We start from the raw sequence: 72,089 nt of genomic DNA, 5'->3' as shown, positions 1-72,089 counted from the left end.
ATGCACAATATAGTTGAAATGCACTTAGAAGATTTTGGAATTAAATTTCACAAAGACATTAAAGTAGCATATACATTAGAGTGAGTCAATTTTTTTTTCTCGACAAAACGGTTATCAAAATCGTAATCTACTATGAATTCTAAGAAGTTTTGCCGAAGAAACCATGGGTCTAAAATCAAAATGGAGCTTCCCATTTTTAACACGAAACTTTTCCTTTCGTATTTTATATTTTTGTTTAAATATGCTAACATTTTATTGAGCCTTTTAAGAAACTTGACTACGTTTGGGCTTGTTCGAAATGAAAGAAAGGCAAAAAAGATTAATTGTTGCAAATGGAGAAGATTAACAACAACTTCACCCGAGGATGGTTAAAAACTACCGAGCTTAATTTTTGAATTCAGACTTTCAACCCTAAGGTGTTGTGAAATCTTCTAGTATATTTCAAATATATACAAATCTTTCAAATCGGATCGAGAACAAAAGTTTGGCATCATTTTTAATTTGTAATATAACCGAGACACCCCAATTTGGGTTCTTGAGACTCCGCCCCACCTTAGTGTTGAAAGTCCAAATTCAAAACTTAGGATTATTGGTTTCGAAGTTACAGATTTATTTCCACTTTTTTTTTCATTTCCCCCACTGTGACCCAAAAGCTCGGTTTTAGTTTCTCGCACCACGATATAATATTTTTTAACCATCCTCGGGTGAAGTTTATTGCTGATCTTCTCCATTTGCAAAGATTCATCTTTTTTGACATTCTTTCCTTTCGAACAATCCCAAACATAGTCAAGTTTCTTAAAAGGCCCAATAAAATGTTAGCATATTTAAACAAAAATATAAAATACGAAAGGAAAATGTTCGTGTTAAAAATGGAAAGCTCGGTTTTCATTTTAGAACCATGGATTCTTCGGCAAACATTCTTCGAATTCATCGTAGATTACGATTTTCAAATTGACCCCACTCTAATATACATACCTCATACTTAGCAGCAATAAAACGAAATTAAACAAGTAAGAATGTATGGTCGATCAAGCCCGACCATATAATACCGTACTGCAAAAACATTTTTCTTTTAAAATATCAATAATTTATATTCGTGACTGATTTTCGGAAGTTGGCCTTATATGGGAGCTATGATCAATTATGGACCTATCACCATGAAATAATGTCGTGTGATTTATGTCTATATGAAAGTTATTTATGTTGAATTTTGTGTGTATACAAATTGTCCTCATACCTATTCGCAGGTATGACCAAAAAATTAATTTTTTTTAACGTCAGTATCAAAACTCCAATTTTTAAAAATTTTGTTAAACAAATTTCAGAGTTAGCTGATCATCACATTGGGATTTATTGAGAACATAATAGGGAATAAAAATATGAAAAAAGTATGACAATACCTCCTATAGTTTGCGATTTTCGAGAAAAACTAATTTTTTGGCCATATTTTGGCGAATGAGCCCAATTTCCCTACTGTTATTAATTTTAAGTAAAATCTGTTTAGAATATAATAGTCCAGGTTATTTTAAATATAGTCTGAAAGTTTTCCAAAAATCGGAAAACGTTAACCCTTAAATCGTGAAGGTCAAAGGTCAAATTTTTCAATATTTGGAATTTCTAATGTAAATATAGCGAAATGTTATATATTTTTGGGCCGATTTTGATGAAACTTAAGAAAAATATAACATGAGGTCTAGTATTTACAATAACAGCACAAAATTAGAAATTAACCCTTAATAGCTCTTGGGGTCCAAATGGCCTTGATCTTTTAAAATCACGAAAAACACATTCAATATCAATGGTGCTAACTTTAATGTTTTTCAGAATTAAATAAACTGAATCATAAATAAATTGTTTTTTCGCCCATACAATCTTTGAGCTCTCTATTGTACATGTATCATCTTGCCGTCATGGCTGTTATATATTATATTGAATCAGAAAATGAATCGGATGACAATAAATAATAGAGGCCACAAAGATCCATCGAAACTCCGGGACTATGTAATTTGTCACATAGCGTAATTACAGTTTAGAAGAAGTGCTTTGGCGTCTTGTAAGTAATTTTTTGGGACTGAAAACTGTTAACTAATGTATATTATACCTTACACCACCATAGTGGGGATGGTATATTGGGTTAGTGCTGATGTTTGTGCAAAAATATTGTCCTAACACCGATAAAATATACCAATCTGCTCAGGATCCCACGATCGGTCCATATTTAGTCATAGCTCCCATATAAGGACCACATCCGAAAATCACTTTATCGAGCATAAATATCTTAAAATTGTTGGTATTCAAATTAGATTAATACAAATAGGTTTCATAACAAAAGAAACATTTTTATAATCATATATAGTCGGTGTACTTTGTTATTTGTTTAATAAATTTAAAAATAAATATAAAATGTATTTCTTTTTTTACATATAATTGCATTAATAGATGTTTTTAATCGTAATCACGATTATAAAAATTGTGCTTGAATGCAATCCCCAACAAAAATTGACTCCTATAAAAACTAAATCTGTTATTGTTTTTGATTTTCATATAGTTTATTTGGCAATCATATTCTATTGATTCGCCTCATCTTTAAAAATACCTAATACACTTTATAGTATTTTTCTATAAAATATTTTGAATTTAATTAAAGTATAAGGAAATTAAACTTCCTTAGGTAAACGAAAATTTATGGAAAATTCAAGTCGATTATAGTTACATATACTGTACTCATATGCTTTGAGCCAATTACACTAGTTTACAAGGTTTTTGCTCATGAATTGAAACATATGGGGATTTGTGTATTTAGGTCTTCTAACTTCGGAAAAAATATTAAAAAAAATCCTGGGCGTCAAACTTTTGAGATATTTATTAAAAACGAGACATATAAACATGTATATTAAATTAGGACAAAAAAGTGAAGTGTTTAATCCTCTTTTTATAATTATTTTCATTTGTTTCCCTCGCGACACTTCAACAGTAGTCTCCTGATCCCAAAAACCTTGATAATTTCTCTCGAAAAACTTCAAATCTTGATGGAAACGCTCTCCATGTTCGTCACTCATGTGTCCGAGGATTTCCGGGAAAAAATCCACATGAGAATGTAAAAAGTGAATTTTGAGGGATATATTTACACCCATCAGTTCAAAATTATGTAATAAACGGTTGAGCGGTTAATAGACACTCAAATTTCGTATCAACCAAAATTTTTCTTATTTGAGGACTTTTAGTTTAGCCTCTGAAAGACTCCGGAACACGCTGCTAAATATTGAAATGCTGGTTTTGTCTTATCTAAAGCTTTTACGACATTTTTTAATATAAATAAGCATTTTGCAGTGTTTGTGTTGTAGGAAAACCTCGATTTGAATTTTTCCGCAAATAAAACTAAAATGGTCTGGGTTTATTTTACACTTTCTAGAAGTCATTTTAATATAGTTTTTACTTCTACAGGAAAGATGTACTTTTAAACAGTGTTTGTTTTATTCCCGTTAACTTTTTTTGGAATTTGTCAAAAGAATACAACTCTGAAAGTATCTAGTAGCTTCGCCAGAGTGTTGAGTTCCCAAAAACGATGTAAATACTTAATTACTACAACTCGGTACACTACAGTATGCATTAGTAGTACTCAGGGCAGGTGAAAAATAAAAACCCATATATCTCAAATAGGTGGGAAGTAAAAAATGGTCAATTAACTAGCGTCCCTAGCTCTTCTCAAAAATATAAGTTTCATTCCATGAGCAAACAAAAATGTTTGATTTGTAAACTATCATTGGGCTTTAACAAAATATTAAAATATAGAAAAGAAAAATTAAAATGAAAACAAATAAAACAACTGCAAATTAAAATACGCTAAATGTTTATGGAATATTGTTTTTCATACTTACAAAATATACATTCGATTAGATTGATCGGTTTTTACTAAAAGAAGATGGAATATTTATTAAAAAATTTAATCTAATTTAAATCTGCCTTAGCTTGACTTAGCATATTTTAGAAAGAAATTAATGATATATTAGAGTATACTTGTTATAATTATCTCATATTAATCATCCGCTGACATGGGCAATGCAGAAAATACAAATTATTGGCAATAGTGTTATTATGATTTTATAATTTATTGGATAATACGTCAAATCACAACAATAAGGTGCTTATTTGGCCCAATCAAATGCAACTCTGGTGCAGCAATCTGTGTTACAGGTGGTTTTATAAAAGCAAATAGCTTCAAACCGAAGTAAAAGTGTATCAAATTAAAAAATTAATTTATTTTCATTACAATGCGTAATCAATCAAATATTTGCATTGTGTGACCGTCCGTACCTTTAGAAACTGAATTATTTAATATTTTTTAAGTACAACAACTTGTAAAATGGTGTTATTGTTGTTTAAGTACATTTGTATATTTAGTTATAGGTCGGTCTGGTACAACTTTGAAATATATGTACTTGAACATAGTTATTGTATGTAAGTACGAATGTATGGAGATAAACATATTTGTCATTTCTGTTGAAGTTGTAAATTAGACTAAATAATTAGGGAAGCAAACTATTGTTAATTATGTTTATTGATACAATTCACATCAATGATAAACAAAATTGTGCATCTGGATACAGAGAAAGAAAATCTTAATTTATTCCTAAATTGATCTTAGTTAAATTTATAGGTACACATTAAAAAATAATTTATGATTCGTATCAATTTATTTGTTTTCATAACATATTTACACAAAGTACCCAGAGAATTGTGGATTATCTCAATTAAATCATCATCAGTCCAATTGGAACTTAACTAATTTTGAACCAAAAATTCTCAAAAACTTGAAGCATAGATTACAAAGAAATATTATTGTTGCTTGAGATTTTTGGAAACTTTTTTTAACGTTTAAAATTAACTAAACATATTGCAAATCCTTAATACTTTTAGTATTATTTTTGAAAGACTGCATTGCATTGTCGTTTGAACCAATTACAAGTCCTGAAATGTTCATGCGGACTCACATCATTCAAGCATGAGTGCGTAAACTAATTGGTGTCTCTGAGTTTACAAAATTTTTTGGATATTATTGTAGTAAAAACATTAATAATTTTCGTTAAGAATTAGTGTGCTGAATTCCCAATAATTGATAAATTCAATGAAATTTATTGTTGGGGGATAAGCTAGTTCCTATGCGCATTTCACTGGTTGCTTAGGCCAGATCATCAGGAAATCTTTTCTTAAAATTTTCACTTTTCATTAATTTTCATTCACAGAAAAAACATTCAACATAAATAGAATGATTTGATTTCATTGATTTTCAATTCATAACATTTATAAATAATTTCATAAATAGTATGATTATGTTCATATTTTTATTTTTAAAATAAAATATAGGAGGCTTGAAAAAAAATATTTAAAATTTATGTTGTTTAAAAATGCTTGAAATTTTCCATTGAAGATTTTTTATGATTTTCAGCTACAAAATGTGAAAATATGAACAAAATTGACTGCATTTTTTTAAGCAGATAAAATGCTTTAATATTAATGGATGTTTAATTACACTGTGTGTAATTTTTTAAGTCATGGTAATATAACCATATACGGACACCACTACGTGATAAAAAAACCACAACGTAATTCACTTTTTTATGAGCCCCCAAAGATTTGGAGCCTCGGTGTCATTTTTGCAAAAAAGTGATAATTTTATTAGGCTCATATCTTGCAAACCGTTCGGAATTTTGAATCAGAGTCAGATTAGGGCTACGATTTGGATCCACAACTTAAGAGAGTGTGATTTGAAAGACCAGGGGCCTATTTCACTAAGCTACAAGTTCACAATTACAAGTGTTTTTGCCTGTAAAATTGTGAACTTGTGAATAATTGCGTTTCATCAAAATACAATTACAAATTTGTAGCTACAAGTGAATTTTACAAGTCACAAGTCTACAAGTCATACTTCTACAAGTGGTTTTGTTTCACTAAACTAAATTTGCACTTGTAAACTTGTAGAATTGTAGAAAAAAAGTTTAGGGTCGACGGAGACCCTCAGAAAAATTTTTACAAGTTACAAGTGAATGATAAATTTAAATAAAATTCGATTTTTAACTATTTTTTAATAAAAATTAGTAAAATAAACACAAAATCCAAAATTTTTAATATTAAGTCGAATTTTTTTGTTAAATATGATATATGATTGGACCATTTATCGAAATAATCAAAAATCTGGGCTTATAAAAAACACGAATTAGGGGCTTTCTATATTAAAGTAACTATTTATTTATTTATTTTGTTTACTATTAAATAGGTTTCATATATACAGAAGTTATGCCACCTAATTTTCTTCTCCACCTAACTTCAAAATACAAATTTAAAATTTTTATACCCTTCAGCTTCGTGAGAAGGGTATATATAAGTTTGTCATTCCGTTTGTAATTTCTACATTTTTCATTTCCGACCCTATAAAGTATATATATTCTGGATCCTTATAGATAGCGGAGTCGATTAAGCCATGTCCGTCTGTCTGTCTGTCTGTCTGTCTGTCTGTCTGTCTGTCTGTCTGTCTGTCTGTCTGTCTGTCTGTCTGTCTGTCTGTCTGTCTGTCTGTCTGTCTGTCTGTCTGTCTGTCTGTCTGTCTGTCTGTCTGTCTGTCTGTCCGTCTGTCTGTCTGTCTGTCTGTTGAAATCAATTTTCTGAAGGCCCCAGATATATCCGGGATCCAAATCTTCAACAATTCTGTCAGACATACTTTCGAGAATTTTGCTATTTAAAATCAGCAAAATCCGTCCATAAATAACGGAGATATGAGCAAAAATCCGAGACAACCTCTGAAAATTTCATCAAAAAACACAATGTATTGCATGCTTTGACAAAAAAGCAACAAAACGTATGGTTGTTGCTTTGGCGTTGTTGTTGTTTTTTATACAACTAAACGTTTGTTTGGTTGTGTGTTGGTTTTTTTGACAAAAAAAACAACAAAACGTATGTTTGTATGTGCAGCTTTGCGTATTTTGTTTTTTTTTGTGTTTTGTTTCTTTTGGCGTTGTTGTTGTTTTTTATACAACTAAACGTTTGTTTGGTTGTGTGTTGGTTTTTTTGACAAAAAATCAACAAATCGTATGTTTGAATGTGCATGCTTTGCGTATTTTGTTTTTCTTTTGTGTTTTGTTTCTTTTGGCATTGTTGTTGTTTTTTATACAATTAAACGTATGTTTGGATGTGTGTTGGTTTCATTGCCTTGCGTATTTTGTTTTTGTTTTTTCTTTTGGTGTTCTGTTTCGTTTGGCGTTGTTTTTTGTGTTCTTGATAAATTTAGAATGCTGTAAGCTGAAAGTGGGCAATGTACATACATATATACTAATTATAAAAAATAATAATGCATCCACAACAAAGGTGAAGGGTATATAAGATTCGGCATAGCCGAATATGGCACTCTTACTTGTTTTACGTAAAATTTATTTTTTTAAATTTTTAAAAAAAATTTTTGTTTTTTAAATTTAAAAAAAAATTTTATTTTTTGTAAATTTTTAAAAAAAAATGTTTGTTTTTTAAATTTTAAAAAAAATTTTTTGTTTTTTTTTTTAATGAAAAAAAATTCGGGTTAAAAAATATTTTTTATATAAGAAATATTATTGAAATATGTTATATTGCGTTTTTATATGATATTTTTGCATTTTGAGTAAAAAAATAAATAAGAATTGTAAAATTAATATCACAATATATATGTACAAGAACTTGTAATTGTAGGAATTGTAGTTTACAAGTGCAAAAACCTACAAGTGTTGGGAAAATGTTGATGAAACACAATTCAACAGCACTTGTAAGAATTAGACTTGTAATTGTAACTTGTAAACTTGTAGAATTGTAGTTTAGTGAAATAGGCCCCAGGGCCATCAACAGTAAAAACATAATATGAATATTTGTATACCCTACACCACCATAGTGGGGAGGGTATTATGCGTGTGTGTAGATGTTTGTAACGCCCAAAAATATTAGTCTAACACCTTAAACTTTTTTCTAAAACCTTAACGTTTTTTGTTTTCCATGCCTGTCTTATAGTGAAGACGAGAGTCGGCTGGCTGGCTGTCCATGTAAACCTTGTGCGCAAAGTACAGGTCGCAATTTTGAAATATTTCTATAAAATTTAGTACATACAATTATATTGGCCCCATACAAATGTCCTCCCGAAATTGGACTTTATCCGTGATAAATGTTTAGTTCATATAAGAATCTACACAAATTCCTCTCAAATCATGTCACCTTATTTTATGATAATCGGTCCATAATTAGTCTTAGCTCCCATATAAGGCCCTCTTCCGAAAATCACTTTAACTAGCAAAAATCTCTTAAAAATGTTGGTATACACATAAAATTCAATTTATATAATTTTCATATAGACATAAATCACACGACCTAATTTCATGGTGATCGGTCCATAATTAGTCATATCTCCCATATAAAGCCCACTTCCGAAAATCAAACACGAATATAAATTATTTAAATTTTTAAAGAAAAATGTTTTTGCTCATTTACTTGGTGTAGGGTATTAAATTTTTCACTATCGCGGCTACATAAGCTCTAAGAATCATTCCTAGGTACATTTTTGTAGTTTATTATTTCCTGGAAGTTTGAACGTTTTGCTAGCTATGGACCTTAACAAGGGAAAATATGTAAAAAAATCGATTTTTTTAAATTTTTTTGCGATTTTGATCTTGAAGAGAAAATGTTTTTGATTTTATACATATGTTCACAATTGTTATTCTTTATGACAAGAGCTGCAAAAAGTCATGTCCGATTGATAATATTTATTTATTAAAAAATTCATTCCAACTATGAATTTCTTTTTTCTGTGTTTGAACAATGTGAGCAAGTTTTATAGCCTATACTTCGAAATATATATTTTGTAAAATGAATAAATCGATATTTAATACTTTTATCCTTCTTTGTAATATATGTATGTAGACAGATAAGTTACAATTCATTTTGTTTCATAGCTAACCATTAGGGGTATAACCAACTGCAGATAACGTAATACATTTTGTTGAAAATAATCCCATAATTCCCAAACAAAAATTTTTTAAATTCCAAAAATGCGAATTATAGGCTTTTAACATTTCTTGTTCCGAGGCTGGAAAAAAGCTTATATGACATATTCAAAACGTACTAGCATATATATAACTGAATTCCGTTGGGAATTCCCTGCATGGAATATTAGAACGAATATGCTAAATCCGAAATTTCGAAATAAAATGTGTTAAATTTGGAAAAATATTTGAATGTCCCCTATTAAAAATTGGTCACAAATATGTATATACAAATGCTCCATGTTATGATATGCAAAAAAAATATTTATGTTTAGCCTAACGTCAATTCAATAAATGCGGATTTCCATTTATATACACAGTACCCAAATAAATTCAGCAAGTAGAAAGACTACTCAGTATTGTGTTATGAGCGTATGAGTAATATTTTCCATATAATTTGTCACTATGTTAAGGGTGTAAAATATAAAATGATTTACCACTCGCACCCAAGTAGAGATACTAAAGTGTCCATTGTAAAAAATAAATATAACAAAAAGTTATGAGTTCTCAAAGAGTTTCAAGAGCCTATTCTGCATACAAAGAAAGTGGCAATTAAATTTTAAAAAGGGTACCCTGTCACACACATAAGGGTTAAAAAAATTAAAAAGGCGATTTTTCGCTAATTTTGTTGGGAAAAAAGTAATTTTTTTCTTTTTAAGTTATCGCAAAAAAATTCTTAGAAGATGTATAATTTATACTTTTTGAAAGATAAATTTTCATCAAATATTTTAAATGAAAAAAAAAATTAAAATTGTACTGATACTGAGGGGTCCAGGTCCATTCAAAAAATGTATATTTTTTATGTAAAATTCAAATTTAGGGCAAAAATTCTCAAATCGCATATTCGATAACAAAATATAGTAACTGATTTTAGATGGCCCAATATGTTTTTAATTATTTTGTAAAGGGCTCCGATAACCCCGACCCTGGTATGGTATAGCCTGGTATAGCCATATTATAGCCAAAACTAAAAATTCCCATTTTGGGAATTGTGGGATTGCTGTAAATAAATTTCAAAATTTATTTTTATTTTTCCATTTTAAATAGAAAATTCTGAATAACTGTAAAATTTCACTAAAAAACTATTCATAAAAAAAATTAATTTCAATTTGAATAATTTGTATCTATGCAAAAATTCAATAAAAACATTTTTTGTCATATTTTTCAAAAAAGTATTCCATGAATTTTTTAATTTTCAAAAGATATATACATTTTTGAAAAGTAGACCACATCCTCTATCAATTGATATATAACATGGCTGCTTTATGTTTTTTACGTGGCAAATTAATTAAGGAAAACTTAACAACTCGTAGAGAATTTCCTACTTTGTACTGAAAGGAACGACCATTGAATTGAACTACTTAGTCCCGGTCCACACTGTGAAACATTTGCTGCAAAACATTTTTAAATTCTTCTTTAAAACTACATTCGTGTCCACACAGTGAAGTTTTTGCTTTTCAGTTTTTGACATTTCTGTACAGAACGAATATGAACGAATAAATGTGGATGACATACTCAACAAAAACTTCATGTACATGAAACAGAGTACCCTTTACCATTCCTCTTTCCCCTTTCATCAACAAACTCAAATGTTTTGCAGCAAATGTTTCACAGTATGGATGGGGACTTATAAAGCACAAATCTAATGGAAATGAAAACCTTATTCAAACATCAATATTCATCGTTTGAGTGGTATTCCTACAACTATTGAAATATACACACATATTTAAAAAGAAGAGAACATATTTAATTTAAGCCATAAAATCGAATTCTAATTATTATTTCTAGAATAAAAAATAATGGAACCCCATTATATGATTCATTACCGCATATGATGGATGGTATAATGAAAACAAAATTCAAAGCAATAGAATTGCGACAATTTTATAAGCGAAAACCATTGTATTTGTTCAGTGTACTTGCTATTTATAACAGATTGTTAAACATGACGTTAGCAATGTCGAGCTAGTTTGCCATATCTTTCACTATGAGTAAAACAACAAAAGGTAAAACATGTGCCCCATTCTATAAATCAAAAATAGATTTAAACTAATTATTAGTTTTTATTAATGTATTGTAGATGTATAATATTGATGGTAAATTCAGTTAATTTTAAGCACATAATACTTTATTTATAACTAGATATTTTTAAGACATAGAAAAATTCAAAAACTAAATTTTGAAGAAAAAAAAATCGAGTTAGGGCGTTTCTATATTAAGGTAACGATATATTAGTCAATGTAATTTGATTCTGTTTTGTTTCTCTCTCACCTTCGCCTCTAGTTCTTCCCTTAAAAACCTTAAGGTTTTAAATATTGATATATCAAAGATAACACAGGGCAACAAAATCGAAAAAATTTTGGAGGCTATACAATTTTTATGTAATGTTGTTCCAGTAGTACAAAAAAGGTAAAATTTTTTAATTCTATGTATAGATTTTTTTTAAAATTTTTTTTCTTCTAAAATTGTGAATTTGGTTCAATGTTTTTTTTTACACATAATTTATGATAACTTTTTAAAAAAAAAAAAAAAAACACAAACTGCGAAGCGTTTTGCTTGTCTGCAGTTACAACCAGAGGCTCTGGCGGGAATCGAACCCGCAACCCTCAGAGTAATAGTTCAGCACACTATCGACTGTTCTATCGAGGCACCCCTCAAAAAGGGTTAGACCGATATTATGGAAGTAAACTTAGATTTTTTGTTTTTGTTACAATAACAAAACACATGTAAAATTTACACTCAAAGTACACGTACAATTTTCTGAACATAAGCGAATTCACTTAATTGTGAATAAATTCGAAAATAATCCATCGATTTTTATGATCGATACCTCATTTTGTTCCTATTACGTGTGGTTTTACAATAAAGCAATAAATTTAAACAATTTAAAAAATATATTTTTTTGCTTATTATAACTCCGAAACTACTGAGCCGATGGAAACGCAATATATATGTGAAAATTTGTACATAGCATGGGGAAAATATTTTCAATATTCAATCAATAGGAAGAAGAACATTAACTACTCAATTTTATGTATATCAAACAAAAAAGTTAATTTTTGTGAAAATGAGCGAATTCACTTAATTATGAATAAATTCGAAAAGAATCAATCGATGTGTATGATCGATAAAGTAATAAACTTGAACAAGTTTTGTAGTTTTCGATTTTTTTCGATTTATTAAAATGCAATATATTAACAGATTAAAAGCTATGTAAATTTGAACTTTTCTAAGTTTACTTTAATAATATCGGTCTAACCCTTTTTAAGTTATCATAAATTATGTGGAGAAACATCTAACAAAATTCACAATTTAAAAAAAAAAAAAAATTTTAAAAAAAATCTATCCTAGAATTAAAAAATTTTACCATTTTTGTACTTAGGTAACCATGATGCATCAAATCTATATAATGGTTAGTGAAGCCTTTTTTGCTGTTGAACTGTGTAATTATATATTAATAAATCTATGAAGGTATGAAAATAATAGTTTTTTTTTGTATTAGCATTTAGCAAAATTTTTTAAATTATTAGTAATACAAAATATATAAATACAATGAATGAATCGATGCTCAATATTATAATTTATCTTGGCACGAATTTATATAAATAAGGAAAAAGAAAACATAAAATCAATATTTCTGAATCTAAATTAGTAGAATAGGGCAGTTCTTTCTTATCAGTTTGACAAGTAACTAATAACAAACGAAATAATTTGTTAGCATTACTCTATAAGCTATGATTTAAATTATTTCAATATAACAACTGAAAATAAAACGATGAATTGTCTAGCTTTGGAACGACCAGTAACATAAACACAACCGTGCGGTAAAGAAGAGAAATAAATACATAGATTTTTATAAATTAAATAACACGACATTTATTAATTAATATTTGTTTTCAACGAAAAATAAAATGAGTTGTGGATCATCAACATTAAAGTTTACACTATTTATATTAAATATTCTATGTTGTGTGAGTTTAGTCAAGTTTCTGAAATGATCATTATTGATCATAAAGATGATTACAAATTTCAAATGAGCAAATAAATAATAAATCATTTCTAATATGTAACTGTGTGCAAGCATTTAGAAATATTTATAGAATATGTGTGTATTTTTTAACTTTAGATATTTGGAGTTTTAACACTCTCCGCTTGTACGTATGCTCTAATTGAATTCAATGGAAGTGAAGCTATTAAAATACCATGTATAGTTGGAATTGTTCTGAGTTCCATTCTATTTTTGAACAGTATTTTGGGATGCTGTGGCATTACACGCAATTCAATTCGTGTTACCTGGATAGTAAGTTTCCGATGGATGTCACATTATTATGATGTCTCTGAATTTCTCTTTTCTCTCGCTCTATCTGCAGTACACCATAGTAATGTTACTTTTGCTGTTGGGTCAAATAGCTATGATATTTTTGGATCCAGTTAATTTTAGTAATATTGCCAATGAAATAATTAATCTTGTGTGGAATTCCAATATGGCAAATGATTTTAAAATGGCGATGTATGAAATAAAGGTAAGTACATACTTCAATGTTCGTAGGTGTACGTACTGTTATTTAGTAAAACCGATTATAAAATAAGTTAGAGAGCTGTGCCGAATCTTAAATACCCTACATCTAAATATAATGAGAATTACAGAAACTATACTAGAATAGCCTTATTCAGTATTTCTTATTCAGGCTTAGCGCCAACTAATGGAATGGGATAACGTATTTAAGTTTGTTTTATTCAATATTAGTAATATTGTTAGGAAAACAAGTTTAAATTAAAGATAAATAACACTATGCGACAAAAAATAATACCTGGAAAGTGATACAATTCTTCTGGAAGGTGATGTCGAGTATAACAAGAATCTGTCTTTGAAATTTGCAAAACACCTCCAAAATCTTAAGTTACAGGTAAAAAACCGGTTTTTCATACCTTTAAGCACTTATAAGCCATTAACTAAGCTGATTCTCAATCGATTTTAATTTTCTAAACGGATTTAAAAAAGAAGAAACTGAAGAAAAATGGTATATATATTATTTAAGTATTTTGACAAAATTTTAGTGCATTTCTTCAGTAAACATATTTTTGTTTTTATTTTTTCACCATTTTCCAACTTTGAAGAAGATTTTACATAGTATTTTATAAAGGAACCGTACTATTTATGCATTGATTTAAAAAATAAGTTTATATATGCGTAAAACGCGATATTGCTTTTAAAAATCTATTGGAAATTGACAAAGTTATTAAAGATTTTACTAAAACAAAATTTTTTACCCGTAACTCAAGATTTTGGAGGTGTTTTGCAAATTTGAAAAACATATTCTTATTGTACTCGATAAAGCCTATCAGAAAAATAGTATTACTTTCCAGGTATTTCTACTTTAGTCTTTTTTGTCTCATAGTGTAATTTTAAATATTTAAAAATGTTATCTAATTTAAAAATTAATAACACAGGTCAACAGCAAAAAAAAAGCTTCACTAACCACTATATAGATTTGATGCATCATGGTTACCTAAGTACAAAAATGGTAAAATTTTTAAATTTTATGGATAGATTTTTTTGTTTTAAAAAAATCATGAAAAATCGAAAACGGCAGAAATTGTTCATGTTTATTGCTTTATCACAAACCCACATATAGTAGCAACAAAATGTTCTTTGAGTGTAAATTTTACATGTGTTTTGTTATTGTAACAAAAACAAAACACATGTAAAATTTACACTCAAAGTACACGCTTGTACGCACACACAATTTCCAGAAAATAAGCAAATTCACTTAATTGTGAATAAATTCGAAAATAATCCATCGATTTTTATGATCTATATCTAATTTTGTTCCTATTACATGTGGCTTTGCGATAAAGCAATAAATCCAAACAATTTCTGCCGTTTTCGATTTTTTATGATTTTTTTTAAAACAAAATAATTGGATATTTTTACATAAAAAATATATTTTTGCTTCAATTTGTTATTATAACTCCGAAACTACAGAGCCGATTAAAACGTAACATATATGTAAAAATTTGTTCATAGCATGGGGAAAATGTTTTATCTTCGGTATCTCATTTTGTTGGTATTATATGAGGCTTTGCGACAAAGTAATAAATCTGAACAAGTTCTGCCTTTTTCGATTTTTCCTGAGTTTTTTAAAATACAAAAATTTGCTATTTTCAAGTAAAAAATGTATTTTTTCATTCAATTTGTTATTATAATTCCGAAACTACTGAGCCGATTAAAATTCAATATACAACCGGATTAAAGGTTATGTAAATTTGAACATGTCTAAGTTTACTTCGATAATATCGGACTAACCATTTTTGAGTAATCATAAATTATGTGGAGAAACATTTGAAAAATTCACAATTAAAAAAATTTAAATAAAATCTATCCATAGAATTTCAAAATTTTACACATTTTTGTACTACTGGAACCGCAATACATCAAAATTGTGTAGTGGTTTAAAAAGCCTCCAAAATTGTTTCGATTTTGTTGCCCTATGTAATTGATATAATTAGCGATCATAAGAATATCATGGTAATTGGTTAACCGATTGGATCAAAATATTTCCTTATTTATGCGTATTAAGTTATGTATGAACCGATAAAAAATCTCGTTTTGTGATTTATTTTTACATGAAACTTACTATTGCTGAATTTTCTATGGATACTGATATTCAATAGTCATTGATGTACCATAGGTCCATTTGGTTGGTAGAAGAAATCATGAACCAATTCTTACTATATTCTACAGAGTTTGTATTATCTGGCATATAGAGAGCGGAAAATATTTTTGAAACATTTGAGATTTCCTTACATTTTGGTTCGTAACTTTGGATACACTAGACCAATTTTTCTAATTTTCAATACCAAATTGCTTAGAAGTATAATAAACAGTTTTGTGTGAAGTTTGTTTGTACTTTGTTGGGTTTCAGATGAATAATGAATATTTTACAATGTTACAAACGGAATAACAAACTTATACTATATATCCTCATTCACCACTTTTTAAATGCAAATAGAACAACTTACAATGGGACAGTATCAAAGTATTTGAATCTTCCATATCTAACTTGTTGATACGATTGACATGAAATTTCACATAGGTGTAAGAGGAGTATTTAAGTTTTAGTTTTTGCGACGCACCTCACAGACCCATCAGGAGTCGCATTGTGGGGTCTCAAATTAGGGTAACTCAGACATGTAAACTGTATAAACTCTTCCTTAAGCCTTCTACAAAACATAGTTGCTTGTGCTATTTATCTCTTGTAGTTACTGAAAATTCAAATTTGATTGACATGAAATAAAAACATTACTGCAATGTTTCGCAAATAGCAGAATAGCTCGCGACTTGAGGAAAAAATGGAAAAAAGTAAATTTCGTCTGCTCATTAACCATTAATGAAAAAACATCACTCAATTAAAGGCTAAGCTTGATAAATACTATTTTGTTGTTTTGAATATGACATATAAGCCTTTCACCAGCCTAGAACCAAATGTGATCCCAATGGGCAAAGCTAGCTAGTTTTACTGTTTTCCAATATTTTGTTTTACTTTTTGTATTGAAAATTGCTAAAGCTATTAAAAATATTAAACACTAGCAAGCAAACGAATTAGCCAATTGTAAGTTACATAAAATCGTATCGAGAATCATAAAAACATTAAGTCTTTCAAGCGAAACCAAATAACAGAAACAATTATAGATGATGGATAATGTACAAAACAGCTGCTATCAACTAAAAACAGTTGTCGCTCTCCATCATTTTAATTAATTAATTAATTAATTGAACATTAAATGACCGGAGCAACTATATAAAAATTATCAACATAATTAGACCTATCAAACCAATTCATTTGACTTTAAAAGCTTTGAACTGCCTGTCTAAAAATAACCCGATGAATTAAAAGAGTTATACTTCTGTGATTGTTGACAAATGATCAGCGTATATCTATTTATTCTTTGTTATATTTAAAATTGAGCAAACTTTAAAATTCTAAAAAAAATTTGTCGAATAATTGTTTAGGGTAATTATGACCCAATAAACTCAGAACAGCCATAAGAAATAAATTTACAAATTAAGTTTAGGTACAAAAAGGTAAAGAGTGCCTCAGGGCATTGTTTTGGTGTAAAAAACAATAAGATGTAAACATTAATTATGATACGATTTTATTGAAAAACTAATGAAAAAGATACAAAAAATAAGAAAATATGTTTTACTTCTTACGATGTACTCATAAAAACAATTTTTGGCATTTGAGCAGCATAAATGAAGATCGCATTTTGAGCAAACACACCGCGTTTGAGACTTTTTGCATAGTTTGCACCATCTATTTTGCCTAACGAGATTGGAAAGTGGTCGATATTGCCATAACGGACGTCATTAACTGTATGTTTTGCATTTTCGCCATTTTTTGCCTGTGGATCTTCTTGTAAAGTAAGAACTGAGTCAAGGCAGATAAAATTAAAAGTAAAAAAATATGAAATATAACACGCCGATAAATTTATCCGCAAACCGCAACAGTGCTCTGAGCCACTCCTTTTGCGTTCTCAACACACTTTTTGTTTTTGTTTTACAAATTCATAGACTGAAAGAAGAATATTTTACCATTACTATAAGTTAGTAAAACTTTGATTTAAAAAAACAATCACATACAAAATTTCACGTGCTAAAATTATGACATTGTGAGTGATGTCATAATTTTGCAAACAGCTGACAAAACAAAAATTAAAAGTCGATTTAAATGTTAACAAATATGTAACTAAAGTCACCGTAAATTAAAAAAAAATAAATATAATTACTTTTTGAGATAATCGGTGTTTTATAATACATGCCTTGAGGCACTCTTGTGGATTACAGGGTTAAATCCTTCACGAAATCTACAGAATTGAAATCGCACATTTTGCACTGGTTTAAAAAACGTGGGTATCATTTAACAGGTTACATTAAATATTTTTAAAACATTTTTATTTTCAACTTTTGTAGTTTTTTATCAACGAGAATTTATAAAAATAAAAATCCTTTTTTTTTCTTTCAGTATGAATGTTGCGGTAAATTTGGACCAAATGACTATACATCAGCTGATCTCGCAATACCACTAAGTTGTTATCTTAACAGCAACAATACAATTGAAACGAATCTATTTACCACGGGCTGTGTTACCAAGCTAACGGATATGTATTCAATAAATCAAAGAATTGAAGAAATATCTGATTGGACATTAGTTGGACTAGAGGTTTGTACAAGAGATCATATAATAGCAATTAAATTTATTTATAATTCTTACTTTGATTACAGGGTGCCTCAGCATTTGTGGCTGCTATACTAACAATTAGTTTGAAAAATATTCAAAGACGTAAACTATATCATTAATACGAGTAAATAAAAGAGGAACATTGTTAATAGACGTGCCATATTTGTGGAAAAACAAATTATGTATAACCGTATTCCTGAAAATTTCAGTATTTTTATTGTTTAACTATAAAATATATCAATTGTAAATAATTTTTGAAATTAATAGAAACAAATATTTATTTAAATTTATTGCAACTTACGATTATCATTCGTTTAATTAGTATTGAAAATATTATATAGAATTAGTATGTCATTAGCTTAATGTGCAAAGGTATCAAGTACCTTTTCACAAATTTTACAAAAGATACAAACTTTCTAAATCCTTTGTTTTTTAAGTATTTCTTATATCTGTTAATATGTAAGTTTTTAGTTAATTATTTGATATGGTTTATAATGATAATGATTACCTCAGTTTAGAAGCAACATATTTTTATATATGTACATTAGGGCTATAACTTTTTTACGTTTTTTGCAAATATCAAAATGGCCCTAGCATAGTCGAATATACCATTGAAAGTTATTTAAAAAAATGGTACTACTTTTTCACAGTTGTTAAAAAAGTTCACACACAAAACGCGGTAAAATTTGGAGAATTTTTTTATTCAAAAAACGCAAATAGTTTTTTTTTATAAATATATCATCCTGGCTCGAATCTATATTTAAAATTTCCGGTAACAGGAAAAATCCGCTGTTTTACTATAAAAAAATAAAAAAAGTAATACAAATTTGAGAAAATTTTGACTTTAAAAAATAGTTTTTGTGGGTGAGGTTTCTTCCCAAAATGAACCGAAAAATGGTATCGTAAATAACACAACATTGGCCATCGAGTGGTGCTAGGGACAAAATTTGGTTATATATATAAAATTTTTAATATTTTTTTTCCGAAATCAAAAACTTTTTGACTTTTTTTAAAATGGGCCTTTTTTTCTTAAAATATAGCTTAGATATTTTCCTTGAAAACCTATTTGGTCGCTTAATGGGATGCGAGTGGTATATTTATCAAAATAAATATTTTGTAACTCAAAACATAAAATTTTTGATTTTTTTTTTTTTTGCAAATTTTCCAAATTTTGAATTCTATGGAGAGGTTTTTTAAAAAAAATTTTAAGTAAAATTGTGAATTTTTTTGGACGATTCTCCACATTATTAACGATAACTCAAAAACGATTATTCTGATATTATTAAAGTAAACCTAGACAAATTTAAATTTACATAAACTTTAATCCGTTTATATATTGCTTTGCGATAAAGCAGTAAACCTGAACAATGTCTGCCGTTTTCGATTTTTCATTATTTTTTTAAAACAAAAAAATAGCTATTTTCACGTAAAAAATATATTTTTTGCTTTAATTTGTTTTTATAACTCCGATACTACTGAGCCGATTAAAACGCAATATATAAACAGATTTTTTATTAACAAATCAATACAATTTATTTAATAATAAAAATAGCATAAAATTTGGGCAACGTTAAAATGCAAACTACGTTAATTACACTTTTTTTAAAGACAATTTAATGGTAGTATCAGTATCTCATTAATCATATATGTAGTATGTATTAAATATCTTACTTAACAAATTTCAATTTCATAGTAAAAGTTAATAAATGGATAAACGTTATTATAGACTCTAAAATTTAGAGTCTTGTAAAACATCCAACACATGCAAGAATAAAACTATGTTTTCAATGATTTTGGGGTCAGTGAATTATTAGCAGTAAATACAAAAGATTATAGTGAATATTGTATTTAATAGAAAATTGCAAGACAATTCGACCTTTCTTAAAAACACTGAATGCCTATTTCAATAATAACTTTGTATTTCTATACAATCCAATTCTACACATTAAAATCTATGTAACCATTATTATAAAGACCAAAGCTCAATAATTATATACAAAATATATTTTTTTTCGTTAAAGATGATTATCACGAAGTTTAATGATTTTCAATTTAAGTATTTAATAATGTTGGCAGAATATTACCGTCCCATAAATGACATACAGAGTATAAAAATAATATATTTTAAATTCTCTAAAAATCAGCAAATGCATTGTGTAGTAGTTGAAGACAATGAAAAATGTACAAGCTATCTTAAAAGAAGCTAACTATCCTCCCGGTTGCTTAATATAATTCCTTTTGGTCTTGCTATTTATTTAGAAAAGAAAGAAGACGGTGCTAAACAATTAGAAAAACATTATGGCCAACATTGGTCAAACATTCCGGAGAAAATAATCGACCAACCTAAACAACATTCATAGATTAAACTTAATTTAATCTCCAATCTTCAAGTCAAAAACCCTTTATATTATACAAAGCTATTTTTAGACCAGCAAGGATATAGTACTAATCACATGATAATCTTCGTTCCCATCCTGATTTCCATCGTGTCCCATATAAGCGTAAATGTAGAATGTCTCGCTATCTCAATTATGATCACCCGGCATTTTTCGGTTAACCTTGATTTTGTGAAGACTCACGCTATTCCCATAACGGCAGCCTTGGTATCAGTAATTACTCAGATATCTATAGATATTCCATAATACCACAGCCAGTTGGATGCACGTTTTATTCAGTAATTTCCACTTGAAGAGCAGTGCAGAAGTTAGGTATCCTGATGAAGGTGTTTTCCCATTTTTCTCCATAAAAAACCTCCACCGACCCAATTACACCTTTCGGGGCCGTAAGCGTATACCCTTATGACATCCCTATTCATATTTATTATATAGAATTGTATGTCAAAAAATGGTTTTACGATGCAGTAATCGACATTGCTATGAATGTTCCTATAGTAGTCCAATATTTTAGAGTGCCCTATTTCCTTACTACACCACGAGCATTCAGTCTCACAGCAGTCTTTTCGACGATTCGACTTATACATAGATCAATCCCGAGACCCTCCATCGCAGATAGGATAGCATTGATCCTGACATTATTAAAATCACCTTCTTTATTCAGGAAGTCAACAAGATAATATCCCTTATGCGGTAACGACTTCAATATACCGTACTAGCAAATTTAAAGCTCATAAAGTTTCAATAGAAAGGATGCAAGACTAATTAGTCTGTAATTCTTATATTTAGTGTAAGTTACCTTGCCTCTACACATCGTCCACCATGTAGGTATATAAGTCCATTAGTCCAGTGATTCATCATACCATTTCTTAAAGACAGACTATTATCCTACCAACATTACAAAATAAATTGCTGCCAATTATCGAAAATAGCGAGTGAGTAATGATAATTTACTTTTGATAGAATTTACAAAAATCACATCTTTATATATATAATTCTTCTGTACGTGTGTTAGTAACTGAACTCCTACTTTACGGCTGGGCCGATTTCGATGAAATTTGTTGTGTGTGTTTGAGTGGGTCCCTGGATGGTTTAGATTCACAATTGACCTATATAGGAGCAATGGGCATGGCACCTCCCATACAAAGTAAAAAATTATTATTGCATATCTGGATACTATTATAGAGTCTTCAAACTTTGTGTGAGCTATGTCAGAACAACGTTTGCCGGGACAACTAGTTTTTTATAAAATAACATAAAATATTTGTGTTTAATAGCATATTTGTGTTTAAAGTGCCCTGGAGACGAAAAAAAACTCGTTACTTCGAGATTTTTGGTAATAATAGAAAAGTGCGTCCAAATACAAATGGTGATTGACGTATTTATTTGTACGTCTCCTTTAAAGCTTCAAGCATACGACACTCACACATATGCACTGATTGACGGGTTTATTTGATCGTCTCCAGGGCACTTAACATTTAACAGCAAATAACATTTAAATTTTGTATTTAATTTTTTTACTATTTGTTTACTATTGAATGGATAAGCAACGTATTACTTATTTTAATATATTATATCAATGTTATTTAGTGAAATGTTTTACTTATGTATCGCGAGTTGATATTACGAAGCATTCTACACACTCAATATTGATCACCTCATCCGCGATACGGATTTCAAAATATTAATCTATTCTGCGATATGAATCACAATTGTAGTTTTTCTTTTCCCGAACTTTTTCATTTCCTGGAAAATCGGGATTCATTTTGAAATTTCCCGGGATGCTGGGAATTCCCGCCAAGAACAAGTTATTCAATATTAAGACTGTAGACTTCGTTGAAAATGTAAAAAGTGTCTGGTTTTAAAATGTAATTGGATACAAATAAAAAAATCCAATAAAAAATTTAAATAATGAGATAAACTGACTCAATTTCTTCTTTTTTTTTTGTTATATACAAACCTGTCACCATTTGTATCGTAATGGCTTCAATTTCCAATAGATTTTGTTCTACTTTTGTTCTGTTACAGAAATAAGTGGATTTACTTATATAAATGAAAATTTCAGTAAAAAAATCTTTTTTGAGATTAACCCTATATCTCCTTTAGGAATATAATATTATGAATAGGTTTTACTTAAAATTCATAGCAGTAAGGCTCATTCGCCAAAATATGGCCAACAAATTAGTTTTTCTCGAAAATCGCAATATATAATTCGCAGGTACGGAAAAATTGTATGAGGAATTGACATAAGTTCACATTTTTAATCCCTATTATAATCTCAATAAACCCCAATGTGATGATCAACGAATTCTGAAATTTGTTTAACAAAATCTTTAAAAATTTGAAAATTGAGAATTGAAACTGCCATTAAATAAATTAAATTGTGTTGGTCATACTTGCGAATAGGTTAGCAGTATCCTACGAAGACAAAAACTCATATACAAGTAAATACGGATATATTTTAAGTAAAATTTATCTTTTATAGTAATATTTTTCAAAATATGTTAATTTTTTTTTTCCTAAAATTCTTGTTCAAGTGAAACGTGATGGTCTGGGAAATTTTTAATAACTTTAACATTTTTTAAACAATTTTTGTCATTTATATCTCATTATAACGACAATTATGCACACATTTGAAAAATATTTTTGTGTATACTCAAAAGCAACTGTATATTTTCGTAATTAGTTGTCGAATTTTGACCACCAGGCGATCCTAGTATAAGTAAATTTACTTATTTCTGTAACATAATACAGAAAGTTAAGGAGTTTCACAAATTTATTTCATATAAATAGTGAAATTTTGCATTTGACCACGATTTGGCTCAGCACAACTTTTAGACCTAGTGTCACAATATTTCGGCAGGCACCCTTCAAAATTTTAACAAACATTTTTTCCATACAACCGATTGTCACTCTAATGTATATATAAACAGCGAACATAAACAGAAACATTTTTACTTGACGTTCCTTCCAATTTTAATGTTATTTTTAGTTTTTTCTTTCTCTCCTAGATTTTTTCAATATTTTCCCTAAAGTTTCAAGTGTAAATAATATTTAATTTTGTAGAATAATCCAACTGATTATAAAGATGCGGCTATTATGTAAAACAAATTAATATAGAGTACATCATATTTTTTGGCAAACACTGTAAATGAATTCTTTACTTTAATAAATGTGTTGCTTATATTAGTACCTTTTAAAATAGTACTGAATTTTAGTGCCACTTTTAAACAACCAATCAATCTAACAATCTAAAATTGTTTTTTTGATGTCATATTTTATTTGTTGCTCTGTTTATGAATAAATACAGATGTTTTAATATTTTGCAATTGTTTTAAATAATAAAATTTAGTTTAGTGAACAATAGTTAATACACAACTTATCTTTAGTTCGTTTGCAATTGAATTTTGTAACGCAAATTGCAAGTAGAGCAGTGCAAAAAAGAAAGAATGCCAACAAAATAAACAAACAAAAAATGTGGAGCTGTTGGTAAACAAAAGATCCATCACCGACCATCAAGAGAACTACGGGCAGACGGATGAGTGGCTTAGGCAAATCGATAGTGGAACAACAACAACGGCGTATAAGTGAGCAACACCAAGAGAGTAGTCCCACATTGTGTAGTAAACGGTCAAAGCAAACACATCATCATCGAGACGTTGTCTGGTTATTTGTTTTTAATTTCGCTTTAAGTTTTGTTATTTTTACGGTAGATCTTATATTAAACACTAACGGCATACATACCTTTTGGTCGCACAATCGTTCGGTCTGCCCGTTCGTCATTCAGTCTGTCGAAGTCTTACATGTTAAACAAGAAGTGAAAAAAGAAATTTAGCCAAAATAAAGCCAACAAGAAGTTTATTTACACGTAACATAATGGGTTTGCGATTTCAGCAATTAAAGAAGTTGTGGCTTTTATATCTATTCCTGTTATTCTTTGCATTCTTTATGTTCGCATTCAGTATTAATTTATATGTGACCAGTATGCAGCCTTCACCTGGCCAGGAAAGACTGTAAGTTGCATCATAGACATAGTGTTTATTTTTTTTTTGTTCAATAAAACTATTCATTAAATTGTAATTTAATGTCGGAGTTAACGATAAGGAGGTAGAGAAGAAGTGTAGATAGCACTAGACTCATTGGTAGCCGGCGGATATTTAAACGTCCCTCACAGTTGACTGAGCATCTAACAATAATGAATGGCACACGTAGAAATCGCAAACAATGCAATAAAATGTAAATCACGGAATAATTTTGAATAATTCCTATAATAATATTAAACAAATATCAATTTAAAAAAAAATACTTAACACTTATTTTAAAATCAAAACAATTGATTCATCCATCCATCAGCCTTGTCCAACATTTAAGCATTTGAATGTTATAGTTTTAAAGTGGTCTGAAACATATGTGTTTATAAAATTTAATTTATTACTAAAAATCATTTGTTTAATATCGAATTAAAATTCGTTATACATACAAGAAATATGGAATCAATCTATGTAGGTATATAAACATATATGTATTTATGTAAATTATTTAAATATTTACTGCAATGTTGAACACAAAAATATCCATAAATACGATTTATCTATAAATTGCTAACGAAGATGTGAGTCTGTGAGAGATGAGTGATTGTGTGTTAAAAAAATACATTATAATTTGACAATTAATACTAACCGATAATTTCAATCGATTTATAAGATTAAAAAATGTATTTTTTGTTTATTTATCTTTTACTTTATCAAAAATTTGGAATGACTAATTTTTCTTAAACAAATATTAACTAAAGATAAACAAAAAATAGTTTTAATATTTCATGATATAGGTATCAACCCTATTGGGTTGAATTTTGAATAGGATCCTACAATCTCTTGTAACATTTTTTAGAATTAAATGAAATTCTTAAAGATCATGTAGTTTCACTTGGGGTCGATTATCTAAAATAATACAAATATAAAAATACCAAGTTGTTTGTCAGCATTAAAAAAATGCAATAACACTTGAAACGGACTAAACATAAAAATTTATCATCCCAAAAATTCTAGTTTTTGAAGTTATATGAATATTTTAAATAAAATTTAGGTAGTTAATAAATAAATAATAAGATGAAGTTAAAATTGTTTTTTTCCATTTCAACTTGTTTTGAAATTTATTCGTTATAATTATGCTTTAAAATTACTTATTTTTTAAACAGTATTTATATTTGTTTTCATTTAAAATGAGTGACCTATTTTGAACATTTGTAAAATAAATTGTTTTTGCAATTTGAATTGTTTATTATTAGTATGAATCGCTTTCTTTGATAAAAATGCTTTCTACAAAAAAATGTTATTAAATTTATTTATAGATTGGAATGCAAATAACAAACGTATGTATTTGTTTAATTTAATAAAACTTGAACAAATTATCACCTTATATATTTATCACAACATTTAAAGACAAATTAATACCCAGTTAAGCATCTGTCAATAGATATAATTTCTTATCTTTTTGTTACCATTTAATTCATAACATATTAATTATTATGATAATTTCTTCCCCAAAATTGTATTCAATACTAAATATAAAATATACTCTAATAGCTTTGAATATTATATTTCCGTAGAAACTCAGATCTTTTGATGTAGAAAATTAAAAATCCTTCTAAACGGACGTAAATGACTGTTAATTATATTTTTTTGGATAAACTAGGATTCATATTCGGGAAAATTTTAATTTACCGGCATATTTAGATAAAGTTTTTTTAATTTTACATTATTATTTTTGCACAGATAAATCAGATTCCTTGGGATTTGTTGGCAGTAGAATGTCTCGATTATAGCAACAATAGGTGGGAAAGTAAATTTCTCCGTCACCAAACGGAAAAGTTTAATCTATTGGTTCGGCCGGTACAACTGCGAGTGATCTCGGTCTGCCAGGTATCTCACTTATCGGGATCACGTCCAGTTTCGCGCCAGGCCACAATTCCCCTAGGGACGCGATTGCTAATTTTAGCAATAGAGCTGAGCGGTCATTTGTACACGCTAGCAGTTTCACATGGCCTTGTTACCAGCCAGCATCGTCGTTTTGCCGGGATGGACCGGGATTCTCCTAGAGAATCTTCCAGTACACCCCCAGCATACCATGACGGATTTTCAGCTATTTCTCCTGGGAGATAGCTCCGTCCTTAACACTCCTGTCGATAATCGCCCTTAAAAGTGGATTGCGAGCAACCTCACTGTAAGGCCTTCTTATCACACGAGCCTCTTGCTTCGGACGTTTAGTCCTCGGCTGTTGAAGCAGTCCCTGCTCAGAGCGTTGCCGTTTAGGCCCGGCAGATGCGGCTTGGTCCGCTGCATCTGCGCTGAAAGGAGGATTTGAACTGTGCAGCTCAGCCAGTTGGGCTTTAGCCCAGCTAAGTTTCGACAACTCGTCGATGTTAATCGCATCGGCCGACTTGGATCCAAGCCGATCGATAATGCACAAGGCGTTCGGTTCTGCCGTAGTGGCGGGTGGGGCTACAGTGGTTGGACCCGACTTCTGGTTCGACGATCATACCTGTAGCATCTTCGCAGGGTCATCTGTCTTATCGACAGTGTCCAACAAAGGGGTTGTTAGTGGTGTATTACCAGCGAGGGCTAATGCAGCTTTGGTGGTGATCGGTTTGAAATCCAAGGCTACCTCGCTGCTTTTAATCAAACTGTCACCAGAAGTTTGGACAGATGAGTTTTTGCAATCAGCCAGCATAAGTTTCCCCTGCTGACCTGTTGCTGTTGTTTGTTTCTTGTTTATTATTATTATTTGTGTTCATTTTTTTCCCAGAAGTAAGCGCGTAAGGGGATGGACAATCCATGCAGGGACGGCGTACACGGACTTTGCAAAAACTGTATCAGGGGAGCTGTTAGCGACTAGTATTCTTTAACCACTGACTAGCCCTTTAGGTCTTCGGCACTGCTACCATCACTTTGACCTTACAAGTGGGGGGAAGGAAAGAGAGAGGAAAGAACAGTTTTGGTCCGCTGATTGTAACACTAAGAAATAGAAATAATGTACTAGCACTAGACGGCCAGTTTTATCATTATCATAAGACCAATTACATCCTACTGTGACCTTTTGTTATAAAATGCATTACAGTATTATGATAGTTGGCTATCGCAGCTCCGTTTACAAACCTAGCTATGTCAAGAAGTTCAGACCATTTGTTAAAAATGTATCTCAAGATATTGACATCGCTCGAGCTATTGACAGGGCCAGTGACCTGTTGTAGAAAACAGTATCACTAGACTAAGCAAATGCTCCCCCTATCCGCCACCTGGGACGCGTCCGATGGGAGACTGAGAACTCCACACGAATACCATTTTTGAATATTTTTCCCAGCTGTATAAGCTAACTACATATTATGGAAACAAAACAAAAAAATAAGGATATGCATTTGGAAATATCCATCTACACCCTTATAAAACTCTTTCTAATACAAATGTTTTTTTGAGTAATACATTGGGGAAAAACTTTCATGAATTTATATAATACTAAGTTTTTAAAAATTATAAAATGTAATTTTTTTTCGTCTTTAAATTATTATTGTGATCCACTGTAAATATAATTATTTCCACAGTGTATTACTGACACATATTTACCATTTTAAATCTGATTTGAATGGTTTTTTTTCTTATTTTAAAGGAGTTGTATTGGTTGTACATTTAAACATTTAAACCGTACGATATGTAAGTGTTACGTTTGGTTTAACCTGTTTTTAAATATACTAATATTTAAAAAGCTGTTTAATTGTAGCCCAATAAAATACATTTTCTTAACATTTAGTTAAATTTTAAAATTCATGAAAATTTACAGAAATTTGTTAGGGTTATGAAAATTATTGTTAGATTAAAAATTAGCATTTTTTTATTTATGATCTTCTTCAACTTGAATTTGTGTTTATTAATTTAAAAATATAAAACCTGATTTAAACTTGAAAATAATTTTGGACTCTATTAATATTAATAGTCATATCATTTAAGGTTCTATTATATTTTTAGGTAAATTATGCAATCAGTTGTATGAGATTTTGTTTAATATTAGTATTTCAAACAACTAAAATTATCTTTTATAATTAAATCTTTAAATATGTATTATGAATCTCACTTGCATTTAATAATTATTACAATTTATGTAATAATATCAAAGATAAATTATTATTAATTCAATCATTTGTACTCTGTCCCTTTTTTCGAAAAATTTTAAAACAATTTTTTTTTTTTTTAATTAATATTAATTTATTTATTAAAAATTTAGTGGTCATAAGTCCATCAACTTTGATTAATTAATGATGTGTTTTTGACACTGTATAAAATCAGTTTTGTTTGTTATCATTAAAATTGATTTTTAAAATAAAATAATAAAAAAAAAACACAAAATGGATTGGCCAAGACTGCACGAATTTGGTATCATCAAATGCAAATTGATGAAATTGAATTGTAATAAACAAATCGCTATATATGTATGTTCAAACATACATTAAATACATATGTATGTATGTATTCATATTAACTTGTTTCTTCGATGTTGGCTTCTTTGCCACATATTTCCCATTACTACGTGCGAGTCAACCACTTCTCCCCCTTTTGTTTCTGCTTCTGCTCTTTCAATTTCCAAGAGTGTTAAACATTTGCATGATAATACAGTTAAGTAGTTTCTTAGTTTGGTTAAATACTGTTTAGTTTTTAGCGCTAACCTGACTTGAGTCGAGTTCACTTTTGGTCATTGTTTTTATTTTTTTAAAACTTCTACTACTACCACTACTCACAATGTTTTTGTTGTTTTAGATGTTTTTTACCGTGTTCACTGTAGTATGATTCCCCCATCGCTACTCGTTTTCTTGAGATATTGTTTTTATTTTTGTTATTATTAATTTTTGTATTTCGAATAAACATATCATCTTCGTTTTTGTTAATCATCAGACATTTATATTTGCATATTTGTATGTTGTATTTTGTATTTGTTTATTTAACTGGTTTTCTTGTTTTGCAGACAACCGAAACCACCACCAAAACGACGATCAATTTGGCCTATAAAAAATGTTGTGGCCCATTATATAGGCAAGGGTGACATATTTGGTAATATGACCGCTGGTACGTACTTCACATTTTGTTTATTTACTTTAACGACTTTAACTATAAAATGAATAAAAAAAACATATACTTTAACAAAAAACAAAACAAAAATCTCAAAATACCATAACAATTTCTTTGAAAACATAAAGTAGTTTAATGGTTTCATTGTATTCAAATCTGTAACGATGTGCATACACATTTCATAATTTAAAAAGTAAAAAAACGAAGAGGAACTTGTTATAGCCGTAAGTTTATTTTATTAAGATCTTACTACATACTAGTATGTTTAATTAGCTAATTAAAAAAATACAGAAGTTATTATACATGTAGACAGTTAGTTTATGTTAGAATCTTGAAATAATAAATGTTTCCAGGTTTGAATCCAGTTGAATTTTCACCGTTACATTGTGAGATTAATACTCGTATTTTTCATTATTTATATCAAATTTAAACTCATAATTATTTAAATCTGTAAAGTAATTAAAAATGCAAAGTATGTGTGTATCTTACAGGTTTGTAAAGAAAATTCAGTGTTTTTTTACGAAGATTTTAACATCGAAAAGGTCTGTTTTTCTAAACAGAGTTTTTCCTTTTTTAAACTGAAGAATATAACCCGGTATTCCTTAAGAATAAGGCCTTATACATAAAGTGGCAATATATATCCGGCATTTGAAGAAATTCTAAATGTTTGTGCCTCCCTTATGGACATTTAAATATTTCAAATGTATGCATAAAGTGCTTTTTTTAATAACACAGCATAATTTTAATTTATTAACATTTTGTTTTATATTTGAGTTTTTTTTATAAAATTCTGCCTATAATGAGAATCTACTAAAATTCCTCATTTCTAATGGAAAAAACCTATCCAATTCAATATGACCATGATCCGAAGAAGTACATTGTAGTTATTGTAATGGAATGGTTATTTTAAAAGGTAAAACTAAAACTTCTAACGCATCATACAGAAAATCAATGTGATTACAATGACCTACCACCAGACCCGAAAACTGTGGTATGAGGGAAAATCTATTTGGGTCAAATATCATAAATTTTAAATTTTAGGACATAAATGTTGTATTTTTCAATGTTATCAAGTGCAAATATATTTTTTAAATTTTTGTAACGTAAATTTCACTACTTTAAACTTCATCTTATGTAAAAAAAACGCCAATACCCAAAATATCCAAAAAATTTTAGTAAATATTAAATACCATGATTTCTTTTATTAAATACAAACACATTTTTTTAGTCAGTAATCCAAAATCAATTTTGACCATTTGCAATAAAATTGCATCGATTTATGTTGTATTTTTTTTTGCATAATTTGTTATAATTGCATATTATGCGTTTATAATTTGCATATTTTAAAATTTTTATTGCATATTTTTAAATTTTTTAAATTAATTTTTTTTTGTCGTTTTAGTGTTAAATTTACAAGTTATTTCGAAGTTTTCATAATTTGTAATATATTGTTAATTTCTGCGTATTTTTTTGTATTTTTCGATTCATAGTGCATGTTTTATGTGCATATTTTCATTTTTTTAGTGCATGAAAATCTCAGCCCTGGTTATAATACTTTATTATTTTTAAAGAAATGACCATCTATTTTAAACAAAATTAATGTGTAATACCAGTGTATACTTATTTTAATGATTATGAGTAATTGTTGGGAATGGCATTGAGTATATTGTTAAAATTTCTTAGTACATTCCTCACTATGTCTTGAAAAATATTATTAAAAATACAATAATACCACATTCAGAAAATCTTTTAAAACACAACGCACCACTTGTATAGTGTAGCTTCAAAGAACCAAAAAGGTCTGCTCTCTTTTTTGAACTCGATTCATTTCGGATCATACAAGTTAAGAAAAAGTAGAGTAATTGGTTAAAAATAGTGATAATTTTTTATAAATTATTGAACAATTTTAAGACGTTTTCAAAAAACGTACCATACTCATTTCAAAGTAATTTGAAACAAAGAAGGCCAAGAAAATGTACAACAATTATTTGATAAATGTTTTAATTATGTGACCAAATCCAATAAACGATTTTTATCTGTATTTTTTCTTATGGGTATTTGCTATTTGGTATTCAAAATTAGCAGACTTGGATTCGTAGTACTTGTAATATTCTACTATAACTTGTTCTGTAATAAAATCAAATAAAAAATAAAAGTTCCAGTCATGACAACATCGAATAAAAGGCACTGCTGAATGAACTAGTTCTAGAAACGTTATATGAATGGTTTGTGGCTTTTTACGCGTCTGTACAACTATAGTTCCGAATGTGAAACATTTCAAACAAAAATCATTGGTCGCATCGTCAGTCTAGGATTTTAGGGATGTATGTATACGAAAATAATAACCAAAAATAATTATGTCACTACTTTAAGAATTTCTGGTAAAATGCAAATTTTTTTGGTCAACATATATTTTTTATACCAACTTAGAATTATACTACTCAACCTATAGAAAATAGTTGTGGGTAGTATATTTGGAACCCATTTTGGACCATTGTATTCTGCAAATAAATTAATAAAAAAATATACACATCTGCTCAAAATAATAGATACACCAAAATTTATTTTTTAAAAACGAAAAAAAATAATGGTATTTATAGTTAAAAGGAGAGTAAAAAACAAAAACAAAATATTTCATAATTAATAATAAATATTATAAAGTAAATTAAATTTCTTAAATTTCGAAAAATTTGGTGCTCATAATAATAGATACATTTTTAAAAATTCTTATTAAACAAAAGCTAATAAATTTTATCTTAAAAAAATTAGTTTATTATTAAAGTAAAGCTAGTATCCAGTATATCCACCTTTGTTTTGTAAAACTTTCTCCACTCTTCTGGGCATACTGGATATCAAGTTCTGACACTTCTCCAATGGAATCTCGTACCATATTTTTTGCGTTTTCTCCCATAAATCGTCTTTATTTTTGAAAACTTCCTTCGAAAGCCTTATCTTTAATTCACTCCACAAGTTTTCTATTGGGTTTAAATCAGGGGATTGGCTGGGACAGCTTAAAACAGGTACGTTATTCTCCCAGAACCAGTTTTTAACTAATCTTGAACTATGTTTTGGGTCGTTGTCCTGCTGGAATGTCCATATTAATGGCATATTTTCCGATGCATATGGAAGCATTACGTTTTCCAATATGTCTCTATACCCACTAGCATTCATGGTATCTTCTATTCGGAATATCGGACCAACACCATTCCATGAAAAGCAACCCCAAACCATTATGTTTCCCCCGCCATGTTTTACCGTCTTTTTTGTAAATTTAACGTGGAATTCTTTTCCTTTTGGTCGGCGTACATTTCTTTGGCAGTCGTTTCCAAACAAATTTATTTTTGTTTCGTCGCTCCATAAAATATTTCTCCATTTTTTTTCGCCTTCACACCCGGACCATTGTAAGTGCTCTTTAGCAAATTCTAATCTTGTCTTGATATTTTTTTGGCGCATTAGTGGCACTTTTCTGGCAATTCTTCCCGGCAATTTAGCTTGTAAAAGACGACGACGAACTGTTTGTGGACTGATTTCGTTACATAGCTCCGCAGAAATAGCTTTCGATGATATGAAAGGGTCTTTTTTAACCATAAGGACGATCCGCCTATCTGTTTCTGGACTGGTTTTCTTTGGTCTACCGCGAGTTTCTCTTTTTTGTTTTTTAGATAAAGCATTTTGGACAAAATGTAAAGATCTTCCTATGCTCTTTGCTATTTCCCGTAATGATTTTCCTTGATTTCTCATCGTTTGAACAATTTTTTTCTCATCTTCGGTACAATGATGATTTCGTCCCATTTTCTTCAAAAGAGTCCTATTTTTTATAAAATTGTTGCTAAAATTTAAATTATACTTACTGTTTCACGTAAATAGGAACAAAAAATTGCACAAAAAATAAATTGTATATAAACAAATTACAAATTACTGATGTGTATCTATTTTTATGAGCAAATAATTTTTTGTAATTCAAATAAATTCGTTTTTAAAAATCAACATGAAAGCAAATAGTTGCCAGATTTTTGACTGACATGACATTGCCAGATAGAAATTTTAATAATATGATGTATTCTTAACGCTTGCGAGGAAATTTTCAATGTTACCGCCATTTAAATTTTTTCCAATTAGGTGTATCTATTATTTTGAGCAGATGTGTATGATAAAATGAAACTTACTTATTCTAGCAAATAATTTCTAAATTAACGAATTTTATTTATAACTAACGTTATTGCTGATTCGCAAACGTTGTTCTGTCATACAAATTATTTCTATTTTGGTTGTTAAATAAAAAATAACGAATGTATTAAAGTGAATTTGGCATTATAGGTATTTTTGACGCCAAATGAAGAGAAATACAAACAAATTTTTTTTGTCGAAAAATATATAAAAAACTACCAAGCGGTATGAAATATACTTTACGACCTATTCTCGTACTTACCAAAAATATATAAAGAATTTCATAAAAATAGCTAAATATTGATATTTGGATATTGCTCTTACAAAATACTAAAATCTCGGCTAAAAAATAGGTGGGAGGGGGCCGGATGATGAAAATTTGGGATTATAGGTATTTTTGAATGCCAAATAAAAAAATGTGAAAAAAAGTTTTTGGTAATGAAATTGTAAAACCAAATTCTGGATATGAAAACTCTATCGATATGAAATATTCGTTACGACCTATACTCATAGCTCCCAAATATACATACAAAATTTCAAAAAAATCGGTTCAGACGTTTAGGAAGAGTTCAAACACAAACATTGTGACACGAGATTTTTATATATTAGAAGATTATTGGTTCTTGGTTCTTTAGTTACTCATATGCGAGTATCGTGAAATTATTTACTCGATCTTTAAGTGCGATTCACACCAATAGCAAATTAACGCGAAAATAGTTTTTCTTTTTTTTGAGTTCCTAAATTGATTAATAAATAATAAACTTATATTCTTTTCTGGTTATGTTCCAAAAACATGAATTTTTTACAGAATTATTTTGTTCTTTAATATGGTATTTCATATCTATGTATAATTTGCCACTCTAAGCAAACATTTTTAAAATTCTAACACATATGCTCAAAATAATACAGACAAATCACAATAATTTCAGAAATATGTATAACAGAAAAACATTCACATTTCCATACAAAATTCTTTTTATTATTTTCTTTAGAAATGTTAAGAAATTTATGATTTATCATTGGTTAACCATTATTTCTATGAAGTAAATACTTAATAAGGTGTAGGGTATCATATGGTGGGATGTAACCGACTATACTCTTATAATTGTTTATCTTTAAATCTATTGTTACATACGTACACGTGTTTGCAACAATGAAATAGTCGAGACTAAAAATTTCCAGTAACATAAAAAACCCATAATGCCCACGTTATTTTTTGTTTTGTTTTATTGACTAAATGCATGTTTTTTTTATTAAGTAAATAACTAAAAAAAATAGTTCAAGTTCAACATACTAAAGTCTCATTTGCGGCGTTGATTTTGGACACGGTACTCAAATTTGTTTGGTTTTGCAGCTGTACACACTATCTTATATAGATTATTCCTTCTCCAGTCATATCCATAAAGATAATTAAAAACTGAACCTAAAACATAATTTAGATGTTTCCTTTTTTCAAATGCATTATTATTATTATAATTATTACTAGTATGTATTTTGATTATGACTCCATATTGATGATTTTATACTTAAATCATTTTTTATTGATCTCTTTAGACTTCAAGGTTTTGTTTTTGTTTTAGTTTTTAAAAGGGAAACATATTTTTATTCAAATTTATTTGTTGTTCAACACTGAAATGCATTTGATGAAACAACTTTTTGATTTACCATTCATAAATTTTGGAAAACAAACTATTTGATACCATTTAAGAATTAGCTGCTGCTTTAATAACTTGTCTTTTTTTTAATCTACATAATTTAAATTTTTCCATAAACTTTAACGAAAAAAACTACAAACTAAATTAAAAAATGTACCTGTGTCATTACTCAATATTTTTCTGCCTGTTCTACAAATTTCTTTCAGATGACTACAACATTAATTTGTTCAATCCAATACAAGGAGAGGGTTCGGATGGTCGGCCTGTTGTCATACCATCAAGAGAACGCTTTCGCATGCAAAGGTTTTTTAGACTAAACAGTTTCAATATATTGGCCAGTGATCGTATACCCTTGAATCGTACACTTAAAGATTATCGAACCAAAGAGTAAGTGTTCTTATAATTTATTTCTATCTTAAAAACTAAAACGTAGTTTTCTTGAAATTCTACGAAACAAAGCAGTGAAATTAAGTGTAGTTATTAATATAAATTATTTTTGGTAAATAAATAACAATAGTTAATAACTTTAATGAAGATGAAAAAAAAAAATAAAAACAACTACAATTAAACACTACCAGTTGCCAGCAAATGTAGCATCTCCATTGTTTGTTAAATTCAATGCAAGTCATTGGCTTTTTACCACAAATTATAATCTATGTGTGTTTTTTGTTGTTAAATTTTTATTTCATACTTATAATTTTTAATAATTTGTATAGTGTTGTGATCATTTTTGAAAATATTAAGTTTATGTATTTTTGTTTTGAAGTTATTATTTTGTTTTGTAAAAAAAACACAACAAATATATTTATTAATTATATGTCTGTTAGTCCGTATACCACCACTTTGTTGTATAAGTTTCTCGGGTATTATTAACAAATGATCGTTTAATTTTATAGAAATTCTGGCAAATGTTTATAATCATTTTAAATGGCCTCGTTAAATTATTAAAATATTTTTAATGATGCCGTAGCTAGTTATGATGATAATAATGGCGACAATGCTCGTAGTGATAATTACATGTCCATACTATGTCTAGAAAATAAGTAATGAGATATAGACATTCAAAGTTTTTGTAGTGTTATCTCGAAAATGGTATGTGATAGAACCTTCCGGCCACGTTCCTCGAAATGTTTCAGGATTACATTAACCGCCAGTAAGTTCCGCAATACAGTCGGTCGTAGACTTTATAGACAAGCGCTCACCACGCCGTAGAGTTAAACAAGGAGTTCATCAGGGTCCTGTCCACTTGTATTTAACTACTACATCTCTAAACTCCCAGCTCCTTGAGGAGGCTAGCAGGATCCCTAACTTATGCCTAGCATTTGGACAGAATCCTCATAAAACCATCCACTTATGTATTTAACTGAATTGATTTTAAAATTGTTTATGATGTTGCAACAGTAACAATTATCCTTAGACTTACCTCGCCGAGATTAGAATTCTACCAAAAAATCGTATTCCATGGTCCGAGATATTGCATAGAAAACGGCGAACCCGGTGATATATACTTATCAGTAGAAGGCGCTTAACGTCCATGCCATATTGTCCCGGATTACAATGTATTCTATTACACTATTATATAAAAAAAACAGTTTTAAGCTCTTAATTGAGTATTATTTGTTATTTTAATATCACTATGCAACAAATGGAGACTTTTGGAAAAACACAAGATCATGACAGTATAGGTTCGACTCTACTACCAAAGGGTAGTAAAACCCTATACTCAGTTTGCCCATTTTGGTGACCGATATTTTTTTATGGGCCCCCAAAGTTTCTGAAAATCAGTGGGGCCTCAAAAAAAGGTGTCATCAGTTTTTGGTTAACAGCTAGTTCAGACTTTGTGATACGGCTTAACTTTATATGACAATAATATAGCCAAGAGTCAAATAAATTTTGTTAAAATTTGTTTCCAAAAAATAGCTTTTTCGTGCACTTTTGTTGAAAAAATATAGGAAGAAATTTTTTTTTTTTACTTTTTTTAGAATAACTTCCAGGGACTCCTAATTTTTCAATAACAATATTTTGCAAAGTTGTAGCTACGGTAAATCTGAATAACTCTTGTGAACATATCAATGCAATCCGAACATATCTAGGCACTCTAAATAGCTGTCAAAAATCACTTTGTAGCTTAAAAATTTTATTTTTTTACTATTTTTTGACTCTAAAACAAAAATTTTTTGTTTAAAATGTATGTTCGAGTGTATACTTCTCTATTGTGCTGGAATAACGAAGAATGGGCAAATCATTATCGGTATGATCCGGCCGCATCACTTTATCCAATCTTGATCTTGCAAGACCGGCTTGTTGCAAGATATGAAAAAACTTTAAAATTTTTGAAAGTGGGCAAGGTTTGTGGAGCTTCTGAAGAGTAAATATAAGCTTTTTATATAAGTTTTTGATATCGATGGAAACCTTATGACTTGGAGATTGACATTTTACTGAAATGAATAAATTTTGTGTTTTTTCGGACGTATTTTACCTTAAAAACTAACAATATTATAAAATGGTGATTTTCCATCAAGAAAAATAAAAACATCGAAATTCCTAAAACGGAGAAAATGTGTTCCAAAAACTGATTTTTTTAGAAAATAGCCCACTTTGACGCTATTTACAGTATGATAGTAAAAACGTTTTGTATGTATATAAACAATATATAGGGCTATACGAGCTTTTGAGGATCGGTGCTTTGTGTTTTTAGAATTTTTTACTCAAACCTAAAATTTTGTTTCAAAATTGGCCAAGTTTGGATAGGGCTGGGGGGTACAATGTCCGCTTAAGTTAGTCAAATTTTACTTTATACGTTTTTGCATTAAGTTCTCTTTCCAGATCATAAAAAAATGAATATAGCCACGAAGAAAATTAGTTTTTTTATAAAAGAAATAATATGGGGAATTTTTTGGGAAAAAACTTAAAAAACACACGCATACAAAGTTGAAATATATAAAAAGATGCTTCAACTTTGGATGCGTGTAACTTTTTATAGGGACGAAATAATTGTTATCAGGTTTATTTTATTTTCTTTAGAATTTTATCGCAAATATATGTACGTCGTATATAAAAAAAGCAAATTTCGACCTTTCGTTGGCCCATCATATATCAAATACAAAAAAAGATCGAGCAAAATTTAAAAATAAAATTAAACTTAAATATCTCTTGAACTAAAAGAGATAACCTACAGATAAAATCATATTTTTTGTAGACCTTCTCAAGGTCTATCTATAATTTAAATTTCAGCCTATTCGGATCATAAATGGATTTTTGGCGATTTTTTTTTAAATGTGTGACATTGAGGATCCCCATTCCGAACACCTCAGCCGAGTAAATAATACAGCACAACATAGAAGTGTGGACTTGATCATACTATTTTAACAAAAAAACTTTGTTTTTGAGTCAAAAAATAGTAAAAACGAAAATTGTTAAGGTATAAAGTGATCTTTATATGCTATTTAGAGTGACTAGACACGTTCAGAATGCATTGATATGTTCTCAAGAGTTGTTCAACTTTACCGTAGCTACAACTTTGCTAAATATTGTTAGTGAAAAATTAGGAGACCCTGGAAGTTATTCTAAAAAAAGTAAAAAAAATTTTTTTTCTTCCTATATTTTTTCAACAAAAGTGCACGAAAAAGCTATTTTTTGGAAAAAAAATTTTAACAAAATTTATTTGGCAGACTCTTAGCTATATTATTGCCATATAAAGTTAAGCCGTATCACAAAGTCTGAATTAGCTGTTAACCAAAAACTGATGACACCTTTTTTAGAGGCCCCACTGATTTTCAGAAACTTTGGGGGCCCATAAAAAAGAATCGGTCACCAAAGTGGACAAACTGAGTATAGGGTTTTACTACACTTTGGTAGTAGAGTAGAACCTATATAGTCATGATCGTGTGTTTTTTTCACTGTTGCACTGTGTATTTAAAGATATTTGCAGGATCATTATTTGAAATTATTATGCATCGTATAGAAAAAATTTTATTTTTTTTTTTTGCCTTTTTGATGCATTTTGGCCATCTAAATGTCCGAATATCGCAAAGTTATGTTCAGTAAAGTTGTTAAGCTCAAGGCCGGCTACAACATATTCAATAAAGAAAAGTGGTATTTTTGGGTTTCAGTGAGTGGGACCCTGGAAAATCAGTTTTTCATAATTTTTTTCGTTAGTTATCTTACAAAACTCAATTAAAATCTAATACTATACTCTGAGAAAAAATATAGTTGTACATGTTTACCATAATCATTTCATAATTTGTTTAATTTACCATTCATATAATTGTAGCAATCATATACATATATGATTGTAGTAAGGCAGAACCCCCGCCGATCACTGACCCTACTATTTGTCGCATAGTGTTATTATCCTGAGCTCATTTCCTCCTTCAAAATGTCAGTGAATCTATTCACAGCTCTCTACTCTTTGTTAAGTGCCACTAGGGGATATAAAAATACATTAAGAATGTGAACAAATAATAATATTTTAAAAATTTTATAATGAAAATATATGTTTTCGAATGGAGACAACCATTTGTTATTCAATATTTGTTAATTTTTGCTTGTATAAACTTTAATTATATTTCAACAAAATAAATTATTATAAAAGTAATTTAATTGTCAAGATGCTTTATTTTGAGAATAATTACTTGGAAGTTTATTATGAGTTGAATTAAAAAAAAACATCAGCAATATTTTCATTTATTTTTATTACTTATGTATATAAGTAAGATATGGATATACTTATTATATTTAATAAAAATAATAAATGTGTAAATATATGAACAGAATTGTTAACAAATAAGTATCTTCACATTAGGGTACCTCAAAATAAAAGATATCGATGTACACAATTAACTCCATTTTATGATATAGATTTTATAAATGTTTGTTTTAGTTCAAGTGATAAATGTTCAACTTTTATCAGTTTTGGAAATATTTTGAAAAAGGGGTAATTCCTTTTTAATTCGTCCCATTTTGGATATTTACACTCTCTGATTTTATTTAAATTCAAAAGTATATGTATATTCTACTCTTAAATGCAGATTTTATGTCATATAAACCAGGCTCATATTTTTATGTTTCATATTTTGTATCCCTCTAAAATTTTTGTGAAAAATTAGCAATGTTCAGGATTGAATAACTTTGGAACTCGTCGTTCGATTTTAACAATCATGGTGTCCTTTGGAAGGATTCAGTTTTATCTTTACAAATATTTTATTTAAGAATAGAGAAAAATTTAAAACTCTCCGTTTGGGTAGAAATATTTTGGAATTACCCAAACATTAGAAAACAACTATTTTTTAGGTAAGTCGGTGCAATAGACATACTTCATTATTAGCAAATAACACAAACCAATAAATTATTTACACCCCAAGTTAAATAAAGATGAGAAGCATCCAATCAATCTTTGCAATTGCAATAAACCGAAATAATAATTTTAAATGTCGTATAATTTTAATTCAAGTGAATACAAATAGTATATTAAATAATTCAATTAAGACATGCAGCTACATATATTTATAATATTATTATACGAGTACATACTTATGTGTGTAATAGAAGGTGTTTACTATTTATTTCCTAGTACAATTGGCAGACTACAGTTAGAAGTAGTAAGTAAGTTGCCGATTGATGATTTAATTTCCACATCTGATTAAATTTATAAATAAAATGTTTTAAATTAATTGTGACTTATAGTTGTACATACAATTTGTAAGTAAAATGCTTGTTAATATTAAAATATTCTGTCAGATTTTAAAGTTAGATTCTATAGTGTATGAATATTAAATAGACGGCATAAAAAAAAGATTTGTAGGAATTCTAATAATATAGTTGGGTTGTCCCCACAAATATGTATGTATGTACATTAGAGTGGTTCATCATTGTACCATCCTACTACGGTTAGAATACAGTGATACACGGATATATATTTTGATTATCTTAGCCGATAGTTTGGCCTTTCAACAAATTAACTATTGTTAAATCAACATAACATAAACTGAATTAATTAAGTCTCCGTAAAGAGATACTGATAATATAAACTAGCAATTTATTGTCACTTTTTAATACATATTTAAAAAGTTTGTCATTCCGTTTGTAATTTCCACAATATAATTTTCAGACCCTATAAAGTATATACATTAGGCCGCACAGTGGGAGAAAACCCTAATTTAGTGGAATTAAATTCGTATCTTCTAAACGCTTGGCCAAATTAATTTCATTTATATGGAAATATTGCAGGCAAGGGGGTAAGCTAATAAAGTAATGCAAAATGAGTACTGCTACTTCAGTAGAATGAGCGGGAGAGGCTGCTAAACTACACTACCTCGGAAGAAATTCTATACTATTTTCAATTCTAAGAAATTATTTTAATATATCTTTCAAAAAATTTAAATTTTATAAGTAATTTTATTTATTGCAAGTAACTATTTAAATCTATAGATTTTGGCATTTTACCTATTTGCCGGCATTTACCCTATTGCCGGCATAGGTCGAAATATTCATATAAAATTAAACTTTTTTTAGTTTTATTCATAAGTTTATTTTTAAACACGAATAACAATTACACTGTGTAACAACCAAAATCGTAATGGAGAAAATCGGGAAATATTTGGACCCGCTGTTATCAAAAAACAGGAGTCTGATGAATCACTAGGAAGTAATGGATTCAACAAAAGTTGCCTAACATCTTTCGATAACAATTCCACTTTTTACAGATGAAGTTCTGGACAATGTGGATATAACACAGCGTTAAAACAAATATATTAATATTGACATAAAACGCTTTGCAAATGTTATATTTCTAATCTAAATAAAGCACTAACATATTTAAAAGGACTCATAACTTTATGTCAAAGTTAGAATTACATAAATTTCATTTTTATATAATGTAATTACCAATAGCACTTCTTATATACAATCTTAAAAAAATAAGGAACAAATTTAGTACGAGATTTTACATCGTCCCAACGATAATAATTTCTTAAAATAATTATATAAATTCACCTCGCACTTTTTCGCAGCTAAATTTTTCACCATATGTAGTCTATAAAATAGCCTTGATATTGGTAAAAAATTAGGATTGCACATCACAGCATTAGTAACTGGCAACCTTCCGAAAATTCAAAAAGTAAAAAAAAATTCTATAAGAATATGGCTATTGGTTATCACCAGGGAAACCGGAAATATGCTCTAAAAAAGCGTTTTAAGCGCTTTAAATATGCAGTAAAAACTTTAAAATATGCTCTTAAAATTTAAAAAATATGCTCTTAAAAAACAAACTTTTACATAATTTTTAACCAAAAAATATACTTTTAATTAAAAAAATCAATACAATTAATTTCTAAATAGGTAAAGTAACATAAAATAAACAAAAATAACATCAACTAAAACAAGTAAAACAAAAAATAAATACAACATAAAAACAATAAGCTATGAAAAGGCCTCGAGAGGTATTTTTTGATGATATTTTATATAAATATAAAGTCACTTCTTCAATTAAGGTTATTATGCAATAAATTACATAATATTGACTTAATTTTTCAAATAAAAATCGTTGTCTATTGGATCTGAAAACATTTTTATACATAGAAAATGTTCTTTCGACATCAACTGATGTTATAGGAGCAAATTTAAAAGACAATATTTCATTAACACTTAGAACTGTTAAGTTTGAATTAGAACTAAAATTTGATATTTAGATGGCGCTATTATTAAAAAAGTGCTTATTTTATATTAAAAAAAGCAATCTATTTTTCAATTTTGAATTTTAAACAAAGGAAGTAAAAACCTGTAACGCAACAGCGAAAAATAAGTAAGACAAAATTTGTTTTTGATAAAGTCAAAATATGCTATTAAACAGTAAAATATGCTCTAAAAACGCAAAATATGCTCTTAAAACAAATATATGCAAAAAAATGCACTTAAGGGTAAAATATGCAAAAATATGCACTAACAAATCGATGCCAAAATTATTAAATAATTCTGAAACGTGCTCATTAGACTCACCAGAAAAAATATGCATTTGCATATTTTGGTTTCCCTGGTTATCACAAACAGCGGAAAATATATTTTTATTTTTCTTATTTACCAAGCCTCATATTTCATCTACATAAAAAAAGTAAAAATACAACTTAAAGAAAACCTTGTACTATCCTGCTTAATAACAACTTTGAAAACAATTCTTCATAAAAAAAATTTCTGAAAATTTTTTTATATTTAAATAGTTGTCAATATCAAACCACTGAAGTTATTAATAAATGTTAAATATTTTTAAGTACAGCAACAACTATAGATTGAAACTACATAACAATAAATCAAATATGCCAAAGTTTTTTTTTTTATTTTGCGCCACTAAATTGTTCATTTCTCCCACAGTGGTCGGGTCGATTTGTTTGGAGGATCAAAAAGTAAAAAATCGTATAGCAGAAACGCAATCTACGGAAAATTCTAAGAAAGTTTCCTCAAAAAACCATAGGTCTAAAATCAAATCCTATCTTGCGCATTTCGTCTTTTATCCAATAAAAAAAATATTAAAAAAAAAAATTTATATTGAAATATCATTGGATAAAAGACGAAATTTGATTTGATTTTAGACCTTTGGTTTCTTGGGGAAAATTACTTAGAATTTTCCATAGAATGCGTTTTGCTATACGATTTTCGTGAAAAAAATCGACCCACCGTAATATACATATATTCTGGATCCTTATAGATATCGGAATCGATTAAGCCATGTCCGTCTATCTGTTGAAATCAACTTTCCGAAGACCCCAAATAACTTACACGATTCATATATCAATTACTCCGGATTTCTTCCGGCTCTGTTTCTATTTAAAATCGAAAAAATCGGTCCACAAATGGTTGAGATATAACGAAAAAACCAGGTCAACATAGATTTTTGACCTATTTTTGACCTATATCTGGATTACTAAGTCATTAATATAGACAATATGCATATCTAATGATAGATATCAAAGACCTTTGCAACGACGTATGTATATAAGACCATAGTAAGTTGGACCTACAATAGATCAAAATCGGAAAAAATATGTTTTAACCTTTTTTTTTCACCAAAAATTTTTTTTTCGCTAAATATTAAAAAAAATTGAAAAAATTAAAAAAAATAAAATTCGAAAAAAAAAAAATTTTCCAAAAAATGAAAAAACAACTTTGTAAAAATAATAAATTTTGTTTACCTAAAAATATTTAAAATTTTTATTTTGAAGTATAATTTGGTGAAGGGTATATAAGATTCGATACAGCGGAATATAGCTATCTTACTTGTTTTAATTCATTTTATAAAAACTAGAAATCAACATAAAAAATACAACATTTTCATTAAAAACATAAAAATTTACATAAATTCATTAATTTTACCAAAAGTATCACCAATAAAGTCTCCGTACAGTTAACCGTTTTAAGGCAAGGAATCCCAATATTAAACTTAATTGTATTTAATATGTGGTAGGTCCTCCTTTCTGAGTAATTGCAGCATTCATATGGCTGTAAAACCATGCAACCCCAAACAATAACGATACCTTCTCCATGCTTTACGGTTAGCTTCAAATGCTTCGGATTCATTTCAGTATTTGGCTTTCTCCACACCATTTTTCTTCCATCATAACCAAAAACATTAAATTTACTTTCATCGCTAAAAAATCCCTCGATCCCAAAATAAAAAAAACCTTTTTCAGTTCATACACTGGTGCAAATTCCTATAAACGCACTTAATTTTTTTCCGTATTTTTGTTATATCTCTGTTGTTCTCATCCAATAGCAAAATTTAACTTTTTTAATAAGAGACAACTTAACGGTACTTATTGAAATTATTTTTTTTCTTATTCTTGTTTTTATTGTTTATGCGATCAAATGTTCTCGGTGCTATTTTAAGTGGAAGATTCGTATAAACGCACACGTGAAATTTGTTTTTAAAAAAGTTACCAAAAATAAAATATTATCAATTTTATTTTTTTTTTCAACCAAAGGTACGTTTCTAATACAGTAGTTTTGACTTATCTGCCTTTCACTTAAGAGCATTTTACATATAAGTGCACAAAACTTGTGTTTTGTATATTTATTTATCAAACTCCATACAAATTCGTTAATTTAAGTGCTTTGTTCATACTTGCACATTTAAGATAAGTGCATAATACTTTTGGAATCTATAACTGGTTTTCATGAAAAAAATTTCATTTAGCTGCTTAATATAAAATTAAATCAAAACAAAATAAGAAAAATACGATTTTGAATAAAAAATTGTGTTGTAAATATCTTAATAATTTTAAAAGTAGCTAAAATACCAAATTTGTCGTTATTTTTAAAGGGAAACATCACAAAACTTCATGTAAATTATTTTCCGTTAGCTGCTTTTTTGGGCAGTAAGTAAGTAAGTAAGTAAGTTAACTGATGTTAACTGCACTTTTAACTTACCTGCACAAAATATCGTGCAAAGTTGGTTGTGCAGGTAAGTCAAAATTACTGTAGTAACATCTCAATTTACTGCAGCTTTTTCTATTTGAATCAATAAATTTCATCACTTTTAAAGATGCCCAAGGGAACTTTTTTGTCCGATCAAAAAAAGATCCAAATTAAATTTTTTCACGACCAAGGATGTTCCAATAGAGATATTGGACGTAAAATCGATCGTTCGGAAAATGTGGTGCGAAATTTCTTGAAGAAAAGTTATGGTGTTCGCAAACCTATAAAGGGATATACAAAACTAACAAGAAGACAACAAATTGAATTCCACAAAAATAAAGAATAAATTGAATCTTCCAGTGACTTCCAAACACGTTGCACACATTTTACGAAACGATGAAAGCATAAAATGGAAAAAGCCGAAATGTAAACCAATGCTAAAAAAGCACCATAAAGAAAATCTTCTAAAATTCGCAAGAAAATATATGAAATGGACAGATAAGTGGAAAAAAATAATTTTCTCTGACGAAAAAAAAATTTAATTTAGACGGTCCTGACTCATATTCACGCTATTGGCACAATTTGAGAATAAACGATGTTCGGATGTCAAAACGTAATTTGGTGGTGGCAGTGTTATGGTTTGGGTAGCGTTTTTTGCAGTTGGCAAGTCAAAAATATGTTTTGTTCCGACAAAAATGAATAGTGCGATTTATAACGAACTGTTGGAAGATGCTCTTCTCTCATATATGGATGAAAAAATGGATGAAGATTGCATATTCCAACAAGATAATGCTGCAATCCATGTTTCTAAGCAATCGAAATCTTGGTTTAATGAACATAGTATTCCTCTGTTGGACTGGCCGGCTTGTAGTCCGGACTTAAACACAATGGAGAAATTGTGGGGATACATGGCCCGTAAAGTTTATGCATATAATGCACAGAATGAAAGCATAATGACTGTGACAGAGCTGAAACTAAGAATTAAACAAGTCTGGGAGGAAATTGATTCCGATCTGCTTAAAAAATTAGTGGAATCAATGCCAGACCGTATTTTTGAAGCAATCCATAACAAAGGATCATCCACACATTATTAATAATGCTACAGTGGCCCATAAATTAAATTGCGTTTATAGGAAAATACCCTTAAAAATGGCTGTTAATCTCGAAAATTAAGTAAAAAAAAATAAATAAAGTACAAATGAATTTTTTTTTGGAAAAAATATTTTAAGTGAAGTCTTAACTAATTTAATAAACAAATTTGCATCCCCCTAAATATGTTCTTGTTTATTTTTTACAATTTTTTTTTAAAAAAATGTAGTGTGCGTTTATAGGAATATGCACCAGTGTAGTATATACTGATAAAAAAAATTTTAATTTTTGGATTACCTTCTACAGACCGTACAATTATTCTCTCTAAGTGGTGGTCTATTTTTGAATAACGTACTGAATGGAAGAGCATGGTCTTTTTACAATATCACTGATTTTGTTTAGCCTTTTTTCTTTATTTTACAGATTAATAATAATTTTCTTTCTATCCATTGAAATTTTCTGGTCCATTTCATGCACAGCCATTTAAATGCTGCAATTGCACGGATGATATGCCCTTTCAGGATTCTAAGTGCGTTAAAATGTAGCGAATAAATAATATATTTGGAACGTCTTTTAATGACATACAAGGATGATAAGAATGTTCCATATCCAGTTTCTCTAAAGACATTGATGTCAAGTTATGAGGTTATAAAAGGTCTAAAATTTTTCTCCGTCATCTAAAATTATATGCTGAAAATTTGAGCAAAATCCAACCTTTAGTTGATGTTTCGTGTTTAGGGTGAAAGTAAAAAGCAATATTTGTTATTAATAAGAAATAATTTTAACAAATTTGTGACCAAAAACAAAATTTGCTCGAAATCATCCGCTTTGCTAATGTTATAGGAACTCGTTACACTAGCACTGGAATATCTCACACATCTCCTAGAACTATTGATTCGACAAGTAGTTAATTCAGATATCTGTAAGATTGACTCATTCCGCCGAGGACTCATACCGCCTAGGACTCATATCACCGATTTCAATTATATCACCATATAAAAGGATTTAGAATCCCTACTATCGATTCATTTTCTTATTGTTCAGAAAATTCACAAGAGATGGCTCTATCACTAAAAACTACTACTGCTTGAGCCATGTTACTACATACATATTTTCCTTTATTAAAAACCATTATTATTATTAATAAAATAACTTCTTTAGTGAATTCCGTTACAACTGTAATAAATTTTACAGTTATCGGTTTTGTATTAATGCATACATATATTGTGATTTTATAGCTTATAAATCTTTATATTTTTAGATGTCGTGATTTACCTTACAAAGTTGAAGAGTTGCCGACAACATCGGTTATTATAGTGTTTCACAATGAGGCTTGGTCTGTTTTATTGAGAACACTAACCAGTGTTATCAATCGTACACCCCGGAGACTACTTAAGGAAATTATATTGGTGGACGATGCAAGCGATCGATGTAAGTTGTAATAGAAATAAAATTCTAAAGTAAAATTCATTTCAATTTACATATGTATTGCAGCATATTTGAAAAAACAATTGGAAAGTTATGTTAAAGTTTTAACAGTCCCAACTCGTATCTTCCGTATGCCAACTCGTGGAGGACTGGTGCCTGCGCGTTTAATGGGTGCCAAACATGCTCGCGGTGATGTTCTAACATTCCTCGATGCTCATTGCGAATGTTCGAGAGGATGGATGGAGCCCTTATTGCACCGCATTAAAGAATCGCGTACTAGTGTTATTTGTCCAGTTATCGATATTATATCAGATGATAACTTTAGTTATACAAAGACTTTTGAAAACCATTGGGGAGCATTTAACTGGCAGCTAAGCTTCCGTTGGTTTTCGAATGAACGTAAGGGCATGTCGCTAAGAGATAATCCCACTAAGCCTATTATGACACCTGCAATGGCCGGAGGTTTATTTGCAATTGACCGCAAATATTTTTATGAAATGGGAGCTTATGATGAAGAGATGAAGGTTATTTAAGGCTCATAAATTACTTACCATACAATATCTAACAATTATTTCACATTTTTCTATAGATTTGGGGTGGTGAGAATGTAGAAATGTCTTTTCGCATTTGGCAATGTGGCGGTAGTGTGGAAATCAGTCCATGTTCTCATGTTGGCCATGTTTTCCGCAGCACTACTCCCTACACATTCCCCGGTGGCATGAGCGAAGTTTTGGGACAAAATTTAGCACGTGCAGCCATGGTATGGATGGACGAATGGAAATATTTCACAATGCTCTACACAGCAGGACTTACCGTTTCGATGCAAGACAAAATTAATATCAGCAACCGTGTAGCCTTACGCGAACAACTTCAATGTAAACCATTTTCATGGTATTTACACAACATCTGGCCCGACCATTTCTTTCCCGATCATGATCGGTTCTTTGGAAAAATTATTTGGTTGGACGGGGAAACCGAATGCGCCCAAGCATATAGCAATCATATGAAAAATATACCTGGACGTCTTTTGTCTCGTGAATGGCCGCGAGTTTTCGACGAAATCGATAGTAATTCCGAACTGTTTATGAGTCTAATCGATTTGGATCGCGACAAATGTTTAAGACCGGCTAAAGATGACGCTCCACGCACTTCTGTACAACCAGTGACGGTGGGTGATTGTAATGCCCATTCTCAAACTATGGACATTTTCGTTATAACGCCCACTGGTAAAGTAATGACAAATAACAATATTTGTCTGACCTTCAACGAACCAAAACAAAGTGTAATAAAAATGCTAAAGAATCGCAACGCTACTACATCAAATATTCATCTAACGCCATGTTCGAACGATCCACGTCAGTTGTGGAATTACGATATGGATGTAAGTTACATAAATTCTTAATAACTTGGTTTATTTGTTAAATGTTTCATTGTTTGCAGACTCAACACATAAGTCATCATGGCAATCAACTTTGTTTAACTCTTAAAGCAACCGTATCAGTAAAAACACATGTACAGGAAAAAATTGTCGTAGCCATGGAATGTAACTTCAATGATATTACTCAAAAATGGGGACTTATACCACTGCCATGGAAAATGTAAAGTTATTTACAAAGCCAACATACCACCACTGTGAACTGTAACTTTACACCGAAACTACAATTGAAAAAAAAAATGCAATTAATTTAGTGCAATTAGAAAATTCATAGAGTAAATTAAAACAAAAAAAAAAAAAAAATGAACAAAATTCAATTTCTACAACACCAGCGAATACAAAATGTGATATTTTTTTATTTGATTGATATTGATGGTGATGCATGATTAATTGAATTTCACTTAACTGAACTACATACTTACTTTTTTCATAATTTAGTTTTGGTTCATAAATCTACAAGATTTTTCCTACAAAACTTATATAATTTCGATATTTGAATTTAATATTTAAAAAAAAAAATTATAATACAACATATTTTTTCCTTTTGTAAATATTTATATTTCGAGTGAGAATAATCATAGTATCAGCAGTAGCAAATCTTTTGATTTCTATTTTTGAAATAATTTAATTTTATTATTATTTTTAAGTCAACTCAACTAAACATTTTAAAACTTACACTAACATTTAACTAAGTATGTAATTTTAAGTATGTATACATAAAATATATTTTTAAGATATACAGTAGAAACTAATAAACATTTTGTTTAAATTTTAATACATATGAAATTAAACTTTGTTTTGAGTATTTTAAAATTTTACTACAGTTTAGAGAAATATTTGACAAAATATTAGTTTAAAAAAAAAATTAGATTAACTCCTATAGTTTGAATCAATAAGTACTAACATCCAAGCGTCTGCTATCTTATAAAGTGCGTTAATCACGGTTAAACGGCTGAATCGATTTTATTGAAATTTGGAAACAATTTTAAACATGGGCCAGAAAGGGATAATAGGGGGAAACTTTTTAATTTGTTACCTTTTGTTCGTAAACAATGATAACTCTTTGTTATAATGTGGTAACATTTTTGTTTTAGCTTTTTTGCATGCAGTCACAAAAATATTTATTAAGAAAAGTACCTTTGTGAAAGTCCATCTTCAATGTATAGCTATATACATATATTTTAAATTTGTTAACTCTTGTTATATTTAAAAGGTTCAACTTTTGTCGAGATATTTCCTGGAAAAAAACTATCTGTTGATACAGCAGTTTCTGGACCGAGGGAGACTTTATTTATTTATTTAAACTAAAATACTGTCAAGGAACATAGGAAACATAAAAAAATTTGGAGCTGTTTTTGGAGTAAGCTGTTTTTATAATGTGTGAAAATTTGTAAAACATTACTTTTTCAACACATAACACAATATCGCATTGTTCAGACAATCATCTTATTCTGTTATGATATTCACCGCATCGTAGGGGACTTTTTATCCTTTTAGGAAATTGGTTTCCAGGAGTAGTTGCGACACCAGAAGCCAGTGTAGTTTGTATATGGGTCTCACTTTGGTAATTTTGTCAGTAGCATCTAAATTAGTGTTAACAGCCAAATTAATAAAACGTTTTATTTCTTTAAATCTGTTCCGTGACATAATTTCGTAAACAAGAATATTTTTAAATCTTCTGCGTTGAAGGATAAATTGCTTATTAGCTTGCGATGTATAAATGCAAGTTTGCTAAATGATTAAAGTAACTGTCGATTCAAAAGTTTTATTAAGAATGAAATGATAAAAGAATTCAACACAAAAGTAACGTTTAAACTTAACTAGATAAAAAGAAAAGAGATAACAAAAGAAACTTAAGGAAATATGCAGAGTTGCATTTTAGGGAAAAACTCCAACATGCCCTCTCAAATCTGCATATTTTTACATACAAAATCAAATAAATTACATTATTCCAATCCTAACGATTTAACAAATTTTTCATGTTTAGTTTTATTTAAATTTTTAGTTAAAATATCAGCAGTCATTTCATCGGTTGACACATAGCGCAGTTCAATTTGGTTAGATTTTATAACTTCTCTCACATGCTGGTATTTAACATCTATGTGCTTACATCTTCCATGAAATACAGGATTTTTTGCCAAGTGTTGTGCACCAATGTTATCACCATAAAGTACCATTGGCTCTTCATTTTGATAACAATTCATTTCCTTCAAAAGCCTTTTCAAATATATTGCCTCCTTAGCTGCTGTTGACAAAGCCACGAACTCAGCTTCAGTGCTACTGAGTGAAATATTGGGTTGTTTCTTACTCTCCCAACTGAAACAACATCCTGCTAAGAAAAATGTAAATCCGGTGTATGATCTTCGATCTTCCGTGCAACTGGCCCAATCAGCATCGACAAAACCAACTGCGGGTTTATTAGTCTTGGAATATTGAAGTCTAAGTTGCTTGGTAGTTCGTAGATACCTCAAAACGTGTTTGGCTGCCTTTTCATGCTCTACATGTGGATTTTGGTTTCTCTGTGCCAGCTTACAAACTGAGTGTAGAATGTCTGGTCTCGTACTTATCGCCAAATACATTAATGTTCCAATCAATGACTGATACCATTTAACATCTATATGTTCACAGTTTTCTTCATTACAGGCAATCTGAAAACCTGGATCAAGGGGTGTAGATGCTGGTCTAGAATTTTCCATGCAATACTCCATCAAAACCTTTTCTATATATTGGGAGTGACCAACGCTGATCTTACCAGTATCACCTTCACGTTCGATTTCCATGCCTAGGAACTGTTTTACATTGCCGTTATCTACCAGTTTAAATTTAGCCGCAATGCCATCTTTAATAGAGTGTACATCGGCTTCATTGGAACAAGCAATTAAAATGTCGTCGACATAGACAGCAATAAAATTATATTTTCCATTTTCATGTTTGGTATAAATACAAGGTTCACTGTCACAAGCCTTGAAATCCATACTACGGATCGCCGCATCAAGTGTAGTATTCCATGAACGCCCCGACTGCTTAAGTCCATAAATTGCCTTCCTTAAACGCAAAACTTGACCAGGATACCGGTCATCTTGAAATCCATCCGGCTGCTTCATGTAGATTTCCTCATCCAATGTGCTGTTTAAATAAGCTGTAGATATATCCACGTGATGTAGATATAATCCATTTTCAGCAGCTATTGCAAAAATCAATCTGATGCTTGAATACCTTAAGACTGGTGAGAACGTTTCCTTAAAATTAACACCGTATTCTTGACTACACCCTTTTGCAACCAAACGAGCCTTAAAACGGGCTACACTTCCATCCTCATTTTTCTTTACGTTGTAGACCCACTTGCTACCTATGGCCTTCTTACCCGGAGGAAGGTCAACTAAATACCAGGTGTCGTTCTCCTGCAGTGCCTTATATTCGTTGTTCATAGCATCTCTCCATCTTCCGGAATACTTACATGAAACAGCATCTTGAATATTTTGCGGTATTGGGATTTCCTCAGCGAAGTTTATCGTGTTGTGTGCCTTTTTTGGACGACCAACATTACCCGAACGAATTATTCTAGGTCTTCCACGAGATCTTGCACCACTAGTACTTGGTTGTCCATCTTCATCATCGCTGTCAGACTCAAACCCCTTAAAACCAATTTCGGAACTCGACTCATATTCTCCATCTGTATCAACTGAAGTTCTCTCAATAGCTTGTTCATCTTCTGTTGGTGTACTGTCAGGTGGAACTGTCAACTCTATAACATCATCTGTGTTTTTCGGTATAAAAGCATTCTCGCAAAAAATTACGTCTCTCTTGTCAACTATTTTTCTTTCTTGCACATCAAATAATCTATAGGCCTTTGCAGTCGTAGAATAGCCGACGAAAATGTATTCCTTGCCTTTTGCCGAAAATTTCTTCCTATGAGTCTTATCTAACGCCACAACAGGTGAACCGAAAATTCTAAAATGAGCTACATTAGGTTTCTTACCATGCCATATTTCAAATGGTGTCTTATCCGTCAGAATTTTCGTTATCGAGCGGTTCCTAATATAAACAGCAGTGTTGACGGCTTCAGCCCACAGTATCTCATCAACGCCAGAATAAAGCATCATACTTCGTGCCATCTCAACTATCGTCCTATTGGCTCGTTCAGCAATACCATTTTGCTGTGGGGTGTACGGTACTGTTAGCTGCCTTTGTATACCATTTTCCTCTAGTAGTTTATCGAAATGGGAATTCACGTATTCTCTGCCATTGTCGCTTCTTATACACTTAATACTGCGATCTAGTTGTTTCTCAACAAAAGATTTAAACACCTTAAATTTATCGAAAACCTCACTCTTGTTCTTCATAAAATATACAAATACATGTCTGGAGTGATCGTCAATAAAAGTGACGAAATACCGGGAGCCAGCAAGCGATGGTTCATTCATAGGACCACAAACGTCGGTATGAATTAGGTCCAATAAATTGTCTGTTCTGTGCTGATTTGATGGGAATGGTTGCGAGCAAATTTTGGATTTCATACATGTTGTACAACTTAAATTCTGTGGAACATCCTTAATATTCAAACCACTTACCGCATTCTCATTAATTAAATCACCCATACTCTTGAAATTAAGGTGGCCATATCGGTTGTGCCAACGTATAGCAGCCTCGTTTGAAAGTAGAAAATTTGACTGACGGTATTCGGAGAATATAAACAAATTAATTTTATTTTCAGCTTCCAAAATAATTTCATCCATTCTATTTTTTATTTTCGCAGAATCACCATTAAAATGTACGGTACAGCCATTTGCAATCGCCTTTCCAACTGATATGAAATTTCCCACCATTCTAGGAACGTAAAGCACTTCTTTCAAAGTTATGTCGCCATCTTGAGTTTTTATTTTCACATCTCCTTTACCTTCTGCTTCTATGTAACTGTCACATGCCAATACAATTTTCTCGTTGGTTTCCACGAAATTTACAAATAAGTTACGTTGGCAACACATATGAGACGTGGCACCGCTGTCAATACACCAAGAGTTTTTGTCAAAAGTATTATTGTTGCCAGCTGCAAGCATTGCAAATGATCGGTGTTGATCTCTCGTATCGTCGCCATTTTGTTTCGTACTCCTACAATTTTTTGCAAAGTGTCCACGCTTGCCACAATTATAACATTTAAATTTTCGACCGTTAACATTGTTGTTGTTGTTGCCATTGCTAGGGTTGTTGCTGCTATTATTGTTCTTGTTTTTCATGTGTTGTTTTGATCGAGCTACAAAAGCCTGTTGACTTACAACTACAGCCTCATCACCATCACCATGTTGTATGCGTCGATCACCTTCTTCTATTAACTTTATTTTCAGCAAATCTAACGACGGCAGGGAATCTCGTGTCTCTATAGCTATGACGAAATTTTCGAACTCCTTGGGTAGGCTGGAGAGTAAAATAATTACCAATAGCTCTTCAGCAATTTCAATGCCAACTTCGGCCAACTTTTCAGATATTTCCGTAAATGAATTCAGGTATTCAGACATGGTCGTTGTTTCCAGCATACGTAGATTTAAAAGTTTTTTGTAGAGGGTAACTTTTCGTATTGGGCCACTTGGTCTGTAGACTTCATCAAGCTTCTTCCATGCTTCCAAGGCTGACTTACAGTTCTTTATGTAGTTTAACTGAGTTGTCTTCACTGATAGAATAATCGTGGCGAGTGCCTTCTCGTCCTTTTGTTTCCAGCATTCGGCTTGTGCTGTGTCCTCCGGCTTGACAACAGTTCCATTCGTAATGGACCACAAATCTGAGTGCACTAATATACACTTCATTTGCACACACCATGTGTCATAATTACCATTGTCCAATTTGTCTATTTGGAACATTGACGAACTCATCATCACACAAATTAAAATAAACTTAGAAAACTTCAAATTAAATTGTTACTCTTCATAAAATAAACTTAAGCTCTTCTGGGCCCATAACCTGTCGATTCAAAAGTTTTATTAAGAATGAAATGATAAAAGAATTCAACACAAAAGTAACGTTTAAACTTAACTAGATAAAAAGAAAAGAGATAACAAAAGAAACTTAAGGAAATATGCAGAGTTGCATTTTAGGGAAAAACTCCAACAGTAACAACCTTTTCCCATTCAAGTCTGAAATAATATTGAGCTCATTGTCCAAAAAAAATAGTTTGAGACATTTGAACATCACATGGTCTTATTGTCCAAATAGGATTTTTTCGCTTGATCAAAAAATCCTATTTCTCCTGGTATATCATTTGGCATGCGATCTACAACAATATCCTCATCCATCTGCAATATTTGTTTACGCGCCAGACAACAAAACAAAAAATGTCGTGTATCATAGAGCATTACAATGAACGAAATTATGATATCACTGCAAAGCAATCGAAAAAAGTATTTCTTTATATCAATTGGTTACCTGAACAAGTATAAGGTTAGAATTAGAGGCGCAACTGAGAGTAAACATTATTACATTTTTACATGTATTTAGTTGTTGCAACTTGCAAGACTTAGAATTTTGACTAAGGTTTATCATTCAAAAATACATTTTTTTCTGTTTTTAACTATTTTTACACATTTCAAACAGCTTCTCACAAATTAAACACAAATATTTTTTTAATTTGGACAGGACAACGTCTGTCGAGTCAGCTAATTTCTTTAATAAAATTTAATATCAAGTAAATAATATTTAAAACGAAATAAATCCGAAATTCTTTGTTACCTAAAAAGTAAAAATGAGTGTGGTATGGTATATTCCAGCTTTATTGGGGTCAAATGTCAACAAATTCTTTGCAATATTTGTTCTGTCATTTGTTTTTTCGATGTTTTATTTTATTTTAATACTCGTATATTGTTGTGCTAAAGCCAAATTTTAAGAAATCATTATCAATTAATGAATAGATGATGATACATCATTCATTATCTTTTCGAACTTATTTCGTTGTTGTTCTTTTGTCTGCAGCAAAACAAGACTTTATCATTTATATAAATTATTTAAAGAATAAAGAAGTATTAAAGTACTCGTACGCAATTGATATAATTTACTAATAGTACAAATTATTTAAAACTAATTTTGAATTTAAATAGTAATGGGAGCTGCCTTTAACACTATAAAATGGTTTGTTTTTGCCTTAAACAAAATATGTCTGGTAAGTTGACGTCAATATCAATTCACCACCCACCCATCTCTACTCAATTTTGGATTATTTTAGTTTCTGGGAATTGGTGCCATCTGTGTGAATGCAATGGGAATTGAAGGTTCACAACCGGGTACCGATGCTCACACCTTTTTCATTTTGGCCATTTTGCTGTGTTCTCTTCTGTGTCTAACAACAATTATTGGCTGTTATGGTGTATTCAGCGAAGTTTTTGGCATAAATGTCATTGTAAGTAAATATTATTTAAAACGCATGTATATGTACATAAGAATTGCTAAATTGTCTAGACGGAAGGAAATAACCAAAAATAATATTTAGTACATACATATTTTGAACATTTTTCAAGCGTGGGTGTACTTTGAACTCAACACACCTTCAAATATTTAACCTTCAGCAAACATAATACTTACTTAGTTAGCCGTAATTTATGCTGTAATGGCGACTACATTATACGAGTATGTACAAATGTCATTTATATATCCCATGAGATATTTTTAACGGCAGAGTTAGGTCATTATCAGTGGACATTAGTATGGCCCTTATTTTGCACTTTTTCGATTTTCGATGAAATTGTTCTCCTTCTATCCCCTTCACCATCTAAAAACCATTTCCTTAAAATTTTAGCAAAATCGGACAACGTTCAAGTTGTACATTTAATTTGTAGTTTAGAGTTTTAGCACAAAGTAGCAATATTTTTAAAAATAATAAAATGTTAAATGTTATTAAATTTCATTTATCATATTATTCAACGGAATTTCTAAAAACTAAAATAAATGTTTTCGTTTCTAATAAACGCTAAATGAGAATTAGTAATGCAAATTTAAATATTTGTACCTATTATGGGTTAGCATGGGAGCCCATGTGAAATTGTCGGATTTCTAGGATATTTAGTTTTGGTCACAAATTTGTTAAAATTATTTCTTAATTTTAACAAAAATATCTGAAATTACTTTGTTAACATAATTTTATTGTACTCTATTGAACCGTGATTATTACAAAAATAATATAATTTTTACTTTGACTTCTGTAACCCATATTAACCCGAAGTGAAAAATACTATTCAAAGCAATTTTGAATACATCAATTATACTATAAATATTGTAAAATTATGTGATTATTACCAAATTGAATTCCAAAACTATTATATTATTAAAACGTATTCAAATTTATAGCGATATTTACTGAATTATTCCTTAACTGCCTGGATTTTTTTACAAGAAACATTTAATTTTTCCCGTCAGAAAATAAAACTCATTTGAGTAGTTTTTTATGACGGCTATTTAAAACTCTTTTTTTAAGAGTTTCATGCGAACTTAAATTTTTACGTTGAAAAATAACTTAACTGTGGAGTTGAGATAATTTTGTATCAAAATAGATTCTGAAAGAGCATGTCTATACGAATCCATTGGTATATAACAGTATAGGTCTCCGTTGACTCTAGCATAGAGAGTTTTTCAAATTTAAAATTTTTCATATAACCGTTATTTACGGTCCCTGTAATTTACATTTAAAAATATATGAGTTAATTAAATACAAAAACAATTTTTAATACGGTAACAGTCCAAGGCAGAGACTGAGGATTGCCTCAGACGTCCGCTTTTTTTTTTGCTCTCGAAAATTGTTTGGATGAACAGCCCACATATGGTCTGTGGACTGCTGATGATTTCAGTTCACAACCCATATATACTCGAAACTTGAAATAAAATGTGCAATCTCTAACTTTATTCGAAGTTCAGTATTTGGTTTCCAGATGGCGGAGAAAAATGTTAGACCTTAGAAGGATCGAAAATACAAAAAGAAAATAAGGGCCACCCTATTGCGCATATAAATAAGTGATTAAATACGAGTAGAATGACGTAAAATTAATGTACGAAACTTCCTTCCTATTTTTGGAACACAAATGTTTTTTTTAATACATAGAACTTTAATACATAATGATCTATATGAGGAAATTCAATAATTTTGAAGAATTGTGTTAAAATATTGTTAAATTTGGTCAATTCACAAGGTCTTCTATCACGTCATATTAGGTGTGTTCGCGTACTTTCCAGTAAAAAATATCCAGTAACTTTATTTTAGAGAATAAAAATAATTTTCTCTCAATCTGAAAAATAACCAAAAAAAGAGTACGCGAATAACAATTTGAAAAATAAGTTGTATTTTATTATAAACCAATTTAAAACATTTCTTTGGTGTTATTTTTTTTTCTTTGCAAAACTTGTAAATTGTATTAATTTTCAACTTTTTTTTTGTTTACATTTGCAACAATATATTTTAAACGTATTTTTTATGTTGATATTTTTTACTGGACAAAAAATGTCCAGTAAAAAATATCATGTTCTCTATCTACGAACTGCCACTTTTAACACTCTCTTGCTCTCTCGTTACAAGTTTTTAAAAGTAAACGAACGGAATCCCAGAGATAATTTGTACAAATTATCAAGTACGCGAACACAACTATTGTCATAATGTCCTAATATTTGAAAATGTTGTTATTGTCTTTCAAGCAAAAAATGTCCTAAAAGAATACTACTCTGTATGCTATGTTTATTGTGGTTATCGTAACCAACCAGCAGAAACCTGCGCCAAACACCAAAGAATCGGTTAAGTCGAGCAGCCGAGACCAAGTGCTATTAAGGGTTAATTTCCATTTTTGTGCTGTTATTGTAACTACTAGACTTCATGTTATATTCTTCTTAAGTTTTATCAAAATCGGCCCAAAAAGATGGTTTTATTTCGAAAAGTTTCGTTTTACTCTTTGTGAAAAAACCAAATACTAAAATAATTCCACTTTTGATCGGAATAGGAAAATTCATATGACAGATATTTACAGGCAAAGCTCATTTTAATATCTTTATATTTTCTTTTGAATAAAATTTCTTTTAAATGATATTTGTTTCTTTTGGATCAGATAATTATTTAAGGAGGTTTATACGTTCACAAGATTTTCCTTTTGTAATTTTATATTTTTAAACAATAAACATAATTTTTCTTAGTATTCTATATTTATATTGTCGCTGCTAATAATTCAATATTTGCAAATACGATCATTTCAACCGCAAGAGTTTTATTTCAACAATTTGCAAAACTTGGAATCAGCATGGCGTTTAGTTGAGACAAAACCGAAACATATGGATAAAATTCAGTTACAAGTAAGTCTTAATAAGAGTTCTGTTTTTTTCTTGCTGTAGAAAAAGCATAAATACGTAAAAAATTTATTTATAAATTTGTATATTTCCAGTATCACTGCTGTGGTTTGTTTAATGCTCACGATTATGCCTACAAACACTTATCGATTGCCGATAGTTGTTACGCATCGAATGTTATTGACACGGATACTGATGAAGTTTTGACTGCAACTGTTTCGGATCAGATCAATAATAACGGATGTTTGGAAACTGTATGGAGATCCTACAAATTTGCTGTACATCGACATGTTTTATTTAACTGGGCTCTTCTTATAACAGAGGTACATACATACATTTTCATAATTTTAATTGATACATTTTATTTTTTTATTAACTAATTTCTATTAATTTCTTTGGTTTCAGTTTATAACATTTATTTATTCAATTATTTTAAGTATTTTACTATTTAGACGTCGACTTCGACCACGTTTTGAAAATCTTAATCGTGCTGTTATTCAAGAATTTGCTCATCAAAATCATATTGGTTCGAGGCAACTTTTAATGTCCAACTGATAGTTTCGGTGCTTATATTACATCAGAACGAACTTGTGGTGGAGGATTTAATGGGATGGCCGCCACTCCAGTATATTTTGCAATTAAGTTGTTTAATTTGGTCATCTGTATCTTTTGTGCCATATAATATGCAACTGCTGTTATAGAACTGTGTAATACCTATAATTAAATAAACATTTTATTTATATGTAGTTAATTGAGCTTGAGGTCAGTTTTATAAAATAATATTTGTGTTTTATTTCCAATATGTATTTAAGCTTAGCAATACGTTAAAAAGTTATATGACTTTAAGCATTTATTGTTGAGGCAAAATAATAACTTGCGCCTCCTGTTGGGGGTTTTTGAAACTATTTTAAGGGTTCAAAAAACTCGGGAAATTAGATTTGAAATATATTCAACCGTTTTTTGCTATACAGAAAAATGAGCTCAAAATCTGCATTTTTAGAAGGGTTAAACAACCTTAAGGAGTAAAAATTTTTCCATAAAAAGACCGCCTTATTTTTATTTACGCAAAAACCTTCCAAAAATTATTATACCCGCAAATCAAATTTTTCAAATTTACTCTAATATTTATGATGTTTTGAAGTTGAAACTTTAAGAATACTATTATTTCAATAAAACGAAGTGAAGCGAGAAAAAACCGAATTGCTACATGAGAGGCACTGCATATTTTTTTCGTTCACTTTTATATCACTGTCTTATTATTTTCTCAATTTGTGTTTTCTTAACATTAATTTCTATTTCTGAGTTTCACACAAAAAAAGTTTCAACATAAATATTGTGATTTAATTTCATTGATTTTAATTCATAATATTTACATATAAATAATTTCTTAAATAGTATGATTTTTTTCATATTTTAGGTTTTAAAATAAAATCTACACCAATTTTAATTGAAATTGAGAACATTATACATGATATTGAGAAAATTCCAAATGAAATTGAGAATTTTCATTTTGAATTGAGAAAATTCTAAATGAAATTGAGAATTTCCATTTTAGATTGAGAAAATTCCAAATGAAATTGAGAATTTCCATTTTAAATTGAGAAAATTCCAATTGAAATTGAGAATTTCAATATGAAATTGAGAAAATTCCAATTGAAAATATTATTTCACTCCATGGAACAATCAGTTACCAGGTACAATTATTAGAAAGAGTTTCCAATGTTCACCTCTAAAACGTCAAACTACATATCGATGGCTTAATATAAAAAGGCCCTAACTCGTGTTTTTTTGTAAGTCCAGATTTTCGTTTATTTCGATAAATGGTCCGATTATATATCATAATTAACCAAAAACATCTCGACTTAAAAAAGCACGAGTTAGGGCCTTTTTATATTAAGCCATCGATATGTATGTATTCAGTCATTGTTTTAATATGTTGAAGCGATATTTTATACACTTATTTAAAAAATAGCGTCAAATTATCTTAAGCGACAAAACATCAATTTTACAGGAGACGGTTTTTTGATTATTTTGAAATTAATACATAGAATTAAAAAGGTTATGATGCGATATAATATAATTTCGTTCAAACTATTTGTGTATTTTTGAAAAATATTTATAACTTTTGACAATTCAAAATTCATGGAATACTTTATTGGAAAATATGACAAAAAATGTTTTTATTGAATTTTTGCATAGATACAAATTTTTCGAATTGAAATTAAATTTTTATTTATGAATAGTTTTTAATGAAATTTCACAGTTATGTAGATTTTTCTATTTAAAATGAAAAAATAAAATCAAATTTTTAAATTTATTATCAGCAATCCCACAATTCTCAAAAAAGTGTTGAAAAATTCCAAAAATGGTAATTTTTAGTTTTATGGCTATAATATCCATACCAGGGTCGGGGTTATTGGAACCCTTTACAAAATAATTAAAAATATATTGGGCCATCTAAAATCGGTTACCATATTTTGATATCGAATATGCAATTTGAGAATTTTTGAGGATTTGAGGACCCTTGGTCGCGCCCCTGGTGGGCCCATGAGGTCCACGTTCAAAACTTAAACTCCACAACACTTCTTCTTTGCACATGTGAAATTCCATTCAAACCAATATAACCATTTAGAAGTTACAGATTTATTTCCCTCTTTTTTTCTACACCACTGGGTGTCGCTTACGACAAAATTCGTTTACTGTAAAATGTAAACATTGATTTACGATAAAATCGTACCCCATATAATTTTCAAGTTATTAACAATTTTGATAAAATTTGAATTTTTGCAATAAAAAAAATTTAGAAAATGTCGATATAGTCTTTATTCAATTAGAAATGGTTAAAATTGAATTTTTTTGTAATAAAAATTAAAATTTAATTTATTTTTTTAGACATTTCCTTTTCATATTTTTTTATTTTCTTTTGTTTGACGTCATGATACAACAATAACCAGGTAGAATCAGTAGGGAGAGTTTAAAATTGTATGCCTTGTTATGTCAAATATGAGAAAATGAGAAAAAAAAATATACAAAAATCATGAAAATTTAAAAACTGTTTACATTTGAAAAACATAATTTTGCATACTTCAAAAGTTAGTATATTTGGCTTTAAACGTGCGCGTTTAGAGTCTTGATGAAGCTCAATGTAATCGCTGATATCACAATGGAACACACAAATCCTGGGGTTTTTCTCCAACTCAACGCCGCAAGCTTTACTCCATTCTTTAATTTTTTGTTCAGGACATTTTAAAAACCATACATATATCCTTTTGTTCAAATGAACATTTACAAACAGCACATTTCACACGCATATTTCTTGTTATATGGTTTAATAGTTAAATTGATTTCTTCACAAAAATACTTAATAAACTTTTTTTAATTTTTGATGTTTTTTTTTATTTTATATGTGTAAGTCTGACAATTCAAGGCATTAAAAATTGAGAACTTACTTTTCTACTGATTCTACCTTGTTATAGTTATATTATGGTTTGACGTTATAGGGAATGTATAAAAAAAACACAGTTTGCAAAGCAACACTGCAATGCATAGTGTTCATAAACTCAATAGATTTTGTTTAGTCAATTTCGCCAGTTCATTATTGCATTTTAATGCGCAACATTTGTCAAATTTGAGCATTGTTTTAATTTATGATTCTTTAATAATTTTTGTGAGTCCTTTATGGAATTATCTTTAATGTTTTGGTAGAAATGGCGGATTTATGGTAAGTTGAATTTTTGTTTATGTAAATATGTATGTAAATTAATATGTGATGTGTAAATTTTAATGTTCATACAAAATTTGATTTTAAAACATTGTTTAAATTTAAAAATTGTTTATGAATAAGGCCTTAAGTATTACCTGTGTTGCCTAACATTAGAAATTGTTGCTTTGCTTTTGTGTTTTTTATAATATGAAAAACAAAGTGGGACCCTGCGCTTCGCAATAGCAAATAAAATTATGTATGATTAGTAGAGCGAATCGATTTAAAAATCGCCCAAGTGACAAAGAAAATCGTACTCTAGGGATCAAAATATGAAACAATACCTCTAAAATGAATTCTGGGAGGTCCCCAGCTTTATTTTGACACCCTTCACCTTCGTGAGTAGGGTATATATAAGTTTGTCATTCCGTTTGTAATTTCCACAATGCACACAAAAAAATCCATAGGTTATATTTCCTAAAAATATTGTATAAATTTAACTAAGCGCAAGGATAGAATGGCATTTGCAAAGTTTCTAAGTTAATATAACTAAAATTTTATATAATTTCATACATACCCTTTTGCACCAAAAATATTTTCAATTGACAATAAAATAAACATAAAAACTTCGAAGAAGATACCAAACATCAAATTACTAATTCCAATAGTTATATTAACATAGTTTTTAGGTAAAGTGTATAGTTTGAATTACCTATTGGCATAGATAATAAAACTTAGTTTTTAGTTTTCATATAAAAAGAAATTAACTATGCAAGCTTAGTTAATATAGCCTCGATTATTTTTTTGTGTGTATGTATAATTTTCTGTCTGTCCGTCTGTTGAAATCAATTTTCTGACATGCATTTTCTGTCAGACATGCTTTCGAGAAGTTTCCTATTTAAAATAAGCAAAATCGGACCACAAATGGCTGATATATGAGGAAAAAACCAGGACAACCTCGATTTTTAACCTATATCTGGATTACTAAGTCATTAATATAGTCAATATGGATATCTAATGATAGATATTTCAAAGACCTTTGCAACGACGCACAGTGGCTCATTATCGTTTTTCATCGGCCAAAACTCTGTAACTTTTGAACCGATAGAGATATATTAGAATTTTTTTTTGTTGGACAGATAACTTCTTGTATTTGTCTCCAGTTTTAATTCCATTAAAATCGGTTCAGCAGTTGTTGAGCAATTTAAGGTTAAAGTTGAACTTTTAATTTTTGTATAGTATTTAGTATGAAAATGCAAATTAAAAAAGTTATCAGCAGATAAAAACATGTAAGGAAGTATGTTCGGCCAAGCTCGACCATATAATACCCTACACTATAATTTATTTTCGTGAATGATTTTATGTCTATATGAAAGTTATTTCTGTTGAATTTTGTGTTTATACCAACATTTTTAAGAGATTAATGTTCGTTAAATTGATTTTAGGAAGAGGGCATTATATGGGAGCTATGACTAATTATGGACATTAATTCTGTTTATATAAAATTTATTTGGAGTAAAATTTGTGTAGATACTTACAAAAATTAACCATTTACGACCGATAAAGTATAATTTCGGGAGAACATTTGTATGGGTGCTAGGTGAAATAATGGACCGATTTCAGTCACTTTCAATAGGCTTTGTCCTCAGACCAAAAAAAATTATGTACCAAATTTTATCGGAATATCTTCAAAATTGCGACTTGTACTTTGCGCCAGTCATATGAACAGGTAAAATAAAAATAGAAAAAAAATTTGGGAGTAATTTCATTCAAATGAAAAAAGTGTTCAACAAACAGGTCAACAAGTATATATGGGCTTAAAGAGGACACTTTGGCCTTTCTCCTGGTAGTAAAATTTAAGTTTAACCCCTTTTGACCCTAAGCACATTTATTCCACTGAAATTCAAATTTGACTAAAATATAGCACCTGAGAAAAAAAAAATAATAACACATCAGGTATAAAGGGTACAGTGACAAATCATACCAGTTCTTAATGACTATTATCCTACCAACATAACAAAAAAAATCATTCAATTATCGATAATAGTTTGCAAGTAATGATAATTTACTTCTGATCAAATTTTCAAAAATCACATTTTTTATAAAATGAAATAAAATATTTAATTTTAGCAGCATGCCACGCACACAATTGACAATATTTTTATATAATTTTTTGGCTACCTTAGTTTCAATGTAGCTCATATCTCAATTTCATCGGCCAAAAGTGCATTTCCTTAACTCCGATTTCAAAAATTTTAATGCCAAAATTTTGGCCGATGAAATTGAGATATGAGCCACCGTGCGACGTATATAAGACCATAGTAAGTTGGACCTACAATGGGTCAATATCGGAAAAAATATTTTTTAACCCGATTTTTTTTCACCAAAAAAAAAATTAAAAAACCAAAATTTTTTTTAAAATTTAAACAATTTTTAAGTTTAATAAAAAATTTTAAATTTTGAAAAAAAAAATTCAAATAACAATTCGAAAAAAAATGAAAAAAACTGCTGTGGAAAAAAAATAAATTTTGTTATCTAAAAATATTTGAAATTTGTATTTTTAAGTATAATTTGGTGAAGAGTATAAAGATTCGGCACAGTCAAATTCTCCAAATTTGACATTTGGGTCAAAATAAGGAACATCAGAATTCATTTTAGAGGTATGGTTCCTTGGGCAAAGTTTCTTATTTTGATCCCTAGAATACGATTTTCCTTGTCACTTGGGCGATTTTTTTGAGTCCCTACAAATCGCGTCGCCCTAATGATTAGGGCTCGAATCTGGAAAAATTTCAGAAATTTTTTGGGAAATTTCTGGAATTTTTATGAAAGTGTGGGGTGCAATGGCAGCTGGAGATGTGGGAAATTTCATGTTTGGGGAAAGGACGATGAACAAATTTAGTTATTTGAACATTTTAAAAGAAAATTTTAAAATTAGCGCCACTAATTTGGGCATACAAGACGACTATCAGTTCTTGCACGACAACGACCCAAAGCCTACTCTATGATTGTGCGAGAATGGCTCATTTACAACATTAAGGAAGTGGTGCATCACCCTCCCCAGAGCCAAGATTTAAACCCCATAGAACATCTATGAGTTATTCGCCAGCATAAAATAACTAATAAGCAAATGTTGAAAGATGTCATCGTTGAAGAATGGTGGAATTCTTATTTGGCAATTTTTATAATCACTTGTTGGACTTTTAAAAAACATTCACTTTATTCGAATCGGGTAAGTATTTTTCGAATTATAATAAAATATATTTTCAGCTGTATGTGGTACGGACAATTGTTTGAGACAGTGTATGTATTAGAGCAAATAATTACAATAATAATGTTTTATTTATTTAAATTTGTTAATATACTTTCTGAAAAGATATCTTTGAAACGAATTTTGCATTTTTTCCGGATGCGTAATTTTAAATTCTTTGACCGATTTGCTTAAATAAGTATTAGAATATTTCCGGGAATTCCCGGGATAGCACATATGTTGTCAATATTTCCCGGGAATAGAAAAAGTCCGGTGTATAATCTATATTCTTTGTTAATAGTCAACATAAAAATTTACTCACCATAACAATAAACTTATATAAAGACAAGGAAGCCGATATTTTGTAAACGCTTAGAACTATTGTTACTACAACTTTGCTAAGAAATATATTGGCGGTCTGAAAATAAAAATAAAAATGCAAATAATTATTAATTAGACAAATGAATTATCACGTACTACGAGTATAATAAAACGTAATATTTTGTATATATGAATGCGAGAGAGTTTATTTATGAAACAATGCAGTAAAAAATTCATTAAGGCTTCAAGTCTAGTGATTCATAAAACTGAAATATATTGGATTGGTGTAAGAGTAATTTTGGAAAAATTTTAAAAAATAATTAATTTATTCTAATGAATGATTTCAAGAATTTATATTAAGCAAGTTACATTGCATCTTTTTAATTTTTATTGTATTAATTTTTTTTAATAAAAAGTATGTATATACTTACATACGAATGAAGAAAAACAAATGAATTGTGAGAAAAGTTGGTCTGTACTCTTTTCAATTTTATGTTCGGATTCAATCAGCTTTAGATATCAATTAAATTTCAAAATAAACATAAAATATAAACAAATACCCCAAATAAGAATATGAAAACATTTACTAAATGTGAAATTACTTTTTTACCAATTAAATATCAGTATAACAATTAGTTTTAAAGTTATTCATAATTTGTTTAAGCAATTGGAGAGCGCTACATTCAAATATACATATTATATTTTTATTACTTACTATTTGCAAAATACAGAAGGATTCCATTACGGCTGCCGCGCAGCAAGTCGCCGACATGAGCATTGTAATGTAGTTCATATACATGGAATTGATTTCACGTTCATTGTTGACAATAAACAACGTTATTATAATGTGTACAATAGCACTGATCTTAAATTAATTTAAAACAAGATTTTATTTATATATACTTACATAAGTCTTAAAAAGCACTAAAGCCCCAAAAATTCAAGCACTTGAACATTTTGTTGTAAACTTTAAACATGAAAAATATTTGAAAAAAATTAAATATTTTTCAAACAAAAAACATATACATAGCTTCAATTTGTTTCCTTTTTACTGGAGATTGCTATTGAAATAAATTGTAATACAACCGTAATTCAATTGCTTGACTATAATTCAAGGCTTGAATTGCACTTGCTATCAACTTGAATTCCAGCCAAAATGCTTATGGGCTATGTACTTAATTTATAGATATCATTTTAACTTACGATATTTAAACTGTTAAGAATAATTAAAATTGATTTCAGCGTTAATGTTTTTAAAACCATTTTGTCGAGAGTCTAAAACTCAAATGAAACGGTAAAAATAGAAACCAGCGTGTTGATTCATACAAAATTAAACATTCCAACATTTATTATTTCTAGTCAATTTGAGTTGCGGTTTTGCTAACAAAGTCTTAAATTAAATTTTTCTTCTTCGACGATAAAAAAAATAAATAAAACTGAGCACGAAATAGATGTACTCTACACCTAGTAGGTTAAAAAAACGTTTTAGCGGATGATATCTATATCTTAGGGTGGTTTTTATACCCTACATCACCATAGTGCGGAGGGTATATTGCTTTTGTGCATTTTTTACGAATCCTATTGAGTCGGTTCATTATTTCACCCAGCCCCCATGTAAATGTCCTCACAAAATAGCACTTTATTAGTAATAATTATTTTACTGATGTTGACATGAATTGATAAATCATTAAATTTTATTTTTTTACTTTTATATCTCAGTATGTCTAAGAATGTGTATGTGTAAGAATTTTTGTAACATACATAGCCATGGTACATTTTTCCCCTTTACGCCCATATTAATTACTATATACCAGATATTATGGCTGTTTGCGAAACTCATGTTAGTGAATCGGATCTCACATTATTACGGATTTTAACCCCAGAACCTAATTATATAGCAACCCTAGAACCACTTGAATAACACTGGCACTGAGTTTATTACTATTTGGTTACGATATCCAAAATTTTGGAGGTGCATCCAGACACAGGAATCACTATAACTGGTGATTTTCATAATATTTCTTGGCTTTTACACTCTGGCCATACACCAGCCGAGGGCCAATATGGCCACATAATAAAATGTATTGACATATTTATATGAAACATTTTGAGGAAGACATGTGTGATTTGACTGAAAATTATGGCAATTCTAACAAAATTTACAGTTCGTTATCCATTAGTGAGAAACACAATCATTGGATAAAGGCCGGCTAAATTGGTTTTATGTTTAACTTATCAGCTACGTGTTTAACCCATTCCAGTTGTGCCAATTTGGGAACACTTTATAAAAAAACTGTTTACACTGGCTAATTTATTTTTGCAATCTATAAATTGTAGAAATGTAAAAATGCTGCACTTTTCAAGCCATGAACAATGATATGGAATTTATTTTTACGGTTTTCAAATGGCGACGCAATTTACATGTGCCTGGCTCAACTTTAATTTTTTTAAACTTCGCTCTACCAATAACCACCCAGGTGACCATTACGAATTTAGTAGTTCAATATTTTTTTAATTTTATTTTGATTTAAATGAAATTAAGACTCACTGAGCTAATTTTAGAGTTCTGTAGAATTTATTAAAATCATTTTAAACTTTTTTATGAGGTTTTTTTGATTTTTTTAAATTTTGTTCGTCGCTTATATGTATAAAAGTGCAGTACCACCCGGGTGGGTATTAGTAAACCATGTACATAAAAAAAACCTTTAGTAAAGCGAAGGTTAAGGGGACCGACAAAAAGATATACATATGGGCATTTTCCCGAATGGTCTACCAGGATCGAAAAATAAAATGTTGATAATCTCGATAATCTTGTTTTATTTTTTATAATTATAAAATCAGTCTATGTTTTTATAATAGAATGGTTTCATAGCATATCTAAGCTGTTTTAATTCAGAAATTTGGGCTGGAAACTGGAAAATTTTATATTTTCTGTTTAAGCTAGTTATAAAGACATTTTTATATTTAATTATTTTACATGTAAAAAAATATATTATGTTTGCACTATTTCTTCAAAATCACTCTATTGCAATCAATTAACCCTCCGTTAGTCGCAATCATTGTCAATAGAGACTAGTCGCAATGTATCAAATTGATATCAACAAAAGAAAGGCGCGTTTGAAAATAATCTCTTCACTTTTTATTTCGAAAACATAAAAACAATATTAAATTCAAAGTATTTAAAAGAATAATAAAAATAAAATTGCAGTAAAAATATATTTACATCAAAAAATAGCTTAAAACTTAGGGTGTTTAAAAAAATTTAGAATAAAAAAATGTTACCTGTATCAACTAGATTAGTTGTGAGTAGAGATGCTAATCGGGACTGATTTTTTAAAATCCCGGGGATCGGGATTTGGTAAACAATCCCGACCCGGGGTTTCGGGATTTTCGGGAAATCTAAAATCCCGAAAATTATAAGAAAGAAACGTACATAATTATGTCTTTACAATTGAAAGTAAATTTTTTATTTAGCAATTAATTTTTATTAGACACTAAAAATCATGCTATTGCATCTATGGTTTCCTCTGCCATTCTGGAACGAATTTTGTTCCCGACATATGCTGCTGCCGAAAAACATCTTTCATATTGGCAAAACTGTTTGCAAATACTTATAACAAATCTGCAAGTATTTTCCTCTTGTTCCTTCAGAAATATAGTGATATATTTCTTTTGCAAGTTGCAAAACTACATTCTAACTTGGTTTCGTTATTGTTATTTGGGTTTTTTACATTTATTAATAATATCTTTTAGCCTTTGAGCAATCGAAATATTTTCATTTTGTTCGAGCTTCTCTCTCATCTGAGATAAAATCAATTTCGTTTGAATTTATCTCAGATTTCCCCTATTTATTTATGAAAAACGGGATTTGGAAAATCCCGGGATTTAAAATTAAAAAATCTTCGGCTTCGGGGTTAAGAAATCCCGAAAATCCCGGGGATTCCCCGTTTGGCATTTCTAGTTGTGAGTAACGGAGGGTTAAGAAGAACACAAAAAGTCCGATTAACGTTTAATTTTTACTTTGTTTCTTATCTATGTTTTAATCGTACGTTAGCGACCGAAAACATAATTTTATTGTAATTGCTTTGCATTAAATGTCAACTGGAGCCAGACAGAACACATTTTAATTAAGTTCGGTGTCACTTATTTGTAAATAAAAAAAAACTTCTGGGTTTTTTTTATTTGCAAAATTTCGCACTTTCGCGACCGTAAGTAAATTTTTTTTAATAAAGAGTGTACAGGTAGGCCTCCATTTACGCGGTTTGTTGGGCCGAAAAAAGTAGCGTGTAAATCAAATTCGCGTAAAACGAGGTTCAAATTTTGAACGAAATGCTTTTGTGGGACCAGTCATTTTTTATTTCGCGTAAAACAATACATCAGTCATATAACAAAAAAAATTGTGACCTAAAAATCGCGTTAAATAGAAAACACATATGTACATACATATCGTCATCTTAAATAAAAGCGGACGTAACTACACAAAAAAAAAACATTCCCACGACAGCCGGTTCTACGCACCGTAATGACCCGAGTTCACTCGACCAAG

The 72,089-nt window shown here is 29.5% G+C and overlaps 3 protein-coding genes across 3 annotated transcripts; all 3 read left to right on the top strand.

Moving 5' to 3' along the window:
* The first annotated feature begins 12,867 nt into the window (after positions 1-12,867).
* On the top strand, positions 12,868-18,584 carry Tsp42Eq (Tetraspanin 42Eq). Its single transcript, XM_065511819.1, has 5 exons — positions 12,868-13,021; positions 13,177-13,350; positions 13,421-13,573; positions 18,077-18,274; positions 18,337-18,584. Exons 1-5 carry the CDS (start codon positions 12,962-12,964, stop codon positions 18,409-18,411), a joined length of 660 nt encoding a protein of 219 aa, XP_065367891.1. The 5' UTR covers positions 12,868-12,961; the 3' UTR covers positions 18,412-18,584.
* A 5,383-nt stretch (positions 18,585-23,967) lies between these two features.
* Pgant3 (Polypeptide N-Acetylgalactosaminyltransferase 3) lies at positions 23,968-50,767 on the top strand. Its single transcript, XM_065510637.1, has 7 exons — positions 23,968-24,698; positions 29,695-29,795; positions 35,827-36,007; positions 48,375-48,544; positions 48,608-49,065; positions 49,131-49,922; positions 49,982-50,767. The coding sequence occupies exons 1-7, from the start codon at positions 24,562-24,564 to the stop codon at positions 50,141-50,143; spliced, it is 2,001 nt and encodes a 666-aa protein (XP_065366709.1). The 5' UTR covers positions 23,968-24,561; the 3' UTR covers positions 50,144-50,767.
* A 6,190-nt stretch (positions 50,768-56,957) lies between these two features.
* Positions 56,958-61,055, top strand: Tsp42Ep (Tetraspanin 42Ep). The gene is made up of 5 exons (XM_065510638.1): positions 56,958-57,120; positions 57,184-57,357; positions 60,126-60,281; positions 60,371-60,598; positions 60,681-61,055. Exons 1-5 carry the CDS (start codon positions 57,061-57,063, stop codon positions 60,828-60,830), a joined length of 768 nt encoding a protein of 255 aa, XP_065366710.1. The 5' UTR covers positions 56,958-57,060; the 3' UTR covers positions 60,831-61,055.
* Positions 61,056-72,089: the final 11,034 nt, after the last annotated feature.

This window comes from Calliphora vicina, chromosome 5 (assembly GCF_958450345.1).
Source record: "Calliphora vicina chromosome 5, idCalVici1.1, whole genome shotgun sequence".
NCBI classification, from domain to species: domain Eukaryota; kingdom Metazoa; phylum Arthropoda; class Insecta; order Diptera; family Calliphoridae; genus Calliphora; species Calliphora vicina.
The sequence above is the reverse complement of the archived record's forward strand: the minus strand, read 5'-3'. Positions and strand labels throughout refer to the sequence as shown.

Bases quoted from the DNA above. Each gene is read 5' to 3' on its own strand.
- Tsp42Eq (XM_065511819.1), top strand. From the start codon at position 12,962: ATGAGTTGTGGATCATCAACATTAAAGTTTACACTATTTATATTAAAT. The intron at 13,022-13,176 runs GTGAGTTTAGTC...TTTTAACTTTAG, and splicing joins TATTAAATATTCTATGTTGT to ATATTTGGAGTTTTAACACT. The intron at 18,275-18,336 runs GTTTGTACAAGA...CTTTGATTACAG, and splicing joins GGACATTAGTTGGACTAGAG to GGTGCCTCAGCATTTGTGGC.
- Pgant3 (XM_065510637.1), top strand. From the start codon at position 24,562: ATGGGTTTGCGATTTCAGCAATTAAAGAAGTTGTGGCTTTTATATCTA. The intron at 36,008-48,374 runs GTAAGTGTTCTT...TTATATTTTTAG, and splicing joins AAAGATTATCGAACCAAAGA to ATGTCGTGATTTACCTTACA. The intron at 49,066-49,130 runs GTTATTTAAGGC...ATTTTTCTATAG, and splicing joins CTTATGATGAAGAGATGAAG to ATTTGGGGTGGTGAGAATGT.
- Tsp42Ep (XM_065510638.1), top strand. From the start codon at position 57,061: ATGGGAGCTGCCTTTAACACTATAAAATGGTTTGTTTTTGCCTTAAAC. The intron at 57,121-57,183 runs GTAAGTTGACGT...GGATTATTTTAG, and splicing joins CCTTAAACAAAATATGTCTG to TTTCTGGGAATTGGTGCCAT. The intron at 57,358-60,125 runs GTAAGTAAATAT...AATTTTTCTTAG, and splicing joins TTTTTGGCATAAATGTCATT to TATTCTATATTTATATTGTC.